Here is a 72089-nt window from a genome sequence, read left to right as displayed (position 1 = left end):
CTTGCTTTTATATTCTAGTCCTCTTGAAATGAATGCTAACATTGCATTTGCCTTCCTAACCACAGACTCAACCTGCAAATTAACCTTCAGGGAATCCTGCACAAGGACTCCCAGGTCCCTTTGCACTTCAGGTTTTTGTAATTTCTCTCCATTTAGAGAATAGTCGACCCTTTTATTTTTTTTTACCAAAGTGCATGACTATACACTTCCCGACACTGTATTCCATCTGCCACTTCTTTGCCCATTCTCCAAATCTGTCTAAGTCCTGTAGCCTCTCCGCTTTATCAAAACTACCTGTTGCTGCATCTATCTTTGTGTCATCTGCTAACTTTGTAATAAAGCCATCAATTCCATCATTCAAATTATTGACATATAAATAAAAAGAACTGGTTCCAAAACAGACCGTTGTGGAACACCACTAGTCACCGGCAGCCAACCAGCAAAGGCTCCCTTTATCCCCACTGTTTGCCTCCTGCCAATCAGCCACTGCTTTATCCATGCTAGAATCTTTCCTGTAATACCATGGGCTCAGAGCTTGTTAAGCAACCTCACGTGTGACACCTTGTCAAAGGCCTTCTGAAAATCCAAGTACACCACATCAACTGATTTTCCTTTGTCTGTCCTCCTTATTAATTCTTCAAAGAATTCCAACAGATTTGTCGGGCAAGATTTTCCCTTGAGGAAACCGTGCTGACTATGGTCTATTTTATCATGTGCCTCCAAGAACTTCGAAACGACATCCTTAACAATTGATCCCAACATCTTCCCAACCGCTGCGGTTGTCTATAAGGAGTTTGTTCATTCTCCCTGTGATTGCGTGGGTTTCCTCCGGGTGCTCACGTTTCCTCCCACATTCCAGAGACATACCAGTTGGGATCAGTCGCTTATGAGCTTGCTGCCTGACCTGCTGAGTTCCTCCAGCATTTTGTGTCTGTTGTGAGGAAATATGGAGACACTTGTAGGGTGCCACCAGCACATGCTCAGACTGTGTTGACCACTGATGCACTGGTTATCAACCAGTGATGCATTTGACTGTATCGATGTTTCATTGTATCGATGTGTCACTGTATCGATGTGTCACTGTATCAATGGTTCACTCTATGGATATTTCACCGTATCGAATATTCACTGTATCGATGTATTACTGTATCAGTGTTTCACTGTATCGATATTTCACTGTATCAATGTTTCACTGTATCGACAATTCACTCTATCGATGTATTACTGTATTGATGTTTCACTGTATCGATATTTCACTGTATTAATGTAGCACTGTATCAATGGTTCACTGAATCGATGCTTCACTGTATTCAATAATCACTGTATCAATGTTTCACTCTATTGATATTTCAATACTGCTTGAAGTACAGGAGACCCTGGGGGATGTACATCTCGTAAACAGGTTCACCCTCTTGGAAGCTGTCGAGGCAGAAGATGCTGCCAGCCTGAGAGGTGGTCAGGTCTGCGAGTGAAAAATTGGCGCTGAAGCAAAGCCGAGGAGACAGACGTCAGGCAGAGCCATGGTAGTAGGGGACTCCATAGTGAGAGGTACAGAAAGGGGTTTCTGCGGCAACAGGCGGGATTTAAGGATGGTGTGTTGCCTCCCTGGTGCCAGGATCCAGGACGTCACGGACCGGGTGCAGGGAATCCTCAAGAGTGAAGGTGAACATCCGGAAGTGGCGGTGCATGTGGGCACAAATGACGTGAGGAAGAACGGGAAAGACATTCTACAGCGTGACTTCAGAGAACTCAGAAGGCGGCTGAAAAGCAGGACTTCCAGGGTGGTTATCTCCAGTTTGCTTCCAGTTCCTCATGCTGGAGAGGGCAGGAACAAGAAGATAATGGATCTGAATGCGTGACTGAGGAACTGGTGCGGGAAGCAAGGATTGACATTCTTGGACCACTGGGGTATGTTTCGGGGTAAGGATGAATTGTACAGAAGGGACGGGTTGCACCTTAATAAGAGGGGCACCAGCATTCTGGCAGGCAGGTTTGCCTCTGCAACACGGGTGTGGTTAAACTAAGCAGTGGGGGGGGGAAGGGGACGAACTGGAAATATAAGAATGGAGTTAAAGGGAATGAGAGAATAAGAAAAGTTAAGAAAGACAACAGAATTAAAGGGGCAGAAAGCTCAGGAAGAGATCGGGGAGTATGGCCAAGTGAAATAGGAATTAATATGGGAGGTGAGGGGAGTAATGAATTAAAAGTATTATATATGAATGCACGGAGTATACGAAATAAAGTAGGTGAGCTTGAGGCTCAATTGGAAATTGGTAAGTATGATGTTGTGGGAATAACAGAGACATGGCTTCAAGTGGACAGGGCTTGGGAAATGAATATTCACGGGTATACGTCCCATCGAAAGGACAGACTGATGGGCAGAGGGGGTGGAGTGACTGTGTTGGTGAGGAATGATATTCAGTCCCTTGCGAGGGGGGACATAGAATCAGGAGACGTAGAGTCAGTATGGATAGAACTGAGAAATTCTAAGGGTAGAGAGACCCTAATGGAAGTTATATACAGGTCCCCAAACAGTAGTCTGGATGTAGGGTGTAAGTTGAATCAAGAGTTAAAATTGGCATGTCGCAAAGGTAATGCTACAGTTGTTATGGGGGATTTCAACATGCAGGTAGACTGGAGGAATCAGGTTGGTACTGGACCCCAAGAAAGGGAGTTTGTGGAGTCCCTCCGAGATGGATTCTTAGAACAGCTTGTACTGGAACCTACCAGAGAGAACACAGTTCTAGATTTAGTGTTGTGCAATGAACCGGATTTGATCAGGGACCTCGAGGTAAAGGAGCCATTAGGAGGTAGTGACCATAATATGATAAGTTTTAATCTACAATTTGAGCGGGAGAAGGGAAAATCGGAAATGTCAGTATTACAGTTGAACAAAGGGAACTATGGTGCTGTGAGGGAGGAGCTGGCCAAAGTTCAATGGAACAATACCCTAGCAGGGATGACAGTGGAACAGCAATGGCAAGTGTTTCTGGGAATAATGCAGAAGGTGCAGGATCAGTTCATTCCAAAGAGGAAGAAAGATCCTAAGGGGAGTAAGGGGTGAGCGTGGATGACAAGGGAAGTAATGGACAGTATAAAAATAAAAGAGAAGAAGTATAACATAGCAAAGACGAGTGGGAAACCGGAGGATTGGGAAACTTTTAAAGAGCAACAGAAGGTAACTAAAAAGGCAATACGCGGAAAAAAATGAGGTACGAAGGTAAACTAGCCAAGAATATAAAGGAGGATAGTAAAAGCTTCTTTAGGTATGTGAAAAAGAAAAAAATAGTTAAGACCAAAATTGGGCCCTTGAAGACAGAACCGGGTGAATTTATTATGGGGAACAAGGAAATGGCAGACGAGTTGAACAGGTACTTTGGACCTGTCTTCATTAGGGAAGACACAAACAATCTCCCAGATGTAATAGTGGCCAAAGGACCTAGGGTAATGGATGAACTGAAGGAAATTTATATTAGGCAGGAAATGGTGTTGGATAGGCTGTTGGGTCTGAAGGCTGATAAGTCCCCGGGACCCGATGGTCTGCATCCCAGGGTACTTAAGGAGGTGGCTTTAGAAATCATGGACGCATTGGTAATCATTTTCCAATATTCTATAGATTAAGGATCAGTTCCTGTGGATTGGAGGGTGGCTAATGTTGTCTCTCTCTTCAAGAAGAGAGGAAGAGAGAAAACAGGGAATTATAGACCGGTTAGCCTGACGTCGGTGGTGGGAAAGATGCCGGAGTCAATTACAAAAGATGAAATTACGACAGATCTGGATAGTAGTAACAGGATAGGTCCGAGTCAGCATGGATTTACGAAGGGGAAATCGTGCTCGACTAATCTTCTGGAATTTCTTGAGGATGTAACTATGAAAATGGACAAGGGAGAGCCAGTGGATGTAGTGTACCTGGACTTTCAGAAAGCCTTTGATAAAGTCCCACATAGGAGATTAGTGAGCAAAATTAGGACACATGGTATTGGGGGAAGAGTACTGACATGGATTGAAATTTGGCTGGCTGACAGGAAACAAAGAGTAGCGATTAACGGGTCCCTTTTGGAATGACAGGCGGTGACCAGTGAGGTACCGCAGGGTTCAGTGCTGGGATCGCAGCTGTTTACAATATACAGTAATGATTTAGATGAAGGGATTAAAAGTAACATTAGCAAATTTTCAGATGACACAAAGCTGGGTGGCAGTGTGAAATGTGAGGAGGATGTTATGAGAATGCAGGGTGACTTGGACAAGCTGGGTGAGTGGGCGGATGCATGGCAAATGCAGTTTAGTATGGATAGATGTGAGGTTATCCACTTTGGTGGTAAGAACAGGAAGGCAGATTATTATCTAAATGGAGTCAAGTTAGGAAAAGGGGAAGTACGATGAGATCTAGGTGTTCTTGTACATCAGTCACTGAAAGCAAGCATGCAGGTACAGCAGGCAGTGAAGGAAGCTAATGGCATGCTGGCCTTCATAACAAGGGGAATTGAGTATAAGAGCAAAGAAGTCCTTCTGCAGCTGTACAGGGCCCTGGTGAGACCACACCTGGAGTACTGTGTGCAGTTTTGGTCTCCAAATTTGAGGAAGGACATTCTTGCTATTGAGAGAGTGCAACGTAGGTTCACGAGGTTAATTCCCGGGATGGCAGGACTGTCATATGTTGAAAGATTGGAGCGACTGGGCTTGTATACTCTGGAATTTAGAAGGATGAGAGGGGATCTTATTGAAACATATAAGATTATTAAGGGATTGGACACGCTGGAGGCAGGGAGCATGTTCCCGCTGATGGGTGAGTCCAGAGCCAGAGGCCACAGTTTAAGAATTAGGGGTAGGCCATTTAGAAAGGAGTTGAGGAAAAACTTTTTCACCCAGAGAGTGGTGGACATATGGAATGCTCTGCCTCAGAAGGCTGTGGAGGCCAAGTCTCTGGATGCTTTCAAGAGAGAGATGGATAGAGCTCTTAAAGATAGCGGAATCAAAGGTTATGGGGATAAGGCAGGAACTGGATACTGATAGTGGATGATCAGCCATGATCACAGTGAATGGCGGTGCCGGCTCGAGGGGCCGAATGGCCTACTCCTGCACCTATTGTCTATTGTCTATTATTGCCTAATATTCACTGTATCAATGATTCACTGTATCCATGTTTCACTGTATCAATGTTTCATAGAAACATAGAAAACCTACAGCACAATACAGGCCCTTCGGCGCAGAATGCTGTGCCGAACATGTTACCCATAGCCCTCTATTTTCCTAAGCTCCATGTACCAATCCAGGAGCCTCTGAAAAGACCCTATTGGTTCCACCTCCACCACTGTTGCCAGCAGCCAATTCCATGCACTCACCACTCTCTGCGTAAAAAACTTACCCCTGACATCCCCTTTGTACCTACGTCCAAGCACCTTTAAACTGTGTCCTCTCATGCTAGCCATTTCAGTCTTGGGAAAAAGCCTCTGACTGTCAGGGAAGGGACTGGGAAGAGCTCAGATAGTAGAGATCACCCCTCTGGCCATCCCTCTCAGTAATCGTTGTCTTGTTTGGGATGCCGTTCGGGGGGGCGGGAGTGATCTGATAGAGGCCAACACAGTGATTGGGTCTCTGACACTGAGCCTGGTTCTGTGGTGCAGGAGGGAAAGAGGAAGATGAGGAATACGGTGGTCATAAGGGATTCCATAGTGAAGGGAACAGACAGGAGGTTCTGTCAGCCTGATAGAGATACCTGCATGATATGTTGCCTCCCAGATGCCAGGGTACGGGATGTCTCGGATCGGGTGCAGAGTTTTCTGACGAGAGAGGGTGAACAGCCAAAAGTCTTGGTACACGTTGGTACCAATGACATAGGTAGAAAAATGGAGGAGGTCCTGAAGAGAGAATTCAGGGAGTTGGGTCAGAAACTGAAAAGCAGGACCTCCAGGGTGGTAATCTCAGGATTGCTGCCTGTGCCACGTGCTAACGAGCACAAGAATAGCATGATCAGGCATATAATGCATGGCTGAGAGACTGGTGTAGGGGGCAGGGCTTCAGGTTCCTGGATCATTGGGATCTCTTCTGGGGAAGGTACGACCTGTACAAAAAGGACGGGTTACACCTGAACCCAAAGGGGTCCAATATCCTAGCAGGCAGGTTTAATAGAGCTGTTAGGGAGGGTTTAAACTAGTTTGGCAGGGGGTTGGGAACCGGAGGGATAGGGCTGAGGAAGGGGAAAACAGAAATAAATCAAAGATAGCATGCAACAGAGATGATAGAAACGACAGGCAGGAGATGAGGCTTAATCACAGCCAGTGGGATGAGTTACAGGGCAATAGAGTGCAGTTAAAATAGAAAGCAGCAAATACTGAACTCAAAGTATTATATTTGAGTGCACGCAGCATAAGGAATAAAATGGACGATCTTGAAATTCAGCTACAGATTGGCAAGTATGACGTTATGGCCGTCTCTGAAATTTGGCTAAAGGATGTCTGCCATTGGGAGCTGAACGTCCAAGGATATATGGTGTATCGGAAAGATAGGTTAGTAGTCAGAGGGGGTGGTGTGGCTCTGTGTATAAGAAATAATATTAAATCATTAGAAAGAGATGACATAGGATTGGAAGGTGTAGAGTCTCTACGGGTTGATTTAAGAAATGGGAAGGGTAAAAGGACCCTAATGGCAATTGTCTACTGGCCTCCAAACAGCAGCCAGAATGTGAATTACTAATTAGAGCAGGAGATAGAAAAGGCATGTCAGAAGGGCAACGTCATGATAATCGTTGGGGATTTTAACATGAAAGTGGATTAGGAAAACCAGGCCAGTACTGGACCTCAAGAGAGAGAATTTGTAGAACATCAAAGGGATGGCTTTATAGAACAGCTTGTTGTTGAGCCCACTGGGGGATTGGCTGTGCTGGATTGGGTGTTGTGCAATGATCTGGAGATCATAAGAGAGTTTAAGGTTAGGGAACCCTTAAGGAACAGTGATCACAGTATGATTAAGTTGACTTTGAAATTTGTGAAGGAGACACTAAATTACAACATCAGTATTTCAGTGGAATAAAGGAAATTACAATGGCATGAGAGGGGAACTGGCCAAGGTTGACTGGAAAGGGACACTAGCAGGAAGGACAGCAGAGCAGCAATGGCTGGAATTTCTGCAAAAATGAGGGAAGTGCAAGACAGATATATTCCAAATAAGAAGAAATTTTCAAAGGGAACTGTTGCTAACAAATGAAATCAGAGCCAAAGTAAAAGCAAAAGAGAGGGCATACAAGGAAGCCAAAGCTAGTGGGAAGATAGAGGATTGGGAAGCTTTTAAAAACTTGCAGAAGGAAGCTAAGAAGGTCATTAGGAAGGAAAAGATGAATTATAAAAGGAAGCTGGCAAATAATATCAAAAAAGATACTAAAAGATTTTGTAAGTATACAAAGGGTAAAAGAGAGTTGAGGGTAGATATAGGACCAATGGAAAATGACGCTGGAAATATTGTAATGAGAGATGCAGAGATGGCAGAGGAACTGAATGTGTACTTTGCATCAGTCTTCACAGTGGAAGACATCTGCTGTATACCGGACATTCAAGAGTGTCAGGGAAGTGAAGTTTGTGCAGTGAAAATTATGACTGGGAAGGTGCCCAGGAAACTTAATGGTCTGACGGTGGATAAATCTCCTGGACCTGATGGAATGCACCTTTGGATTTTGAAGGAAGTAGCTGGAGAGATTGCAGAGACATTAACGATGATCTTTCAAGAATTGATAGAGTCTGGCATTGTACCAGATGACTGGAAAATTGCAGATGTTACTTTGCTATTTAAGAAGGGTGGGAGGCAGCAGAAAGGAAACTATAGGCCTGACATCAGTGGTTGGGAAATTGTTGGAATCGATTGTTAGGGATGAGATTACGGAGTACCTGGAGGCACATGACAAGATAGGCCAAAGCCAGCATAGTTTCCTGAAAGGAAAATCCTGCCTGACTAACCTACTGCAATTTTTTGAGGAAATTATAAGCATGGTAGACAAAGGAGATGGAGTAGATGTGGTGTACTTGGATTTTCAGAAGGCCTTTGACAAGGTGCCGCACATGAGGCTGCTTAGCAAGATAAACATAGAAACATAGAAAACCTACAGCACAATACAGGCCCTTCGGCCCAAAAAGCTGTGCCAAACATGTCCTTACCTTAGAAATTGCCAAGGGTTACCCATAGCCCTCTATTTTTCTCCATGTAGCCATCCAGCCCTGGGAAAAAGCCTCTGACCATCCACATGACCAATGCCTCTCATTATCTTGTACACCTCTGTCAGGTCACATCTCATCCTCCGTTGCTCCAAGGATAAAAGACTGAGTTCACTCAACCTATTCTCATAAGGCATGCTCCCCAATCCAGGAAACATCCTTGTAAATCTCCTCTGCACCCTTTCTATGCTTTCCACATCCTTTCTGTAGTGAGGTGACCAGAATCAAGCACAGTACTCCAAGAGAGGTCTGACCAGGGTCCTATATAGCTGCAACATTACCTCTCGGCTCTTGAACTCAATCCCACAGTTAATGAAGGCCAATATGCCATATGCCTTCTTAACCACACAGTCAACCTGGTAGCAGCTTTGTGTGTCCTATGGACTTGGACCCCAAGATCCCTCTGATTCTCCACACTGCCAAGAGTCTTACCATTAATACTATATTCTGCCATCATATTTGACCAACCAAAATGAACCACCTCACACTTACCTGGGTTGAACTCCATCTGCCACTTCCCACCCCAGTTTTGCATCCTATCAATGTCCCACTGTAACCTCTGACAGCCCTCCACACTATCCACAACACCTCCAACCGTTGTGTCATCAGCAAATTTACTAACCCATCCCTCCACTTCCTCATCCAGGTCATTTATAAAAATCACGAAGAGTAAGGGTCCCAGAACAGATCCCTGAGGCACTCCACTGGTCACCGACCTCCATGCAGAATATGACCCATCTACAACCACTCTTTGCTTTCTGTGGGCAAGCCAGTTCTGGATCCACAAAGCAAAGTCCCCTTGGATCCCATGCCTCCTTACTTTCTCAATAAGCTTTGCATGGGGTACCTTATCAAATGCCTTGCTGAAATCCATATACACTACATCTACTGCTCAACCTTCATCAATGTGTTTAGTCACATCCTCAGAAAATTCAATTAGGCTCGTCAGGCACGACCTGCCCTTGACAAAGCCATGCTGACTATTCCTAATCATGTTATACCTCTCCAAATGTTCATAAATCCTGCCTCTCAAGGATCTTCTCCATCAACTTACCAATCACTGATGTAAGACGCACTGGTCTATGATTTCCTGGGCTATCTCTACTCCCTTTTTTGAATAAGGGAACAACATCCGCAACCCTCCATTCCTTCGGAACCTCTCCCATCCCCATTGATGATGCAAAGATCATCGCCAGAGGCTCAGCAATCTCCTCCCTCACTTCCCATCGTAGCCTGGGGTACATCCCATCTGGTCCCAGTGACTTAGCCAACTTGATGCTTTCCAAAAGCTCCAGCACATCCTCTTTCTTAATGTCTATATGCTCAAGCTTTTCAATCCACTGTAAGTCATCCCTACAATCGCCAAAATCCTTTTCTGTAGTGAATACTGAAGCAAAGTATTCATTAAGTACCTCTGCGATTTCCTCCAGTTCCATACACACTTTTCCACTGTCACACTTGATTGGTCCTATTCTCTCATGTCTTATCCTCTTGCTCTTCATATACTTGTAGAATGCCTTGGGGTTTTCCTTAATCCTGCTCACCAAGGCCTTCTATGACCCCTTCTGGCTCTCCTAATTTCATTCTTAAGCTCTTTCCTGCTAGCCTTATAATTTTCTAGATCTCTTTTATTTCCTAGTTTTTCAAACCTTTTGTAAGCTTTTCTTTTCTTCTTGACTAGATTTACAACAGCCTTTGTACACCACGGTTCCTGTACCCTATCACCCTTTCCCTGTCTCATTGGAACATACCTATGTAGAACTCCATGCAAATATCCCCTGAACATTTGCCACATTTCTGCTGCACATTTCCTTGAGAAAATCTGTTCCTAATTTTTGCTTCCAAGCACCTGCCTGATAGCTTCATAATTCCCCTTACTTCAATTAAACGCTTTCCTAACTTGTCTGTTGCTATCCTTCTCTAATGCTATGGTAAAGGAGATAGAATTGTGATCACTATCTCCAAAATGCCCTCCTACTGAGAGACCTGACACCTGACCAGGTTCATTTCCCAATACCGGATCAAGTACAGCCTCTCCTCTTGTAGGGTTATCTACATATTGTGTCAGGAAACTTTCCTGAACACACCTAACAAACTCCACCCCATCTAAACCCCTCCGTCTAGGGAGATGCCAATCGATATTTGGGAAATTAAAATTCCCCATCACACCAACCCCGTTTCATTGTATCAATATTTCACTGTATCGATGTTTCACTGTGTCGATATTTCACTCTATCAATATTTCACTCTATTGATGTTTCACTGTATCAATGTTTCATTGTATCAATGTTACAACTATATCAATGTTTCACTGTATTGATGTTACACTATCTATGTTTCATTGCATTGATGTTCATGTAACAAATGAAGTGAATCTTATTTTAGTTTTTATCTTAAGCTCACACTACAACGGTCTTTGTCTCTCTGCTGTGGTCATCTCAATGGTTTGTACTCTCCTTCTGGCAGGGAGGTGATCTGACCTCATTTCCACAGCTTACCCCTCAGCCTGGAAGATCTGGGTGGACTAGAGGGTGCTCACCTCCACAGGAGGGGGAAAAAGACCTCCGCAGGAAGGGATTGATTTTCCTGTCCCCAGGTTTACAATCATAGAGTCATAGAGCACAACAGTAACAAAACTGGCCCCTTAGCTCATCTCGTCTATGCCAAACTATTAATCTCATTAGTCCTATCAATGCACACTTTTTATAGCGGTGGACAGTCATGGGGGTGCACAGGCAGGGTGAATGTACAACAGGGGTCACCACAGTTCTGGTGTGTGAGGGAAGACCCTGAGGGGCAACTCACTGACTGAGAGGCTGGTGGGTCTGTAGAATGGGCTCTATAGGAAGTGCTAGAAGTGAGTACAATAAGAACATTTAGAGTATGTGCACGGATAGGAAATATTTTCTCAAACTCTATCTACACAGATGAAACCACAACAGTGGGCCATATCTGTAATACAGATGAGTCAGAGTACAGGAAGGAGTGACGTGTTGTCATGACAATGCCCAGTGATGTGTTGCCATGACAACAACCTTTCTCTGAATGTCAGCAAAACAAAAGAGGTGGTCACTGACGTCAGGAAGAGGTGGTGGTGAGGGTGGTACACATCACCAGTGCTCAGGAGAAGAGGGCTGAGAGCTCCACGTTCCTCAGTGTGAACACCATCCAATACCCTGGCATGGTCCAACCTCAAAGGTATCATGGCCAAGAAAGCTCTCCAACACTTCGACTTCACTGAGTTCAGGCTAACTGGCCTATAGTTTCCTTTCTTCTGCCTCCCTCCCCCCTTGGAGAGTCATTTTCAATTTTCCATTCATCTGGAACCATGCCAGAATCAATTGATTCTTGAAAGATCATTACACATGTGTCCACAATCTCAACAATCTTACTTTCTGAACTTAATTTTATATATATTTATTTTTAATTATAATTTATATTTAAAATTTTTTTTATTGCAGTTCACAGCTTCTGCAAAACAACAGATTTCACAGTGTATACCAGTGATATTAAACCTGATTCTACATGTATTACAAATCATATTCAGCAGAGCGACAAAATATGACATCAAACAAATAGTAGAGAGCACACAGACCCTCACACAAACTCAATTAAGGTAATGTGTTTATCCCCTGCTGTGCACACTGTTCCTGCGACAACTCCAGGATACTGTTGGAGATGTCCGGTCCAACGTGACCACGATTGTATTCAGCACCCAGTCACCACCAGGTGGCAGCAGAGGGTTAAACGGAATCCCAGCTGGGTATTGGGTAAAGCTGAGGGATGGACAGGAGGGTGGGTATTTGGGAGGGAGACACGGTCAGGAGGGTGGGTATTTGTGAGAGATGGACAGGAGGGTGGGTATTTGGGAGGGAGAGAAGGTCAGGAGGGTGGGTATTTGGGAGGAATGGTCAGGAAGGTGGATATTTGGGAGGGAGACACGGTCAGGAGGCTGGGTATTTGTGAGGGATGGACAGGAGGGCGGGTATTTGGGAGGGAGAGACTGTCAGGAGGGTGGGTATTTGGGAGGGAGAGATGGTCAGGAGGGTGGGTATTTGGGAGGGAGAGATAGTCAGGAGGCTGGGTATTTGGGAGGGAGAGATAGTCAGGAGGCTGGGTATTTGGGAGGGAGAGACGGTCAGGAGGCTGGGTATTTGGGAGGGAGAGACGGTCAGGAGGGTGGGTATTTGGGAGGAAGAGACGGTCAGGAGGCTGGGTATTTGGGAGGAAGAGACGGTCAGGAGGGTGGATATTTGGGAGGAAGAGACGGGCAGGAGGCTGGGTATTTGGGAGGGAGAGACGGTCAGGAGGGTGTGTGTTAGGGTGGGAGTGCAGGGCAGGAGTGTTGGTGTTTGGTGGGAGAGAGGAACTGGAGGGTGGTTGTTAGATGGGCAGAAGGGTGTGGATTTCGGTGGGAGAGGGTAATAAGGGGCGGGTGTTTGGGTTAGAGAGAGGGCAGGAGGGTCGGTGTTTGGGTGGGAGAGGAACTTGAGTGTGGGTGCTTGGGTGGAAGAGAGAGACCAGAGGGTGGGCATTTGGGTGGTGAGAGGGACAGGAATGTGGCTGCTTGAGTGGGAACTAGGGAGAGGAGTTTGGGTGTTTGGGTGGGAGAGAGGGACAGGAAGGTGTGTGTTTGGGGGGGGAGTGGGACAACAGGGTGGGTGTTTGGGTGGGAGAGAGGAACTGGAGAGTACTTGTTTGTGTGGGAGAGTGGGATAGGACTGTGGGCATTTGGTTTGGGTAGGTGAGAGAGACGGGAAGGTGGATTTTTGTGTTGGGGAGAGGGACAGGACTGTGGATGTTTCGGTTTGGGTAGGTGAGAGAGGCGTAGGTAAAGAAGATAGTGCAGGGGCGTTTGGGTGGGAAGTGGAGGGAGGTGTGAGTGGGGTTCTGCGTGTGGTGGGTGGGAGTTTGGGTCTGGGTGGTGTGGTTGGGAATTTCAGGGTTTGGATGAATAGTAACATCAGGAGAGGCCGTGATGAGGAGAACTCAGCAATGATACCCATTCCCCTTGAGAATGGGCTGGGGGTCCCCACCAGAAAACAGGTTTCCCCACGGGCTGATTGTGTGGGCAGTAACCCTCCCTGTCACTGGAGTCCTCTCCAACTTCACTGGCTGTGAGTTTACTCCAGTAAGAATTTCCTGATGTCTTCTTTCAGAGGTTTTGTGAATTAAAGGTAAAGTAAACCCCTGAGATTCATTTTCTTGCTTGCATTTGCAGCAAATCCGAATGACCTCACCAACTTGAACGTTGAACCAGTGTGCAAAAGGCAACAAATGTTGCAGATACAAAAATAAATAAACAATAATACTCATAGTTAAACAATGATTATCGAGCGCATGAGATGAAGAACCTTCGAAAGTGAGTCCATAGATTGTGGGAACATTACAGTGATGGGGCAAATGAAATTGAGTGATGCAGATGGTATTTGAGTACTTCTACTTCAGACTTGCGCCCAGCATGGTTACTCATAGAGCGAATGCTTTGTAAGAAGACTTCCTTACCAGCTCTCCTTAATAACCCCACTGCAGTTAATAAGTCACATTTTAGTAACAGCTTCGTGGTTGGCAGCACTATAAGAATTTGGAAGTAGATTCAACTACACATTAAGCAGACCACAGTACGTGTACTTGCAACACTGTGTGTCCGACAGAGTGATCAGTAGCACTGGGGCTCCACAGGGGACTGTCTTGTCTCCCTTTCTCTTCACCATTTACACCTCGGACTTCAACTACTGCACAGAGTCTTGTCATCTTCAGAAGTTTTCTGATGACTCTGCCATAGTTGGAAGCATCAGCAACGGAGATGAGGCTGAGTACAGGGCTACGGTAGGAAACTTTGTCACATGATGTGAGCAGAATTATCTGCAGCTTAATGTGAAAAAGACTAAGGAGCTGGTGGTAGACCTGAGGAGAGCTAAGGCACCAGTGACCCCTGTTTCCATCCAGGGGGTCAGTGTGGACATGGTGGAGGATTACAAATACCTGGGGATACGAATTGACAATAAACTGGACTGGTCAAAGAACATTGAGACTGTCTACAAGAAGGGTCAGAGCCGTCTCTATTTCCTGAGCAGACTGAGGTCCTTTAGCATCTGCCGGACGATGCTGAGGATGTTCTACGAGTCTGTGGTGGCCAGTGCGATCATGTTTGCTGTTGTGTGCTGGGGCAGCAGGCTGAGGGTAGCAGACACCAACAGAATCAACAAACTCATTCGTAAGGCCAGTGATGTTGTGGGGATGAAACTGGACTCTCTGACGGTGGTGTCTGAAAAGAGGATGCTGTCCAAGTTGCATGCCATCTTGGACAATGTCTCCTATCCACTACATAATGTACCAATTGGGCACAGGAGTACATTCAGCCAGAGACTCATTCCATCGAGATGCAACACAGAGCGTCATAGGAAGTCATTCCTGCCTTGTGGCCATCAAAGTTTACAACTCCTCCCTTGGAGTGTCAGAAACCCTGAGCCAATAAGCTGGTCATGGACTTATTTCCTGGCATAATTTACATATTACTATTTAACTATTTATGGTTTTATTACAATTTAATTATTTATGGTGCAACTGTAACAAAAACCAGTTTCCCCCGAGATCAATAAAGTATGACTATGACTATGACTATGACTATTATGGCCCAAAAACTGATATTGACACTTTGATCTGTGACAATCATTCCTTTTGGCCTGGCCTGAATGATACTGTTTTTTCCACCTGGAAACAGAGAGGCATCTGTAGCGTAGGTGACCTATATAGTAATGGAAAGTTTGCCTCATTTGCACAGTTACAAGCAGTTTACAATATCCCTGCATCTAGTTTTTTTAGTTATTTACAAATTCGAGATTATGTTGGAAAATATATACCTAACTTCGAGGTTTTAGACAAACATGAGTCCCTGGAGGCAATAAATAAATTTGATCCTGTTACTCATAGTGCGATATCCTACTTTTATCAGATCCTACATAATGGAGCTCGGGTGAATACTGCAGGTTTTAAACAGGCATGGGTGGATGAATTGGGTATAGAACTGACAGAGGAGGTCTGGGATGAGTGTTTAAAGAATATACATGATTGTTCGGTCAATGTCAGACACAGACTTATATAGTTTAAAGCACTACATAGACTCCATTATTCCAAAGAAAAGTTGCACAGTTTCTACCCTGATGTTTCACCAGTTTGTAATAGATGTAAATCTGTGAACAGTAACTTGTCACATTCATTCTGGTCATGTTGTAAGCTTTATGCATACTGGAAAAGTATTTTTCATTGTTTCCCTGAGGCTTTTGGGAAGCGGTGTGAACCAGACCCGCTCATAGCCATCCTTGGAGCAACAAGCTTCCTATCTTCAGCCAAGGAAAGACATCCTGGCCATAGAGGGAGTACAAAGAAGGTTCACCAGATTGATTCCTGGGATGGCAGGACTTTCATATGAAGAAAGACTGGATGAACTGGGCTTGTACTCGTTGGAATATAGAAGATTGAGGGGGGATCTGATTGAAACGTATAAGATCCTAAAGCGATTGGACAGGCTAGATGCAGGAAGATTGTTCCCGATGTTGGGGAAGTCCAGAACGAGGGGCCACAGTTTGAGGATAGAGGGGAAGCCTTTTAGGACCGAGATTAGGAAAAACTTCTTCACACAGAGAGTGGTGAATCTGTGGAATTCTCTGCCACAGGAAACAGTTGAGGCCAGTTCATTGGCTATATTTAAGAGGGAGTTAGATATGGCCCTTGTGGCTACGGGGGTCAGGGGGTATGGAGGGAAGGCTGGGACGGGGTTCTGAGTTGGATGATCAGCCATGATCATAATAAATGGCGGTGCAGGCTCGAAGGGCCGAATGGCCTACTCCTGCACCTATTTTCTATGTTTCTATGTTTCTATAAGTATGAAAAAATGGCTGTATTATTTGGAATGGTGATTGCTAAGAAGTTAATCCTGCAAATGTGGAAAATGGACTCAGTGCCTACGTACGGTCTGTGGCTGAGAAAACTGGAAAATACTTTACATTTGGAGAGACTGAGACTATGTAATGAGGACAGAGGAGACATCTTTGAAAGGAGATGGGGCCCTGTATTGGACTCTCTCACGGGGTGAGGACTGCGGTGCTCCTCTGCTGTGTACGTTTACTTTTGCCTTTATATTTTTCTCTCTTTTGCTGCTCAATATTTAATTCGATTTTGCTATGGTTGCGATTTTTGTGGATGTGCTGTATTATTTTTGTTTTTGTTTGTTTGTTAGTAATTAATAAAAAATTAATAAAATATATAAAAAAAGAAATTGAGAGATGTTATCCTCACTGGTTCAGGAGCCTGGTGGTTGAGGGGTAATAACTGTTCCTGAACCTGGTGGTGAGAGTCCTGAGGCTCCTGTACCTTTTTCCTGATGGCAGCAGTGAGAAGCGAGCGTGTCCTGGGTGGTGGGGTTCCTGATGATGGATGCTGCTTTCCTGCAACAGCACTCCATGAGGATGATGGGGTGCCTTCCCTGTGACAGACTGGGTCGTATCCACTACTTTTTGTTGGACTTTCCATTCAAGTTCATGGGTGTTTCCCTGTCAGGCTGTGATGCAGCCTCTGAATATACTTTCCACCCACACCTATAGAAGTTTGACAAAGTTTTAAATGTCGTGTCAAATCTTTGAAAACTCCTAAGTATGTAGAGGCACAGGCATGCTTTTTTCATAATAGCACTTTTGTGCTTGGCCCAGGGCAGGTCCCCAGGAGGTGAGGGAGGAACTCCACTAGTCACAGGTCTCCAGTCAGAGAGCCAACCCTCTACTACCACTCTCTGGCTTCTCCCACAAGGCCAATGTCTCATCCAATTTGCTACCTCATCCTGAATGCCGAGTGTCTGAACCTTCATAATCAGCCTCCCATGCGGGACCTTGTCAAATGCCTTTTAGGATCATGTAGGCAACAGCCACTGCCTTGCCTTCATCCACCTTCCTGGTAACTTGCTTGAAAAATTTTATAGGATTGTTTAGACATGATCTACCACGCATGAAGCCATTCTGACTAACCTTAGTCTGACCATATCTATCCAAATATTTATATATCCAGTTCTTTAGAACGCTTTCCAATAACTTTCCCACAACTGGTGTCAGAATCACCGGGTTATAATTTCCTGGTTTATGTTTAGAGACTTTTTTAAACAGCAAAGCAACATTGGCTATCCTCCAATTCTCTGGCAATCCTTCTGTCACCAAGGATGATTTAAATATCTCTGCCAGGGCCCTGGCAATTTCGCCTGTAGGGTCTGAGGGAGCACTTTGTCAGGCCCTGGGGATTTATCCACTCTGATTTTCCTCAGTGTAGCAAACAACTCTTTCTCTGTAATCTGTACAAAGTCCATGAAGTTGATGCCACTTTGCCTCACTTCTACAGACTCATCTGTTTCCTGAGTAAATACTGATGCAAAAAATGCATTTAAGATCTTCTTCATCTGTTTTGGCTCCACACATGGATTAGCATTCTGATCTTCCTGAGAGCCAATATTGGCCCGAGCAATCATTTTGCTCTTAACATACTTGTAAGAATCCCTTAGGATTCTCCTTCACTTTGTCTGCTTGAGCAACTTCATGCCTTCTTTTAGCCTTCCTGATTTCTTTCTTAAGTGTTGTCTTGTACTCCATTAGCAACTCATTTATTCCTACTTGCCTCAACCTGTTATGCACCTCTTTTTTCTCTCAACCAGGGCTTCAATATCTCTTGAAAATTCACAGTTCCCTACACTTGTTATCTTTATGTTCTCCTTAAACTTTTCATCTTTCATGTGTGTGTGTGTGTGTGCATGTGTGTGCGCATGTGCGTACATGTGTGTGTGTGTGTACTAGTACAGTAACTAGTAACAGAATCATTCGCATGAATCTCCCCTGGACTCCCCCTCTTGGTTTGAAGGTTGGAGCTGGTATTTTGTATTGGGGTTTTGTGTTTGGTATTTGGTGTTGGTGTTGGTGTTTGGGATTGGGATTTGGTGTTGGTATTGGTGTTGGGGATTGGTGTTTGGGGTTGGTGTTTGGTGTTGGTACTTGGTGTTGGTGTTTGGTTTGGTGTTTGGAATTGTGTTTTGGTGTTTGGTGTTGGTGTTTGGGATTGGGATTTGGTGTTGGTGTTTGGGTGTTTGGGTTTGTGTTTGGTTTGGTGTTTGATGCTGGTGTTTGGGATTCGGATTTGGTGTTGGTGTTTTGGTTTTTGGGATTGGGATTTGGTGTTGGTGTTGGTGTTTTGGTGTTTGGGTTTGGTGTTTGGGATTGGGATTTGGTATTGTTGTTAGTGTTTGGTGTTTAGTGTTGTGGTTTGGGGTTGGTGTTTGGTGTTTTGTTGGTGTTTGGAGTTTGGTGCTGGCGTATGGTGCTTAGTGTTGTGGTTTGGTGTTTGGAGTTTGGTGTTTGGTTTTGGTGTTTGGTGTTTTGTTGGTGTTTGGTGTTGGGTGTTTGTTGTCGGAGTTTCTGCTGCTGTTCCGGGGAATTACCAGCTGGGGTCAGTGTCTCACCAGATCCGTCTCCAACATATCCGCAGCCCGGCCTCTCACCAGTAAACTTTCCGGTAAAAAGCTCAGCTTAGCCCACCGGAATATTCTGGTACCCGGTCAACAGAAAACGCTAGAAATTCTCAGGCTGGAATGAGGTGACCAACACCGGCATGTCTGCGCCTCCACTGCTGATCTCACGGGTCCCGACCCACTTCATCGCTCAGGTCCCTCCGTGTCCAGCCTCAGCTCGGGAGCGCCACGGCCGGTGCCAGATTGACCAGGTCCCGGCGGCTGCACCCCCTCACCCCCACTTTCCCGATCCCCCACCCTCCTCAACCCCATCACCCCTCCACGGTTCCGGGGCAACCCATTCCTGAGCACTCACCAGGGTGAGTGAGGCGTGAGGAAGCGTGTGGGTGGTGTGTAGGAGATGCAGTTGTGGGTGGGGGTGTGGGGAGTGTGAGGCGGAGGATGGGGTTGTGAGGGTGTGAGTGAGTATGAGAAAGTGTGAGGCTGGGTGTGGGTAAGTGTGAGGGTGTGCGTGAGGGTGTGCATAAGGGTGTGCTAGGGTGAGAAGGTGTGAGGGTGAGGGTGAGGGGTGTAAGGTTGTGTAAGGTGAGGGAGTGTGAGTGTGAAGGTTTGTGAGGATGTTTTAGGGTGAGTGAGGGTGTAACGGTGAAGGTGTGTGTGACGGCTTGTGAGTGAGGGTGTGGGTGAGGGTGGTTGTGAGGCTGTGAGGGTGTGCGAGGGTGTAAGATGAGTGTGAAGATGTGTTAGGGTTAGAGATGGTGTAAGGGTGAAGGTGTGTGAGGGTGAGTGTTAGGGTGTGTGGGTATGAGGGTTTGGGTGGTGGGTGTTAGGGTGAGTGTGAGGTGTGTGTGAATGAGGGTGTGTGAAGGTGTGTGGGGGTGTGGGTGATGGTGAGGGTGTGTGGGTGTTAGGGTGAGTGTGAGTGTGGGTGTAAGGGAGAAGGTGTGTGAGGATGAGGGTGGCGATTGAGGGTGAGTGTGGGTGAGGGTGAGTGAGGGTGTAAGGGAGAAGGTGAGGGTGAGTGAGGGTGAGGGTGGTGATTGAGAGTGAGTGTGAAGGTGTGTGGGGGTGAGTGAAGGTGTAAGGGGGAAGGTGTGTGAGGGTGAGGGTGGTGATTGTGGCTGTGAGGGTGAGTGAGGGTGTAAGAAGGTGAGGGTGAGGATGTATGAGAGTGAGTGACGGTATGTGAGGGTGAGGATGTGAGGGTGAGCATGAGGGTGTGGGTGAGGGTGAGGGTGGTGATTGAGGGTGAGTGTGAAGGTGTGTGGGGGTGAGTGAGGGTGCAAGGGAGAAGGTGAGGGTGAGGATGTGTGAGGGTGAGGGTGGTGATAGTGAGTGTAAAGGTGTGTGAGGGTGAGTGAGGGTGTGGGTGAGGGTGAGGATGTGTGAGAGTGAGTGACGGTATGTGAGGGTGAGTGAGGATGAGGATGTGAGGGTGAGCATGAGGCTGTGGTGCAGTGTCTGGTTGTGGGGAGTGCGTGTGATGGTGGGGTATGAGTGGGTGGGAGTGTGGGGGGTTTCCACTAGCTGATTGCTCGTGAGTGATGAGACACTGGTTGGTGGGACTCCATTTCACCATTCGGGCCATAAACATCGCCCCTAAACATTTAGGGCCCCAACAGTCCTTCCGGATGAGGCGTCATTTCACCTGCCAATCTATTGGGGTCGACTGTTGTGTCCGTGCTCCCGATGTGGTCTCCTCTACATTGGTGAGACCCAAAGTAGATTGGGTGACCGCTTTGTGGAGTACCTTCGCTCCACCTGGCAGAAGCGGAACTTCCAGGTGGCTGAACATTTTAATTCTGATTCCCGTTCCCATTCTGCTGTATTGATCCATGGCCTCCTCTTGTGACAAGATGAGGCCATCTTCAGCGTGGAGGAGCAACACCTTGTATTCCATCTGGGTAGCCTCCAAACTGATGATGTGTATACTGATTTCTCTCTCCAGTAAAACATTTTTACCCTCCCCCTCCCCTCTTCTATTCCCCACTCTGGGCTCACCTATCTATCACCTTCCCCTGGGTCCCCTTCTGCTTCCCTTTCTCCTATGGTCCATTCTCCTCTCCTATCAGATTCTTTCCTCTCCAGCCCTTGACCTTTCCCACCCACCCAGCCTCACCCATCAGCTTCTAGCTGGTCCTCTTTCCCCTCCCCCAATCTTTTTATTCTGTCGTCTTGCTTCTTCCTTACCAGTTCTAGAAACATAGAAACCTACAGCACAATACAGGCCCTTCTGCCCACAAAGCTGTGCCGAACATGTCCTTACATTAGAACTACTTAGGCTTATCCATAGTCCTCTATTTTCCTAAGCTCCATGTATCCATCCAGAAGTCTCTTAAAAGACCCTATTGTATCCGCCTCCACCACCGCCACTGGCATCCCATTCCACGCACTCACCACTCTGCATAAAAAACTTACCCCTGACATCTCCTCTGTACTTACTTCCAAGCGCCTTAAAACTGTGTCCTCTCGTGCTAGCTATTTCGGCTCTGGGAAAAAGCCTCTGACTATCCACACGATTAATGCCTGTCATCATCTTGTACACCTTTATCAGGTCACCTCTCATCCTCCATCACTCCAAGGAGAAAAGGCCGAGTTCACTCAACCTATTCTCATAAGGCATGCCCCCCAATCCAGGCAACATCCTTGTAAATCTCCTCTGCACCCTTTCTATGGCTTCCACATCCTTCCTGTAGTGAGGCGACCAGAACTGAGCACAGTACTCCAAGTGAGGTCTGACCAGGGTCCTATACAGCTGTAACATTACCTCTTGGCTCTTAAACTCAATCCCACGACTGATGAAGGCCAATACACCGTATGCTTTCTTAACCACAGAGTCAACCTGTGCAGCAGCTTTGGGTGTCCTATGGATTCGGACCCCAAGATCCGTCGGATCCTCCACACTGCCAAGAGTCTTACCATTAATATGATATTCTGCCATCATATTTGACCTACCAAAATGAACCACTTCACAGTTATTTGGGTTGAACTCCGTCTGCCAATTCTCAGCCTAGTTTTGCATCCTATCAATGTCCCACTGTAACCTCTGACAGCCCTCCACACTATCCACAACACCCCCAACCTTTGTGTCATCAGCAAATTTACTAACCCCCCCCCCCCCACTTCCTCATCCAGGTCATTTATAAAAATCACGAAGAGAAGGGGTCCCAGAACAGATCCCTACGGAACACCACTGGTCACCGAAGTGGTTCTGAAGAAGGATCTGAGCCAGAAACATTGGCTGTTCATTTCCATAGATGCTAACTGACCTGCTGAGTTGCTCCAGCATTTCGTGTGTGTTACTTTAAAATTAGAAACAGAGAAACATAGAAAACCTACAGCACAATACAGGCCCTTCTGCCCACAAAGCTGTGCTGAACATGTCCCTACCTTAGAACTACCTAGGCTTTACCCATAACCTTCTATTTTTATAGGCTTCATGTACCTATCCAGGAGTCTCTTAAAAGACCCTGTCGTTTCTGGCTCCACCACTGCCGCTGGCAGCCCATTCCATGTACTCACCACTCTCTGCGTAAAAAACTTACCCCTGACATCTCCTCTGTACCTGCTCCCAAGAACCTTAATACTATGCCCTCTTGTGCCAGCCATTTCAGCCCTGGGAAAAAGCCTCTGACTATCCACACGATCAGTGGCTCTCATTATCTTGTATGCCTCTATCAGGTCACCTCTCATCTTCCGTTGAGGATGCCCCCTTGTATTAGCCATTTCCACCCTGGGGAAAGTCTCTGGCTGTCCACTCGGTCAATGTCTCTTATCATCTTGTACACTTCTATCACGTCACCTCCCATCCTCCTTCACTCCAAAGGGAAAAGCCCGAGCTCACGCAACTTATCTACTTTCTGATCCAGACAGTATCCTGGTAAATCTCCTCTGCACTCTTGCAGAAGCGAATTCTGTTACCTTTCTATTCTGGCGTCTTTCCCCTTAACAGTCCAGTCCTGGTGAAGGGTCTCAGCTCAAAACATGCACTGTTTATTCATTTCCATAGATGCTGCCTGACCTGCTGAGTTCCTCCAGCATTTTGTGTGTGCGATCTGCGTTCTGTTATTGTTTTCCCTTGTTCTACCTCAATGCACTGTGTAATGATCTGATCTGTGTGAACACCGTGCAAGGGAAGCTTTTCACTGTATCTCGGTACCTGAGACAATAATAAACCAATTCCAATTTCAGTAAATGTTTCTGTTTTAAGTCATGTTCAGTGCTTCAAATGCTTTGACCTTTATCTTATTTTTATTATATCTTTAAATTGTTCTCAGTGATTCAGAAGTATGAAGATTCAGTATATTAATATGTCATGAAATTTATTGTTTTGTAGCAGTACATATAAACATTAATAGATATTAAAAAATAATGCAAGGAGAGAGCAATTTAGTGAGGTGGTGTTCATGGGCCCACAGACCATTCAGAAATCCGATAGTGGAGGGAATAGTGAGGAAGTGTTCATGGGTTTGGTCTCCATTCAGAAATCTGATGGCGGAGGGGAAGAAACTGTTCCTGACACATTGAGTGTGTGTCTTCAGGCTCCCGTACCTCCTCCCTGATGGTAGCAGTGAGAAGAGGCCTTGTTCTGGGTGATGGGGGTCCTTAATGACTGATGCCACTCTTTTGAGGCATTGCTTTTTGAAGATATCCTCGGTGCTGGGGAGGCTAGTGCCCATGATGGAGTTTACAACTATCTGCAGCTTTTTCTAACCCTGTACAGCATAGCAGACAGAGATGCACCCAGTTAGAATGCTCTCCCGTGTTAGAAGTGCAGATGATGTATTCATTGTGGAAGTGATCAAGCTCTATTTTCACGTTAACATTACACTTTCCCAGCTGAGTCATAGATACCTACTGCATAGAATCATTAATCTACCTAGATTTACTGACCTGCAACCAGACCATACCCCTCCCAAACCTCCCTTCAGTGTTGAAGTCACACACACAGCCTCCACTTCCACTGGCAGCTCGGTGCACACCCTCACCTCTGAGCGAAGACTTCCCCTCATGTTCCCATTAATCATTTCCGCTCTCACCCTTCAGGTAGGTGATGGTGTCCCAGAGATTGGAGTATGTATGAGGGTTCCCCCCCCGCCCCCCAGAAGACAGATTGCAACCACTCACAACCCAGCCAGTCCGCGTGATCAGTAATTAGCTCAGCGCAAACGTTCCTTTTTGGGCGAAAATAAGCATTTTTAACTTAAGGAGAAAGCTTGTCGGTGCGCCAGGCAGAGGGGTATGAGTCACTGAAGCTTTAAGCTTGCAGCTTTAACAAACTTTAGTTATGCCACAAACAAGAGAGAGTCTGCAGATTCTGGAAATCCAAGCAACACACACACAAAAAGCTGAAGGAACTCAGCAGGCCAGGCAGCATCTATGGAAAAGTACAGTCGATGTTTCGGCCTGGTCTGCTGTGCTCCTCTAGCATTTTGTGTGTGATGTTTAGCAGTGCCCCATCTGAGCTTGTTTGTTACGAGCCGTGTCGTGTCACGGTAATCACGGTCTCTCATGACCATGACTGTCCTTGGCAAACCTTTCTACAGAAGTGGTTTGCCATCGCCTTCCTCTGGGCAGTGTCTTTACAAGACTGGTGAACCCAGCCATAACCAATACTCTTCAGAGATTGCCTGCCTGGCGTCAGTGGTCGCTTAACCAGGTCTTGTGATCTGCAGCGGCTGCTCATACGACCATCCACCACCTGCTCCCATGGCTTCACGTGACCCTGATCAAGGTCTAAGCAGGTGCTACACCTTGCCCAAGGTGACCTGCAGGCTAGCGGAGGGAAGGAGCACCTTACACCCCCTTTGGCAGAGGTGTATCTCCACCACACCACCCACAACTGGGTCATTGTGTACAATTCTGGTTGTCCCACTCTAGGAAGGACGTTGAGGCTTTGGAGAGGGTGCAGAAGAGCTTTACCTGGATGCTGCCTGGATTAGAGGGCATGTGTTATCACGAGCAGCTTGACAAACTTGGGTTGTTTTCTCTGGAACGGTGGAAGCTGAGGGGAGATCTGATGGAGGTTTATAAGATTACAAGAGGCATAGATAGAGTAGAGAAACAGTATCTATCTCTTTGGGTTGAAATGTCTAATACCAGAGGCCATGCATTTAAGGTGGGATGGGGTAATTTCAAAGGAGATGTGAGGGGCAAGTTTTTTTCCCACAGACAGTGGTGGGTGCCTGGAATGGTGGACATTGTGTAGTCACAAGGGAATAGTTTAGTTGGTCACTTGATTACTAAGCTAGTTGGTTCGGCACAACATTGTGGGCTGTTCCTTTGCTGTGCATTTCTATATTCTGTGTTCTAAAGGCAGCAGTGGTCTGGTTTTTACAGATCTGCATGCCACAGTAGCGTAGCGTTTGGGGTGATGCTATCACATCTCGGGGCATACGAAGTTCAATTCCGGCACCGTTCTGTTAGGATTCTCTACATCCTCCCACAGAATGAGTGGGATTTCTCTGGATGCTCCAGTTTCCTGCCACAGTCCAAAGAGGTACCGTGTATTGTAAGTTACCCTGTGATTACATTAGTGTTCAATCAGGGTTGTGGGGTTGTCGGAATGACACAGCTCGATGGCCCCACACTGCTCTGTATCACTAAATCATTCAATCAATCCACCAATCTGGCAGAAGCCAGCACCAACTTCATCTGGAAGCGCATTGAGGACGCTGTCCCCCAGAAATCACTCAGGGTCTATCCAAACCAGAAACCCTGGATCAACAGTTCCGTGTGCCCTGCACTCACCGCGTGTCACAGCTTTTGCACCGGTAACCACCAGGAACTCAAGAAGTGCAGCTACGATCTGCTCAAAGTCATGAAGGCAGCGAAACGACAATACGGGGACAAGGTCCAGACACAACTCTCCACCAACAACACAAGCAGCTTATGGCAAGGTCTGCACACCATCACAGACTTCAAAGCTAAACTCAGCGCTGCTGCCAACAGCGCAGCCTCTCTCCCAGATGAGCTAAATCTTTTTTACGCTCGGTTCAATGTCGCCAACACTGAGCCCCTGAGGAGAGCTGCTGACGTGACCTGCACCTTGGTCATCTCTGAGGCTGAGGTATGCAGGTGTTTCCAACGAGTGGACAGTCGCAAGGCTGCGGGACCGGACGGCGTCACAGGGCGGGTACTCAGGATGTGTGCAGCACAACTGGCAGGTGTGTTTGCAGTCATTTTTAGTCTCTTCCTCTCCCAGTGTAGAGTGTCCTCCTGCTTCAAAGCATCCACCATTGTTCCTGTACCTAAAAAGACCAAGGTAACATGCCTGAACGACTGGCATCCTGTTGCACTCACCTCAATTATAAGCAAATGCTTTGAGAGGCTGGTCAGGGACAACATCTGCAGCCTGCTACCACCCACACTGGACTCCCTACAATTCACCTACCAACACAACCGATCGACAGATGACACAATAACCACAGCTCTCCACACCGTCCTTACACACCTGGAGAAGAGGGATGCTTATGTGAGAATGCTGTCCTTGGACTACAGTTCAGTATTCAACACCATAGTTCCCTCCAGGCTCGACAAGAAGCTCAGAGACCTGGGCCTTCACCCTGCGTTGTGCAGCTGGATCCTGGACTTCCTGTCAGATCACCAGCAGGTTGTAAGAGTGGGCTCCCCTCATCTCTGCCCCTCTGACCCTCAACACAGGAGACCTGCCTCCCCCCCAGGACTGTGTCCTAAGCCCCCTCCTTTACTCTCTGTGTATCCATGACTGTGTTGCCACCCACAGCTCCAATCTGCTAATTAAATTTGCTGACAACACTACACGGATTGGCCTAATCTCGAATAATAATGAGGCAGCCTACAGTGAGGAAGTCATCTCTCTGACACAGTGGTGTCAAGAAAACAACCTCTCCCTCAATGTCATAAAAACAAAAGAGCTGTTTGTAGACTACAGGAGTAACAGAGACAAGCTAACTCCTATTGATATCAATGGATCTGGGGTTGAGAAGGTAAACAGCTTCAAGTTCCTCAGCATCCACATCACCGAGGACCTCACGTGGTCTGTACACACTGGCTTTAGTGAAAAAAGCACAACAGCGCCTCTTTCACCTCAGACGGTTAATGAAGTTTGGTATGGGCCCCCGAATCCTAAGAACTTTCTACAGGGGCACAATTGAGAGCATCCTGACTGGCTGCATCACTGTCTGGTATGGGAACTGTACTTCCCTCAATTGCAGGACTCTGCAGAGAATGATGCGGACAGCCCAACGCATCAGTAGATGTGAACTTCCCATGATTTAGGACATTTACAAAGACAGGTGTGTAAAAAGGGCCCGAAGGATCATTGGGGACCCGAGTCACCCCAACCACAATCTATTTCAGCTGCCACCATCCGGGAAACAGTACCGCAGCATAAAAGACAGGACCAACAGGCTCCGGGACAGCTTCTTCCACCGGGCCATCAGACTGATTAATTCATGCTGGCACAACTGTATTTCTATGTTATATTGACTGTTCTGTTGTATATCTTACTGTTGTTGTTGTTCGTCCATTGCTGACATCGATGAGGACCTTGACACCATTATGATGGTGTCAAGACTAGCGCGTGATTTGGATTTAAGTGAGGGAGAGTTGTGCAGCGTCAGCCTCACTCTCTCTTCCCAATTCCCATCTGGGTCCAGTGGCAAGACAGAGTCTAGATGGCTGGAGATGGGACTAGGCGCAGTGGATGACCAGGACATCTTCTGTGTCTTGTCCTGCTCTACACGTTCCACAATGTTTGCAGAGATTGCCTTCTTGATCATTGGATTCTTCATCTGCTCAATACGCCGGAGTCTGTCTTCACGTGCTGGGATAGACAACTCCCTATCTCACCGAGGGTTTGAGACCCGTCGGCTACCCTCACCTGGTTTAGCCGGCTTGTCGAAGCCGTTGCCCGGGGTGTGGCCGCTGTCACATGCAAACAGCTACGGGGAGCCACAGGTGAGAGCTGAGTGCCAGGTGGGGACCAAAGGTGGACTAACCGCCTTGAAAAGGACGCGACCTGTTCCCCCACCAGAGGTGCTACCCCTCCCTGACACCCCATACACCCCTTACTGTATTATTACAGATACTATTCTATTTGTTACACTATTATTACAAATTACTAATACACAATTTACACATTTAGATGGAGATGTAACGTAAAGATTTTTACTCATGTACGTGAAGGATGTAAGAAATAAAGTCAATTCAATTAAATTCAATAGACTTCCGAAGCCCCTTGAAAGAATCCTCATGATCTCCACTCTGAACTGTGATACCTTCTTCAGTATTTCTGTACTTCCCTCTGGAAGCTCCTGTTAAATCCTTTCCCACTGCCCTCACACACAATCGGGCTGACTGAAGACAGAATATGACTTAAAAGATATAATATTAATGGTAAGACTCTTAGCAGTGTGGAGGATCAGTGAGATCCTGGGTTTCGTGTCCATAGGACGCACAAAGCTGCTGTGCAGGTTGACAGTGTTGTTAAGAAGGCGTATGGTGCGTTGGCCTTCATCAACCGTGGGATTGAATTCAAGAGCCGTGAGGTAATGTTACAGTTATATAAGACCTTGATCAGACCCCACTTGGAGTATTGTGTTCAGTTCTGGTCACCTCACTACAGGAAGGATGTGGATGCTATAGAGAGAGTGCAGAGGAGATTTACAAGGATGTTGCCTGGATTGGGGAGCATGCATTATGAGAATAGGTTGAATGAACTTGGCCTTTTCTCCTTGGAGCGACGGAGGATGAGAGGTGACCTGATAGAGGTGTATAGGATGATGAGAGGCATTGATTGTGTGGATAGTCAGAGGCTTTTTCCCAGGGCTGACATGAGAGGGCACAGTTTTAAGGTCCTTGGAAATAGGTACAGAGGGAATGTCAGAGGTAAGTTTTTCACACAGAGATTGGTGGGTGTGTGGAGTGCACTGCCAGCAAAGGTGGTAGTGGTGGATACAATAGGGTCTTTTAAGAGACTCTTAGATTGGTACACGGAGCTTAGAAAAATAGAGGGTTATGCGGTAGGCAAATTCTAGGCAGTTTGTAGAGTAGGTTACATGGTCGGTACAAAGTACCTGTAATGTGCTGTAGATTTCTGTCTTTCTGAGGGATGTACTGTCTTTGGAGAGGATCCAGAGGAGGTTCACAAGAATGATCAAGAACCTATTAACCTCCACTTTAAATATTCCCAAGACTTGTCCTCCACAGCCGTCTGTGACAATGAATTCCACAGATTCACCACCCACTGGCTGAAGAAATTCATCCTTATCTGTGTTCTAAATGGACGTCCCTCTATTCTGAGGGTGTGCCCTCATCCACTCTATTGAGAACTTTCAATATTTGATAGGTTTCAATGAGATTCCCCCTGATTATTGTAAACTCCAGTGAGTACAGGCTCAGAGCCACCAAATACTCCTCGTACGTTAAGCCTTTCATTCCTGGAATAATTCTCATCAACCTCCTCTGGACTCTCTCCAATGCCAGCACAAAGGGGTCCAAACACTGCTCACAATTTGTGTGTGTGTTCTACAGAGCTCCAAAGTGCTGGAAGGGGAAGAGGTGTCCGGTGAAGGTGAAGGTAATGGTTGCATGTGTAGGCTTGTGGAGCGGAAGGTGAGCCCATTCTATCTCCCTTGTTCAGTCCCTTCCCACCTACATCCATGACACTTCTCTTGGTCTCAATCTCCTCACTGACTTTCACCTCCCTGGCCCTGACTTTCACCACGGATGTCCAGTTCCTAAACACATTTATCTTCCATCAAGAAGGCTTTAAAGCCCTCTGCTTCTTTCTCAATAAAAGAACCAACCAGTCCCCCTCCATCACCACCCTCTTCCACCTAGCAGCACTGGTCCTCACCCTCAACAAATTTTCCTTTGGCTCTTCCCTCTTTCTCCAGATTCGAAGGGCAGCCAAAGACACCCTCACGGGTCTCAGCAAGGCCTCCTCTTCGTTGGCTTCATAGAACAGTCCATGTTCCAAGTCTTTCCCAATAATGCTTCCCAAATATCCCTCCATTACACTGATGACTGTATTGATGTTGCCTCAGGCACCCATGCTGAGCTTGTCAATTTCATCAACTTTGCCTCCAACTCCCCCATTTCCCAGACATCTGCAGTCACCCCATCTTCCTGCCACTTAACAGTAATAGAGTTCCTCTTGTCCTTACCTGCCACAACATGAGCCTCCACATCTAACACATCATTCTCCACAATCCCTGCCATCTCTAAGCTGATTGTACCACCAAACATAGTTTGCCAGCCTCCCCTACCCCCCTACCCCCCTTACTTTTTGCAGAGATTGCACTGTTTATTCATTTTCATAAATGCTGCCTGACCTGCTGAGATCCTCTGACAGTTTGTGTGTGTTACCTTAAAGTTATGCCCCCCATATTAGCCATTACCGCCCTGGGAAAATGTCTCTGTCTGTCCACTCAATCTATGCCTCTCATCATCTTCAACACCTCTGTCAAGTCACCTCTCACCCTCATTCACTCCAAAGAGAGGAACCTGAGCTCGCTCGATCCTGTACAAGCAGGGAGTGGGGTAACACACACAAAATGCTGAAGGATCTCAGCACCTATGGAAAAAAAGTACAGTTGACGTTGCAGGCCAAGACCTGTGGCAGGACAGGAGAAAAAAACTCACAGAATGGAGGATATAGCCTGTGTACAGGGAATGGGGGGATGTAGCCTGTGTACAGGGAATGGGGGGATATAGCCTGTGTACAGGGAATGGGGGGATGTAGCCTGTGTACAGGGAATGGGGGGATGTAGCCTGTGTACAGGGAATGGGGGGATGTAGCCTGTGTACAGGGAATGGGGGGATATGGTCTGTGTACAGGGAATGGGGGGATGTAGCCTGTGTACAGGGAATGGGGGGATGTAGCCTGTGTACAGGGAATGGGGGGATGTAGCCTGTGTACAGGGAATGGGGGGATGTAGCCTGTGTACAGGGAATGGGGGGATATGGTCTGTGTACAGGTAATGGGGGGATGTGGCCTGTGTACAGGGAATGGGGGGATGTGGCCTGTGTACAGGGAATGGGGGGATGTGGCCTGTGTACAGGGAATGGGGGGATGTGGCCTGTGTACAGGGAATGGGGGGATGTGGCCTGTGTACAGGGAATGGGGGGATGTGGCCTGTGTACAGGGAATGGGGGGATGTGGTCTGTGTACAGGGAATGGGGGGATGTGGCCTGTGTACAGGGAATGGGGGGATGTGGCCTGTGTACAGGGAATGGGGGGATGTGGCCTGTGTACAGGGAATGGGGGGATGTGGCCTGTGTACAGGGAATGGGGGGATGTGGCCTGTGTACAGGGAATGGGGGGATGTAGCCTGTGTACAGGGAATGGGGGGATGTAGCCTGTGTACAGGGAATGGGGGGATGTAGCCTGTGTACAGGGAATGGGGGGATGTAGCCTGTGTACAGGGAATGGGGGGATGTAGCCTGTGTACAGTGGAATGGGGGGATGTAGCCTGTGTACAGGGAATGGGGGGATGTAGCCTGTGTACAGGGAATGGGGGGATGTAGCCTGTGTACAGGGAATGGGGGGATGTAGCCTGTGTACAGGAAATGGGGGGATGTAGCCTGTGTACAGGGAATGGGAGGATGTAGCCTGTGTACAGGGAATGGGGGGATATGGTCTGTGTACAGGGAATGGGGGGATATAGCCTGTGTACAGGGAATGGGGGGATATAGCCTGTGTACAGGGAATGGGGGGATGTAGCCTGTGTACAGGGAATGGGAGGATGTAGCCTGTGTACAGGGAATGGGGGGATGTAGCCTGTGTACAGGGAATGGGGGGATGTAGCCTGTGTACAGGGAATGGGGGGATATAGCCTGTGTACAGGGAATGGGGGGATATAGCCTGTGTACAGGGAATGGGGGGATATGGTCTGTGTACAGGGAATGGGGGGGATGTAGCCTGTGTACAGGGAATGGGGGGATGTAGCCTGTGTACAGGGAATGGGGGGATGTAGCCTGTGTACAGGGAATGGGGGGATGTAGCCTGTGTACAGGGAATGGGGGGATGTAGCCTGTGTACAGGGAATGGGGGGATATGGTCTGTGTACAGGGAATGGGGGGATATAGCCTGTGTACAGGGAATGGGGGGATGTAGCCTGTGTACAGGGAATGGGGGGATGTAGCCTGTGTACAGGGAATGGGGGGATGTAGCCTGTGTACAGGGAATGGGGGGATGTAGCCTGTGTACAGGGAATGGGGGGATGTAGCCTGTGTACAGGGAATGGGGGGATGTAGCCTGTGTACAGGGAATGGGGGGATGTAGCCTGTGTACAGGGAATGGGGGGATATAGCCTGTGTACAGGGAATGGGGGGATATAGCCTGTGTACAGGGAATGGGGGGATATGGTCTGTGTACAGGGAATGGGGGGGATGTAGCCTGTGTACAGGGAATGGGGGGATGTAGCCTGTGTACAGGGAATGGGGGGATGTAGCCTGTGTACAGGGAATGGGGGGATGTAGCCTGTGTACAGGGAATGGGGGGATGTAGCCTGTGTACAGGGAATGGGGGGATATGGTCTGTGTACAGGGAATGGGGGGATATAGCCTGTGTACAGGGAATGGGGGGATGTAGCCTGTGTACAGGGAATGGGGGGATATGGTCTGTGTACAGGGAATGGGGGGATGTAGCCTGTGTACAGGGAATGGGGGGATGTAGCCTGTGTACAGGGAATGGGGGGATGTAGCCTGTGTACAGGGAATGGGGGGATGTAGCCTGTGTACAGGGAATGGGGGGATGTAGCCTGTGTACAGGGAATGGGGGGATGTAGCCTGTGTACAGGGAATGGGAGGATATAGCCTGTGTACAGGGAATGGGGGGATGTAGCCTGTGTACAGGGAATGGGGGGATGTAGCCTGTGTACAGGGAATGGGGGGATGTAGCCTGTGTACAGGGAATGGGGGGATGTAGCCTGTGTACAGGGAATGGGGGGATGTAGCCTGTGTACAGGGAATGGGGGGATATAGCCTGTGTACAGGGAATGGGGGGATATGGTCTGTGTACAGGGAATGGGGGGATGTAGCCTGTGTACAGGGAATGGGGGGATGTAGCCTGTGTACAGGGAATGGGGGGATGTAGCCTGTGTACAGGGAATGGGGGGATATAGCCTGTGTACAGGGAATGGGGGGATGTAGCCTGTGTACAGGGAATGGGGGGATATGGTCTGTGTACAGGGAATGGGGGGATGTAGCCTGTGTACAGGGAATGGGGGGGATGTAGCCTGTGTACAGGGAATGGGGGGATGTAGCCTGTGTACAGGGAATGGGGGGATGTAGCCTGTGTACAGGGAATGGGGGGATGTAGCCTGTGTACAGGGAATGGGGGGATGTAGCCTGTGTACAGGGAATGGGGGGATATGGTCTGTGTACAGGGAATGGGGGGATGTAGCCTGTGTACAGGGAATGGGGGGATGTAGCCTGTGTACAGGGAATGGGGGGATGTAGCCTGTGTACAGGGAATGGGGGGATGTAGCCTGTGTACAGGAAATGGGGGGATGTAGCCTGTGTACAGGGAATGGAGGATGTAGCCTGTGTACAGGGAATGGGGGGATGTAGCCTGTGTACAGGGAATGGGGGGATATAGCCTGTGTACAGGGAATGGGGGGATATAGCCTGTGTACAGGGAATGGGGGGATATGGTCTGTGTACAGGGAATGGGGGGGATGTAGCCTGTGTACAGGGAATGGGGGGATGTAGCCTGTGTACAGGGAATGGGGGGATGTAGCCTGTGTACAGGGAATGGGGGGATGTAGCCTGTGTACAGGGAATGGGGGGATGTAGCCTGTGTACAGGGAATGGGGGGATATGGTCTGTGTACAGGGAATGGGGGGATATAGCCTGTGTACAGGGAATGGGGGGATGTAGCCTGTGTACAGGGAATGGGGGGATATGGTCTGTGTACAGGGAATGGGGGGATGTAGCCTGTGTACAGGGAATGGGGGGATGTAGCCTGTGTACAGGGAATGGGGGGATGTAGCCTGTGTACAGGGAATGGGGGGATATAGCCTGTGTACAGGGAATGGGGGGATATGGTCTGTGTACAGGGAATGGGGGGATGTAGCCTGTGTACAGGGAATGGGGGGATGTAGCCTGTGTACAGGGAATGGGGGGATGTAGCCTGTGTACAGGGAATGGGGGGATGTAGCCTGTGTACAGGGAATGGGGGGATGTAGCCTGTGTACAGGGAATGGGGGGATATAGCCTGTGTACAGGGAATGGGGGGATGTAGCCTGTGTACAGGGAATGGGGGGATATGGTCTGTGTACAGGGAATGGGGGGATGTAGCCTGTGTACAGGGAATGGGGGGATGTAGCCTGTGTACAGGGAATGGGGGGATATGGTCTGTGTACAGGGAATGGGGGGATGTAGCCTGTGTACAGGGAATGGGGGGATGTAGCCTGTGTACAGGGAATGGGGGGATATAGCCTGTGTACAGGGAATGGGGGGATGTAGCCTGTGTACAGGGAATGGGGGGATATAGCCTGTGTACAGGGAATGGGGGGATGTAGCCTGTGTACAGGGAATGGGGGGATGTAGCCTGTGTACAGGGAATGGGGGGACGTAGCCTGTGTACAGGGAATGGGGGGATGTAGCCTGTGTACAGGGAATGGGGGGATGTAGCCTGTGTACAGGGAATGGGGGAATATAGCCTGTGTACAGGGAATGGGGGGATGTAGCCTGTGTACAGGGAATGGGGGGATGTAGCCTGTGTACAGGGAATGGGGGGATGTAGCCTGTGTACAGGGAATGGGGGGATATAGCCTGTGTACAGGGAATGGGGGGATGTAGCCTGTGTACAGGGAATGGGGGGATATGGTCTGTGTACAGGGAATGGGGGGATGTAGCCTGTGTACAGGGAATGGGGGGGATGTAGCCTGTGTACAGGGAATGGGGGGATGTAGCCTGTGTACAGGGAATGGGGGGATGTAGCCTGTGTACAGGGAATGGGGGGATATGGTCTGTGTACAGGGAATGGGGGGATGTAGCCTGTGTACAGGGAATGGGGGGATGTAGCCTGTGTACAGGGAATGGGGGGATGTAGCCTGTGTACAGGGAATGGGGGGATGTAGCCTGTGTACAGGGAATGGGGGGATATAGCCTGTGTACAGGGAATGGGGGGATGTAGCCTGTGTACAGGGAATGGGGGGATGTAGCCTGTGTACAGGGAATGGGGGGATATAGCCTGTGTACAGGGAATGGGGGGATGTAGCCTGTGTACAGGGAATGGGGGGAGGTAGCCTGTGTACAGGGAATGGGGGGATGTAGCCTGTGTACAGGGAATGGGGGGATATAGCCTGTGTACAGGGAATGGGGGGATATGGTCTGTGTACAGGGAATGGGGGGATGTAGCCTGTGTACAGGGAATGGGGGGATGTAGCCTGTGTACAGGGAATGGGGGGATGTAGCCTGTGTACAGGGAATGGGGGGATATAGCCTGTGTACAGGGAATGGGGGGATGTAGCCTGTGTACAGGGAATGGGGGGATATGGTCTGTGTACAGGGAATGGGGGGATGTAGCCTGTGTACAGGGAATGGGGGGGATGTAGCCTGTGTACAGGGAATGGGGGGATGTAGCCTGTGTACAGGGAATGGGGGGATGTAGCCTGTGTACAGGGAATGGGGGGATGTAGCCTGTGTACAGGGAATGGGGGGATATGGTCTGTGTACAGGGAATGGGGGGATGTAGCCTGTGTACAGGGAATGGGGGGATGTAGCCTGTGTACAGGGAATGGGGGGATGTAGCCTGTGTACAGGGAATGGGGGGATGTAGCCTGTGTACAGGAAATGGGGGGATGTAGCCTGTGTACAGGGAATGGAGGATGTAGCCTGTGTACAGGGAATGGGGGGATGTAGCCTGTGTACAGGGAATGGGGGGATATAGCCTGTGTACAGGGAATGGGGGGATATAGCCTGTGTACAGGGAATGGGGGGATATGGTCTGTGTACAGGGAATGGGGGGGATGTAGCCTGTGTACAGGGAATGGGGGGATGTAGCCTGTGTACAGGGAATGGGGGGATGTAGCCTGTGTACAGGGAATGGGGGGATGTAGCCTGTGTACAGGGAATGGGGGGATATGGTCTGTGTACAGGGAATGGGGGGATATAGCCTGTGTACAGGGAATGGGGGGATATAGCCTGTGTACAGGGAATGGGGGGATGTAGCCTGTGTACAGGGAATGGGGGGATATGGTCTGTGTACAGGGAATGGGGGGATGTAGCCTGTGTACAGGGAATGGGGGGATGTAGCCTGTGTACAGGGAATGGGGGGATGTAGCCTGTGTACAGGGAATGGGGGGATATAGCCTGTGTACAGGGAATGGGGGGATATGGTCTGTGTACAGGGAATGGGGGGATGTAGCCTGTGTACAGGGAATGGGGGGATGTAGCCTGTGTACAGGGAATGGGGGGATGTAGCCTGTGTACAGGGAATGGGGGGATGTAGCCTGTGTACAGGGAATGGGGGGATATAGCCTGTGTACAGGGAATGGGGGGGATGTAGCCTGTGTACAGGGAATGGGGGGATATGGTCTGTGTACAGGGAATGGGGGGATGTAGCCTGTGTACAGGGAATGGGGGGATGTAGCCTGTGTACAGGGAATGGGGGGATATGGTCTGTGTACAGGGAATGGGGGGATGTAGCCTGTGTACAGGGAATGGGGGGATGTAGCCTGTGTACAGGGAATGGGGGGATATAGCCTGTGTACAGGGAATGGGGGGATGTAGCCTGTGTACAGGGAATGGGGGGATATAGCCTGTGTACAGGGAATGGGGGGATGTAGCCTGTGTACAGGGAATGGGGGGATGTAGCTGTGTACAGGGAATGGGGGGACGTAGCCTGTGTACAGGGAATGGGGGGATGTAGCCTGTGTACAGGGAATGGGGGGATGTAGCCTGTGTACAGGGAATGGGGGAATATAGCCTGTGTACAGGGAATGGGGGGATGTAGCCTGTGTACAGGGAATGGGGGGATGTAGCCTGTGTACAGGGAATGGGGGGATGTAGCCTGTGTACAGGGAATGGGGGGATATAGCCTGTGTACAGGGAATGGGGGGATGTAGCCTGTGTACAGGGAATGGGGGGATATGGTCTGTGTACAGGGAATGGGGGGATGTAGCCTGTGTACAGGGAATGGGGGGGATGTAGCCTGTGTACAGGGAATGGGGGGATGTAGCCTGTGTACAGGGAATGGGGGGATGTAGCCTGTGTACAGGGAATGGGGGGATATGGTCTGTGTACAGGGAATGGGGGGATGTAGCCTGTGTACAGGGAATGGGGGGATGTAGCCTGTGTACAGGGAATGGGGGGATGTAGCCTGTGTACAGGGAATGGGGGGATGTAGCCTGTGTACAGGGAATGGGGGGATATAGCCTGTGTACAGGGAATGGGGGGATGTAGCCTGTGTACAGGGAATGGGGGGATGTAGCCTGTGTACAGGGAATGGGGGGATATAGCCTGTGTACAGGGAATGGGGGGATGTAGCCTGTGTACAGGGAATGGGGGGATGTAGCCTGTGTACAGGGAATGGGGGGATATAGCCTGTGTACAGGGAATGGGGGGATGTAGCCTGTGTACAGGGAATGGGGGGATATGGTCTGTGTACAGGGAATGGGGGGATTATGACCCGTGTACAGGAATGGGGGGATATGGTCTGTGTACAGGGAATGGGGGGAATATGGTCCATGTACAGGAATGGGGGAAATATGACCCGTGTACAGGGAATGGGGGGATTATGACCCGTGTACAGGGAATGGGGGGATATGGTCTGTGTACAGGGAATGGGGGGATTATGACCCGTGTACAGGGAATGGGGGGAATATGACCTGTGCACAGGGAATGGGGGGATTATGGCCCGTGTACAGGGAATGGGGGGAATATGGCCCAAGTACAGGGAATGGGAGGGATATGGTCTGTGTACAGGAATGGGGGGAATATGGTCCGTGTACAGGAATGGGGGGAATATGGCCCAAGTACAGGGAATGGGAGGGATATGGTCTGTGTACAGGGAATGGGGGGGCGGGGAAATATGGTCCGTGTACAGGGAATGGGGGGGATATGGTCAATGTACAGGGAATGGGAGGGATATGGTCTGTGTACAGGGAATGGGGGGGCGGGGAAATATGGACCGTGTACAGAAAATGGGGGAATATGGTCTGTGTACAGGGAATGGGGGGATATGGTCCATCAGCAGGCAGAAGTGCTGAGTTGGACTGTAGGCCCTGTTCTTGTGACACATACCAACAATGACACACTTCACAGACATACAGACTCACACAATAAGACACACACACAGACACACACATGCAGACACACACACAGAAACACATGCACACAGACAGGTACACACACATTCATACTCACACACACACACACACACATTCACAGATGCTCACTCACAGATACACACACATTCACATGACTCACCCACACACACGTATTCACACACACACACACACACACACACACACACAGACACACACACTCAGGCACACTGACACACACTTGCACAGACACTTACATATGTACATGTGCAGACAGACATACACTCACACACACAGAGACATAAACACACACACACACCCAAACACACACAGAAACACTCACAGACACACACTCATACTATTAGACGGTCACATGCAGACACAAACACACGTACACAATCACATATACTTGACATATACAGACACACACACACAGAGTCACACACACACACACACACACACACACACACACACACACACACACACACACACGGACATACACAGAGACATTCACACACTCCTGTCACACAGACACACTCACACACAAGCACAGAAATGCACACATACTCACATACTAACTCTGACACTGCCTCACATGCAGATACAGACACATACTCACATGCCTCAGACACACACTCTCTCTCTCTCTCTCTCTCACACACACACACACACACACACACACACACACACACACACACACACACGTATACACACAGACACACAAAATCTCTCTCTCACACACACACACACATATACATACACACACATATACACACAGACACATACACACACACACACACACACACACAGACATGTATACTCACATGACAGACACACAGAGGCAGATAGACACATTGGTACATGCACAAACACTCACACTCAGAGGACACAGAATCACATACACACTCTCACATGACACACATATACACACTCACACAACACTGACACACACACATCACCCTGCCCCCCCCCCACACAGGCACACACCCACATACACACACATTTACACAAATGTCTACAAACACAAAGACACACTCACACACACAGAGATGTACTGATGCACACACAGACAAACACACGCACACACACAACACAGACAGCCACAGATGCACAATGCACGCCCAGTCACAAAGGCATACACACACAGAAACACAGACACACACACATATACTCACACGCAAAGATACACATTCTGTACATACACACACACACACACACACACACACACACACACACACACACAAAGAGACACACACATATTACACTCTCACACATAGACACACAGCCCCAACTCACAAGTCACACACACACACACACACACACACACACAGAATTACACACGGGGACACACACATACACACACATGATCCACACACAAACACACCCGCACATACTGACACACTCACATTTGTGCACAGAGACACATTCAGACCACATGGAGAGAAACACAGACTCACACACAAAGACACACAGCTCACAGATTACACACAAATACAGAGACAGACACACAGAAACACAGACAGTCATACACACAAACACACAGACACACACATGACACAGACTCACACACACAAACACATAGGCACAAACTCTCCTGTGACACACACACTGACACACACTCACAAACACATATTCTCACACAGACACACTCACACAGACTCACACACATGTTCTGCACATACATACAAGCACATACACACAGAGAGGCACACACACAGAGGCACACACACATATACAGACACACAAACACTGGCAGCTAGACAGATACACACACACATACACACACTCACACAGATACACGCACACACTGACATCCTCTTACAACACAGGCACACACTCACACCTATATACAGGGGCACACACAAACACAGATAGACATGCAAACACACAGACATACTCACACAGACACACACGCACACACACACACACACACACACACACACACTCACACAGACCCACACACAAAGACAGACAGACAGACAGACAGACACACACCCCCACACACACACACACACACACACACACACACACACACACACACTCATACACAGGGCACACACACACACATAGACACAGGCAGAGAACCCCCCCACACACACTGGGACATGGACACACACATACAAACTCACACAACACAGGCACACATAAATACACACACACACTCACTCACTCACTCACATAGACCCACACACAAAGACACACATACAAATACATGCACAGGCACACGCACACACACATAGGCACAGACAAAGAACCCCCCCCCCCCACACACACACATACAGGGACATGGACACACACACACACACACACACACACAAACTCACACAACACAGGCACACACAAACAAGCACACACACTGACACACACTTACAAATGGCACACTCACACACAGACAGATACACATGCGCACACTCACACACAGACGCGCTCACAGATGACCCAACACATTCACACACAGTCACATGACAAACAGAAAGACACACACCAAAACACACAGACATACAAACAATTACACACACACACGCACACACACACACACACACACACGGCATAAATACACTCTCATATGATCCACACACAAACTTACACAACACAGACATAAACACACTCACACACACACAAAGACTGACACACATGCGTACACATACACAGACAGTTCTCACAGATGACACAGGCACATTCACACACGCACTCACACAGAGACATGTACACACACAGGCACACAGAAAGACATACAGACAGACACACAAAACACACAGACACACACAGATACACATGACAGACCAACACACAATGACAGATAGACACACACACAACCACAGATTCTCACACAGATACGCTCACACAGGCTCACACACAAAGACACACTCACACAAACACGTACACACAGAGACATATTTACACACATGTGCACAGACACACCGACACACTGTCACAACACAGGAACACACACACACATATACAGGGAAACACACACACACACACACACACACACACACAGACATACATGCTCACACAGACACACACACATACACACACAGACATACATGCTCACACAGACACACTCACACACACACACAGACATACATGCTCACACAGACACACACTCACACACACAGAGACTCACACAAAGACACACTGTACACACACACAAACACACACAGTCACACAGTCATACATGGGACACACACATTCACACACTGATACACACTCACACATAGACACACACAGACCCCCCTGCACACACACTTGCACACACATGCTGAGACATGGACACACACATGTGTACACAGGCACGCACTCATACATGAGAAATACACACACATCACACACACTCACACACTGACAGGCACTCACAAAACACACATTCACACACATGACACTGACACAGATGCACACTCTCATAACAGACACAGAGACACATACTCACATGCACACTCACACAGAGACACACACCACACATACACACACAGACTCACTCACACACACATGCACACATACACACACTTACAAACTACACACACAGACACACCAATACACACACACACTGATACACAGATACAGACACACACACTCACGCTGATACACATAGCCACACATAGCCGCTGTACCATTGAGAGCATACTCACCAACTGCATCTCAGTGTGGTATGGCAATTGTCCCGTATCGGACCGCAAAGCACTCCAGCGTGTGGTGAAAACTGCCCAGCGGATTATCGGCACCCAATTGTCCACCATTGAGAACATCTACCATAAACGCTGCCTGGGCAGGGCGAAAAGCATTATCACGGATGCATCTCACCCTAACCATGGACTTTTTACTCTGCTCCCATCTGGTAGGCACTACAGGAGCCTCTGCTCCCGCACCAGCAGGCACAGGAAGAGCTTCTTCCCTGAGGCTGTGACCCTGCTGAACCTCACATCACAGCGCTAAGCAGTACCGCACCCATATTGGACTGTCTCAGTACTTTTATATTTGTGTGCTGTAGCACTTTTTTTATTCGCAGTTATTTTGTAAATAACACTATTCTTTGCATTTCTGGTCAGATGCTAAATGCATTTCATTGGCTTTGTATCTGTACTCGGCACAATGACAATAAAGTTGAATCTAATCTAATCTAAAATAGAGACACTCACTCACATGACACATACACACTCTCACAGTACACACACACTCACACAACACAGATACATGCTCACACACACACACTGACATAGACACAATGCCAGGGTAGTGTGCCGAGTTTGTTATCAGGATTGGTGATCAGGATGGGTAGGTAGATACAGTTAAATGTGGGAACAGTTCAGCTTGTAATTGTTCTGTTCTACAAATTCACAGCGATGCTAGACAGATGAATATTTAACAAACTGTTAGAGCTGTGACAAGAGCTTTGTGCAGCTGAGCCACGGCGCAGAGGAGGAAATCTGATACCAGACTCGTTTGATGTCAAATTCCTTTTAATTCTTTATTAAATCTGTCAGCTCATTTCTGCATTAAGCTGATGAATCCCTCACGCCGACATTCAGCCACACAACGGTGTGGGTGGGGGGAGGGGGCTGCGCCAGTGGGGGCTCCTGTAGATGGCGAGTCACCGCCTCTCCCTCCAGGGACAGAGGCACGCGGCCACGCGACCAGAGGGGCAGATCCCAACTGGCCTGCCCCAGCGTTCTGACAGAGTACCCGAGCACTTGGCAGGCACTCACTTCCACTTTACCTTCAGGTATAGAGTCCTGCAGCACAGAAACAGGCCCTTCAGCCCAACTCATCTGTGCTGACTGTGGCGCTCATCTAGGCCAGTTCCACTCGCCTGCATTGGGCTCATCTCCTTCTAAACCCTTCCAGATTCCAGGCTGTTTAATGTCATTCCCAGTGTAAAGGAGAATGAAATGATTGATTCTCTGGATCAGATGCAGCACAAGAAACACAAGATAAAGACAATAAATATAAATACATAAGACAGCCTATATACAGAGATTGATTGCATGTCCCTAAAGCGACACTATGCACAAGAGTGTCTGTACACATGACTGACAAGAAATGATAAGGTCGTGGTGGTGGGTGGAGTGGAGAGATGGGTTACTGGGTGAAGGTGTTGCTTGGAGAAAGTAACTATTTTTGAGTCTGGCGGTCCTGGTGTGGATGCTACATAGGAGAGATGGGGGTGGGACAAACAGTCCATGAGGGGGGTGGGTGGGATCCTTCATGATGTTACTGTACCATGTATTGTCCAAGTGCCTATTTAATATTGTTAAAGTATTTGCCTCAATCACTTCCTTCAAGTTCAAGTGGAATATTATGTTTATGAGGACATGCAGTCCCCTTTTATTGTCATTTAGTAATGCATGCATTAAGAAATGATAAAAATGTTTTTCCAGGATGATATCATGAAAACACATGACAAACCAACTTAAAAACTAACAAAAACCACATAATTATAACATATAGTTACAACCGTGCAAAGAAATACCGTAATTTGATAAGAACAGATAAATATATTGTCCTCTAACTGTACATATAAATAACCAAACAGAACAATGTTCCTCCGGACATTGGGCCACTGGAAAACGATACTATAGAGGTAGTAATGGGGGACGAACGCAATTAGTATTTTAACATCAGTCCTCACTAAGAAAGACACTGGCAGTTTGGCGGAAGTGCCAGGTGTCGGGGCAAAAGTGCGTCATGTTGCAATTACTAGAGAGAAGGTTCTTGGAACCTGGAAGATCTGAAAGTAGATAAGTCACCTGGACTAGATGGACAAGAGCCAGGGTTCTGAAAAAGATAGCTGAAGAGATTGTGGAGGGATTAACAATGAATTTTCAAGGATAACTAGATTCTGGAATGGTTCCGGAAGACTGGAAAATGCAAATAGTTTCAGGGGCTTTGGGGGCACATGATAAAATACGCCGTAGTCAGCATGGTTTCCTCAGGGGAAATCTGTTGGAATTCTTTGAAGAAAGAACAAACAGGATAGACAAAGGAGAATCGGTGGATGTTGTGTATTTGGGTTTTCAGAAGGTCTTCAACAAGGTGCCACACATGAGGCTGCTTAACAAGCTATGAGCCCATGGTATTACAGGAAGGATACTAGTCTGGACAAAGCAATGGCTGATTGTCAGGAGGTAAAGAGTGGGAGAAAAAAGAGCCTTTTCTGACTGGCTGTCGGTGACTAGTGCTCTACAGGAGTTTGTGTTGAGATTGTTTCTTTTTACGTTGTATGTCAATGATTTGGATGATGGAATTGACGGCTTTGTTGCAAAGTTTGCAGATGATATGAAGATAGGTGGAGGGCAGGTAGTTTTGAGGACGTAGAGTCTACAGAAGGACTTAGACAGATTAGGAGAATGGGCAAACAAATGGCAGATGGAATACAGTGTTAGGCAGTATAAGGCCATGCACTTTGGAAGAAGAAGTAAAAGGGTAGACTATTTTCTAAACTGAGAAAAAATACAAAAATCTGAGGCGCAAAGGGATTTGGGGTTTGCACTCTTCAGTCTCCTTGATCAATGAGGAGGTGTGTGGGCCCAGGTTAGATCGCCCATTATTTGCACACCAAGGAACTGTGTTCTTCACTCTCACGGTTCATAAGTTCAAAGTTCAAAGTAAAGTTTGTTATCAGAGGCCATGCATGTCACAACGTACAACCCTTGTCATACTAGCAAATCTATTTACAATAACTGTAAACAGGGTCAATGGACAACAAATTGTGCAAATGCAAATATAAATAAATACCATCTCAGATCGCAAGACCCTGCAGCGGATAGTGAGCTCAGCTGAGAAGATCACTGGGGTCTCTCTTCCCGCCATCACAGACATTTACACCACACGCTGCATCTGCAAAGCAAACAGCATTATGAAGGACCCCACGCACCCCCTCATACAAACTCTTCTCCCTCCTGCCATCTGGCAAAAGGCACCGAAGCATTCGGGCTCTCACGACCAGACTATGTAACAGTTTCTTCCCCCAAGTCATCAGACTCCTCAATACCCAGAGCCTGGACTGACACCAACCTATTGCCCTCTACTGTGCCTATTGTCTTGTTTATTATTTATTGTAATGCCTGCACTGTCTTGTGCACTTTATGCAGTCCTGGGTAGGTCTGTAGTCTAGTGTAGTTTTTGTATTGTTCATGTAGCACCATGGTCCTGAAAAACATTGTCTCGTTTTTATTGTGTACTGTACCAGCAGTTATGGTCGAAATGACAATAAAAAGTGACTTGACTTGACTTGACATGATAACAATAAATACTGAGCATGAAATGACAAGATATACAGTCCTTAAAGTGAGACCATCGGTTGTGGGAACACCAGAAGTGGAATGAGTGTAGTTATCCGCTTTTGTTCAAGAGCCTGATGGCTGAGGGGTAGTAACTGTTCCTGAACCCGATGGTGTGGGTCCTGAGGCACCTGTAGCTTCCACGCGATGGCAGCAGAGAGGAAAGAGCATGGCCTGAGTGGTGAGGATCTTTGATGATGGATGCTGCTTTCCTGCAACAGAGGTTCATGTAGATGTGCTCAATAGTTGGGATGGCTTTACCCATGATGTACTGGGCCAAATCCACTATCCTTTGTAGGATTTTCCCCTCAAAGCCATTGGTGTTCCCATACCAGGCTGTGATGCAGCCAGTCAGTAGACTTTCCACCACACATCTATAGAAGTATGTCAAGGTTTTCGATGACATGCCGAACCTCCGCAGACTCCTGAGGAAGAGGAGGCACTGTCATTCTTTCTGAAACACCCTGGGAAAGGTTTCACTGCTAACATGATGCCCTTTCTGTAGAAGCAGTGTTTGGGTTATGGGCAGAGATAACGGGTGCTTTGGAATGTGAGCTGTCCAATGAAGGGAGTGTGTTTTTGTGTTGTGCGCCTGACACCGGGGTGATCTGGGTCTTCATTCAGCAGGAGATAAAGGGAGAAGACGCTGAAGAGAAAAGGTCATAGGATCCGACCCCGAGTGGGGTCATGATCCATTGAACCCCAGGGAGATCAGCGAAGGGGGAAACCGTGAGCGCCAACTTGTGCACGTTAGACTGTTTCATTAAAATGGGCCTTTTTCTTTTTTTTTTGCTTTTTCTTTACTAACCCATTAATCAAATGAATAATTATAAAGCTAAATTGTTTAATCGTACATGGTGTACTGTCTGTTGTTTTGTGGTACTGATTTGTAACAGGGTGATACATCACGCAGCGTTCACCCAAACAGGAGGTTTCAGGGTGGGCTTACACCTCAATCTCACACGTTTGGCGGTGCCAGAGATTGTCTCTGCTAGGTCTACACAGCGAAAGAACCAGACCGTTTCATTTCTTTGCAATTATATTGATCTGATGTGTCCAGGACGAGTCCTCCGAGATGGTGACACCCAGGAATTTAAAGTTACTGACCCTCTCCACCTCTGATCCTCTGATGATTACTGGCTCATGGACCTCTGCTTTCCCTCTCCTGAAGTCTACAATCAGTTCCTTGGCTTTATTGATGCTGAGTGACAGATTGATGTTCTGACAACACTCAGCCGAGTTTTCAATCCACGGCAGAACCACAGATGTTCAACGCAGTGTGGTCAACCCGTGCCCTCCTGAAATGCACAATCACCGCGTTTACGCTGAAACCCAGATTGTTGTTCTTGCAGCACTTGACAAAACTCTCTACCTCCTCTTTTTATGCCAACTCATCATTGTTGTGACACCAGTGGACTTGATGATGCGGTTTGAGCTGAATCTGGCGGTGCAGCCGTGAGTCAGCAGCGGGCTGAGCTCAGACCCTGGGGGCACCAGTGCAGAGCGTGATGGAGCTGGAGATGTTGCTGCCAACTCAGACTGACTGGAGTCATTCCCTTAAGCTCCAAGATCCAGTTACGGAGAGGGGTGTTGAGTCCCAGTGAGCACAGCCTCTGAGGGATGATTGTGTTAAATGCCGAGCTGAAGCTGATGAACAATGAGGCCTTGCTTTCAGGGTGGGATGGGATAGAGAGGAGAGCCAAGGCTACGGCATCATCAGAGGACCAATTTGAACAGTAGGCGAAATGGTCCAATGTAGCTAGAAAGTGGGATTTTATATGATCCATTACCAGTCTCTCAAAGTACTTCATGATAGTTGAAGGCAGCACAACTGGGTGGTAATCTTCTAGTCTAATTATCATTGCTCTTTTGCGCACTGGAATGATGGTGGCTGCCTTAAACCCTGCTGAGACAGTGGAGTGTTTCAGAAAGCTATCAAAGATCTCTGTTAGCTGAGCTCCACAGTACCTCAACACCTGACCAGGTACGTTGTCTGGCCCAGCAACGATGCGGGAGTTTACCCTGGCTAGGGTCCTCCCCACTTCCGTTGCAAGACAGGGTGCCTATTCCTCAGGAAGAAAGGGGCATTTCCTCAATGCCACATTATTCAGTTGGTCAAATTGGGCACAGAAAGCATTCAGTCAATCAGGAAGGGAGACACGGTGTCGTTGATTGTAATTGGCTATGGTTTGTATACCTTGCCATATGTACTGCGTGTCCCTGGAGTCACAAAGGTGTCTATGGTTCTCATGCTCTGTGCACGTTCATGCTTTGCCTTCCTGATGGCTCTGGCAGCTCATTCCATAGATGGACGGTCCTCTGGGTGAAGAAAATTCTTCTTTCTCAGGCTCTTATTCAAACTTTCCCCTTTCATCTTCAACCTATGCCCTCAAGTTCTCGTTTCCCACACTGGCAGCCACAACAGCATGTCTCAGGAAAAGGTGTTTGTGTGTCTGTCTAACAGCCTTGTTGAACACCATGATCATGTCTGCCTCCATCACTTCCCCCAAGCAGCAGATTCCAGGCACCCACCCCTCTGTGTGTAACAATACATGCCCTGCACATCTCCCCAAACATACCCCCCTCACCTTAAATACATGCCCTCTGGAATTACACATTTCATCCTCGGGAAAAAAGATACTGTCTGTTCACCAGGTTGACTCCAGGGATGAAGGGGTTAACCTATGAGGAGAGATTGAGTCGTCTGGGACGATACTCTCTGCAACTCAGAAGAATGAGAGGACATCTTATAGAAACAAACAAAATTTTGAAAGGGATAGATGAGATAGAAGTAGGAAAGTTGTTTCCATTGGTAGGTGAGACTAGAACTAGGGGACATTGCCTCAAGATTCAGGGGAGAAGATTCAGGACGGAGATGAGGAGAAACTGTTTTACCCAGAGAGTGGTGAATCTGTGGAATTCTCTGCCCAGGGAAGCAGTTGAGGCTTCTTCACTAAATATATTTAAGATACAGTTCGATAGGTTTTTACATAGTAGGGGAATTAGGAGTTATGGAGAAAAGGCAGGTAGATGGAGCTGAGTTTACGGACAGATCAGCCACGATTTTATTGAATGGTGGGGCAGGCTCGATGGGCTGGATGGCCGACTCCTGCTTCTATTTCTTATGTACTCTATCTATATCTCTCATAATCTTATTAACATTTATCAGATCTACCCCTCCTTCCCTCCTCACTCAGATCTCCCCTCAACCTCCATCCCTCCTCAATCAAGTCTACCTGTCAGCATCCATCCCTCCTCAGCCTTCATCTGTCCAGAGAAAGCAAGATTAAAGATTAGCTTTAGCTGTCACATGTACAGGGCCTATACAAAGTATTCAACCCCTGGAAGTTTTCTTGTTTTACAACATTGAATTACTGTGGATTTAATTTGGCTTTTTTGACATCGATCAACGGAAAAGATTCTTTTGTGGAAAAATGAAAACAAATTTCTTCAAATTGGTCTAAATTTTTATATAGGCATCCGTTAGTCTCATGAGACCATGGAAGGTTTCCAGGGCGCAGGCCTGGGCAAGGTTGTATGGAAGACCAGCAGTTGCCCATGCTGCAAGTCACCCCTCTCCACGACACCAATGTCGTCCAAGGGAAGGGCATTAGGGCCCATACAGCTTGGCACTGGTGTTGCCGCAGAGCAATGTGCAGTTAAGTGCCTTGCTCAAGGACACAACACACTGCCTCAGCCAAGGCTTGAACTAGCGACCTTCAGATCACTAGACAAACGCCTTAGCCACTTGGTCTAAATTTATGACAATTATTAAACACAAAATAATTGATTGCATAATTACTCACCTCTTTCAAGTCAGTATTTAGTAGATGCACCTTTGGCAGCAATTACAGCTTTGAGTCTGTGTGGATAGGTCTCTATCAGCTTTGCACATCTGGACACTGCATTCTTCTTTACAAAACTGCTAAGCTCTGTCAGATTGCATGGGGATCGTGAGTGAACAGCCCAAATCAAGTCCAGCCACAAATCCTCAATTGGATCAAGGCCTGGACTCTGACTCTGCCACTCCAGGACATTAACTTCGTAGTTCTTAAGCCATTCCTGTGTAGCTTCGGCTTTATGCTTGGGGTCATTGTCTTGCTGGAAAACAGATCTTCTCCCAAGTAACAGTTCTCTTGCAGACAGCATCAGGTTTTCCTCCAGGATTTCCCTGTATTTTGCTGCATTCATTTTACCCTCTACCTTCACAAGCCTCCCAGGGCCTGCTGCAGTGAAGCATCCCCACCACCATGCTTCACGGTAGGGATGGTGTGTTTTTGATGATGTGCGGTGTTTTGCTTATGCCAAACATAGTGTTTAGTCTAATGGCCAAAAAGCTCAATTTTGGTTTCATCAGAACATAGAACTTTCTTCCAGCTGACTTCAGAGTCTCCCACATGCCTTCTGGCAAATTCTAGCTGAGATTTCATGTCAGTGGTTTTCTCTTTGCCACTCTCCCATAAAGCTGCGACTGGTGAAGCTCCTGGGCAACAGTTGTTGTATGTACAGTCTCTCCCATCTCAGCCACTGAAGCTTGTAACTCCTCTAGAGTTGTCATAGGTCCCTTGCTGGACTCTCTCACTTGTCCCCTTCTTGCACGGTCACTCAGTTTTTGAGGACGGCCTGCTCTAGGCAGATTTACAGCTGTGCCATATTCTTTCCAGTTCTTGATGATTAACTTAACTGTACTCCAAGGGATATTCAGTGACTTGGAGATTTTCAGAATGAGAATCAGGTTTATTATCACCGGCATGTGACGTGAAATTTGTTGACTTAGTAGCAGAATTTCAATGTAATACATAATATGGAAGAAAATAATAATAATAATAAATAAGCAAGTCTTAATCAGTTTACTTTATATAGTATATGTATATTGAATAGATTAAAAATTGTGCAAAAAAACACAAAAAAACACTATATATTAAAAAAAAAGTGAGGTAGTGTCCAAAGCTTCAATGTCCATTTAGGAATCGTTTGGCGGAGGGAAGAAGCTGTTCCTGAATCGCTGAGTGTGTGCCTTCAGGCTTCTGTACCTCCTACCTGATGGTAACAGTGAGAAAAGGGCATGCCCTGGGTGCTGGAAGACCTTAATAATGGACGCTGCCTTTCTGAGACACCGCTCCTTGAAGATGTCCTGGGTACTTTGTAGGCTAGTACCCAAGATGGAGCTGACTAAAGTTACAACCTTCTGCAACTTCTTTTGGTCCTGTGCAGTAGCCCCTCCATACCAGACAGTGATGCAGCCTGTCAGAATGCTCTCCACAGTACAACTATAGAAGTTTTTGAGTGTATTTGTTGACCCAGATCTCTTCAAACTCCTAATAAAGTATAGCTGCTGCCTTGCCTTCTTTATAACTACATCGATATATTAGGACCAGGTTAGGTCCTCAGAGATCTTGACACCAGGAACAAGAAACTGCTCACTCTCTCCACTTCTGATCCCTCCAGGAGGATTGGTATGTGTTCCTTTGTCTTTGTAGTTGTGTTCTCCCTTGCAAAGCGGGCATAGAAGGTGTTGAGTTCATCTGGTAGTGAAGCATCTCTGCCATTCATGGCTAACACAAGAGGGCACAGTTTTAAGGTGCTTGGAAGTAGGTACAGAGGAGATGTCAGGGGTAAGTTTTTTTACGCAGAGAGTGATGAGTGCGTGGAATGGGCTGCTGGCAACGCTGGTGGAGGCAGATACGATTGGGTAGCTTAAGAGACTCCTGGATAGGTGCATGGAGCTTAGAAAAATAGAGGGCTATGGGTAACCCCAGGTAATTTCTAAAGTAAGTGCATGTTTGGCACAACAATGTGGGCCGAAGGGCCTGTATTGTGCTGTAGGTTTTCTATGATTCTATGTCTTACCCCTCCTGAAGTCCACAATCAGCTCTTTCATCTTACTGACATCGAGTGCCAGGTTGCTATCGCGGCACCACTCCACTAGTTGGCATATCTCACTCCTGTACGCCCTCCCGTCACCACCTGAGATTCTACCAACAATGGTTGTATTGTCAGCAAATTTATAGATGGTATTTGAGCTATGCCTAGCCACACAGTCATGGGTACATAGAGAGTAGAGCAGAGGGCTAAGCTCACACCCCTGCGGTGCACCAGTGTTGATCATCAGCGAGGGGGAGATGTTATCACTAATCCGCACAGATCGTGGTCTTCCGGTTAGGAACTCGAGGATCCAATTGCAGAGGGAGGTACAAGAGGCCCAGGTTCTGCAACTTCTTAATCAGGATTGTGGAAATGACGGTATTAAATGCTGAGCTATAGTCAACGAACAGCATCCTGACATAGGTACTTGTGTTGTCCAGGTGGTCTAAAGCCATATGGAGAGCCATTGAGATTGCGTCCGCCATTGACCTATTGTGGTGATAGGCAAATTGCAATGGGTCCAGGTCCTTTCTGAGGCAGGAGTTCAGTCTAGTCATGACCAACCTCTCGAAATATTTCATCACTGTCAATGTGAGTGTTACCAGGCGATAGTCATTAAGGCAGCTCATGTTATTCTTCTTAGGCACTGGTATAATTGTTGCCTTATAGAAGCAAGTGGGAACTTCCGCCCGTAGCAGTGAGAGGTTATATTCTATTGGGACCTTCTGCCTTGTGTGTGTTTACTCTCTTTAAAGGCAGCCTAACATCGGCCTCTGAGACGGAGATCACAGGGTCATCAGGTGCAGCAGGGATCTTCACAGCTGTAGTTGTGTTCTCCCTTTCAAAGCGGGCATAGAAGGCATTGAGTTCATCTGGTAGTGAAGCATCGCTGCCATTCATGCTATTGGGTTTGGCTTTGTAGGAAGTGATGTCTTTCAGATCCTGCTAGAGTTGTCATGCATCTGATATTGCCTCCAACCTTGTTCGAAATTGTATCCATCTCCTGATGTACTTTTCAATAACCTTTTTGTGAAGTCGCTTGGAGTGCTCTTTTGTCTTCATGGTGTAGTTTTTGCCAGGATATGGACTCACCAACTGGACTTTCCACAATAAGGTGTATTTTTACTACAATCAATTGAAACACCTTGACTGCACACAGTGATCTCCACTTAACAAATTATGTGACTTCCAAAACCAAATGGATGCCCCGGTGAGATTTGGAGTGTCATTAAAGGGGTGAATACTTATGCAATCAGTTATTTTGTGTTTTATATTTGTATTAATTCAGATCACTTTGTAGAGATTTGTTTTCACTTTTACATGAAAGAATCTTTTTCTGTTGATCAGTGTTAACCCCAAATTAAATCCACTGTGATTCAATGTTGTAAAACAATGAAACATAAACACTTCCGGGGGGTGAGGGTGGTGGTGGGGTGAATACTTTTTCTAGGCACTGTACAACAGGCAATTTGGTGCTTTGAGCAGCAGCCATTCAGCGTTCGTGACTGATTGACAAGAACAAATTAAATTAAGGCTGGGGTAGCGAAGCAGCCATTGTGCTAATGGCCATTGTTGGAGCAGAGTTCGAGAGGAGATGGTGAGGCTTCAGCAAGGAGAGGCTTGAGTGAGAGAAGGCTTTAAAGCTGTAGGTTGAGTTTGTTTTCCTCAACCATAGCTTTTTTTCTTTATAATTGTTCAGTTAGAACAGTAGAGATGCCAGGCAGGGTGATGGAATGTTACTCTTACGGAATGTGGGAATGCAGGGAGAGCTCCAGTGTCCCTGACAACTACAACTGCGAGAAGTGCATCCAGCTGCAGCTTCTAACAAACCACAGTAAGGAGTTGGAGCTAGAAATGGATGAACCCTGGGATCGTTCGGGATCCTGATAGAGTCATAGAAACATAGAAGCATAGAAACAGGAATTTCAGACCACGTAGTTCATGCTGAAACCATTTAAACTGCCTACTCCCATCGACATGCTCCGGGACCATAGCCCTCCATTCCCCTCCTATTCATGAACCTGTCCAAACTTCTCTTAAACACTGAGATTGAGCTCAGATGCACAACTTGTGCTGGCAGCTCATTAGACACGCTCACGACCCTCTGAGTGAAGAGGTTTTCCCTCATGTTCCTCTGAAACTTTTCACCTTTTACCCTTAACCCAAGACCTCTGCTTGTAGTCCCACACAACCTCAGTGGAAAAAGCCTGCTTGCATTTACCCTATCTGTACCCCTCTGTGGTTGGCAGCTCATCTAGGAGAAGGAAAACTCTGATCTCAAGCCTCCACTGCCTTGTGGCGATACTCATTCATGGGGAAGGTGTCGGTAGTAAACCCTAAGGGAAAAGCCTAGAGATGGAGTCCCTGAGGCAGTCCGACATTGAGCTCAACGCTGACTGGAAACTCCTGTGACGCTGCTGGTGCCAAACTGTATCGGTCTCTGCCGTTCCTTTGGATTCATCAGATGCGTAGAGAGGGGGAGCTTGCTACATGGGAAACAGCTCACTCTCCATATCGTACTGCCCTGGCTTGTGTGTCATGTAGACAGCTCTGATGTAACATCCATAGTCGACTATGACCGACAGAGACGCTCACCCCTCATAATTCTGTAAACCTCCATCAAATCTCTTCTCAATCTTCTACATTCTAAGGAATACAGTCCTAACCTATTCAATCTTTCCTTATAACTCAGGTCCTACAAACCCAGAAACATCCTTTTAAATTTTCTCTGTACTCTTTCAACCTTACTTACATCTTTATGTAGGTACGTGACCAAAACTACACACAGTACTCTAAATTAGGCTTCACCATTAGGCCTCATACAATTTCAAAACCATCTCCTGCACTCCGCACATTGATTTATGAAGGCCAATGTGCCAAAAGCTTCCTTTACATCCTTAGCTATGTCTGATGCCACTTTCAATGAATTATGGACCTGTACTCCCAGATCCCTTTGTTCTACCACACTCCTCAGTGCCCTCCCACTCACTGTGTAAGACCTACCCTGGTTGGTCCCTACCAAAGTGCAACATCTCACACTTGTCTGCATTAAATTTCATCTGCCATTTTCAGCCTATTTTTCCAGCTGATGCAGATCCCTCTGCAAGCCATGATGGCCTTTCTTGCTGACACTACTGCCCCAATCTGGTGTCATCTGCAAATTTGCTGATCCAGTTGACCACATTATCATCCAGATCGTTGATATAGATGACAGACAACAATGGATCCAGCACCAGTCCCTGCAGCATTCCACCAGTTACAGGCCTCCAGTCAGAGAGGCAACCATCTACTATCACCTTGTCTTCTCCCACAAAGCCGATGTCTAATCCAATTTATTACCTTATCTGAATGCCGAGCACCTGAAACTGCTTGACCGACTTCCATGCGGAACCTTGTCAACTGCATTGCTAAAGACCATGTAGACAACGTTCACTGCCTTGCCTTCATCAACTTTCCTGTAACTTCCTCGAAATACTCTATAAGATTAATTAGACATGACCTACCATGCATGAAGCCACGCTGACTATCCTTAATCAGTTCATGTCTATCCAAATACTTATAGATTCCGTCCCTCAGAATACCTTCCAATAACTTTCCCACTACTAATGTCAGACTCACCAGCTCCTGGTTTATGTTTAGAACATTTTTTAAACAACAGAACAACATTGGCTATCCTCCAATCCTTTGGTACCAGTCTTGTCGCTAAGGATGACTTAAATATCTCTGCTAGGCCCTGGCGGTTTTTGTACTTGCCTCACACAGGGTCCAAGGGAATACCTTGTCAGGCTGCGGGGATTTATCCACCCCGATTTGCCTCATCCCCTCCTCTGTAATCTGAACAGGGTCCTGAAGTTGATGCTGCTTTGTCTCACTTCTATACACTGTCCATCTTCTGAGTAAATACAGGTACAAAACTTTAATCAAGGTCTCCCCACCTTTTTTGGCTCCACACATGGATTAGCATTCTGATCTTCCAGAATCTACTATTCTACCATTCTGATCCACACTCTCCTTCATCTTGTCTGCTAGGGCAACTTCATGCTTTCTTTTTGCCCTCCTGATTTTTTCCTGAAGTATTCTCTTGTATTTCTTATACTCCATAAGTACCCGCTTTGTTCCCACCTGCCTTTTCCTGCTATACACATCCTTTTTTTCCCTTAACCAGGGCCTCAATATCTTCTGAAAACCAAGGCTCCCTACACCTGTTATCTTCACCTTTTGCTTACACAAGTTTTGTACTTTCAAGATTTCACTTTTGAAGACCTTCCACATACCAAGTACACCCTTGCCAGAAAACATCCTGTCCCAATCCAAATTTACCGGATCATTTCTGATACCGTCAAAATTAGCCCCTCTCCAATTTAGTGCGTCAACCCGTATGCCAGTCCTATCTTTTTGCATATTTACTTTGAAACTAATGACATTGTGACCACTAGATACGAATTTCTGTTACCTGCTCTGTCTCATTCCCTAACAGCCGATCAAGTATCACACACTGATTAAGGAAACTTTCCTAAACACATTGGACAAACTCTTTCCCATCTAGTCCTTTTACAGTCTGGGATTCCCAGTCAATATGTGGAAAGTTAAAATCATCAACTATAACAACCTTATCTTTCTTGCAACAGTCTGCAATCTCTCTGTGAATTTGTTTCTCTAGATCCCTCGGACTGTTGGGTGGTCTGTAATATAGCCCTATTAACATAGTCATACTTTTCTTATTTCTCAGTTCTATCCATGATGCCTCACTAGATGAATTCTCCGTCTGTCCTGACGGAGAACTGCCGTGACATTTCCCTTGACTAGTAACGCCATCCCTCTTCCTTAAATCCCACCCGCTCTGTTGCATCTAAAACAATGGGTCTGGAATATTGAGCTGCCAGTCCTGCCCCTCCTGCAACTGACTCACTAATGGCTGCAATATTATAATTCCAGGTGTTGATCCATGCCCTGAACTCACCTGTCTTTCCTACAATGCTACTGGCATTGAAATATACACAGCTCAGAACACTAGTCGCACCATGTTCAACCTTTTGGTTCCTGACTTCGTCTGAGGTCTTAATAACATCTGTCTCCACAAACTCTCCACTATCTGTTCTGGCACTCTGGTTCCCATCCCTCTGTAGCTCTAGTTTAAACCCCACCATGCAGCATAGGCAAACCTTCTCACTAGGACATTATTCCCCCTCTGGTTCAGGTGCAAACCGTCTCTTCTGTTTAGGTCCCACCTTCTCTGGAAGAGAGCGCAATGATGCAAAAATCTTATGGCCTCCCTCCTACACCAACTTCTTAGCCATGTATTAAACTGTTCAATCTTCCCATTTCTGGCCTCACTAGTACGTAGCATGGGTAGCAATCCTGAGATTGCAATCCTGGTGTTCCTGCCCTTTAATTTAGCACCTAACTCCCTGAACTCACTTTTCAGAACCTTGTCACTCTTCCTACCTATGTCATTGGTACATACATGGACCGTGGCCTCTGGTTGTTCACCCTCCCACTTAAGAATGCTGAGGACTCGATCCAAGATGTCTGGCATCTGGGAGGCAACGTAATATCCAGGAATCTCATTCTCGTCCACAGAACCTTCTGTCCATTCCCTTAACTAACGAATACCCTATCACCACAGTTCGTCCCTTCTCCCCACTTCCCTTCTGAGTCACAGAAGCAGACTCAGTGCCAGAGACTTGACCACTGTGATTTTCTGCCGTTAGATCATCCCTCCAACAGTATCCAAAGTGGTATGCCTGTTGTTGAGGGGGATGGCCACGAGGTACTCTGCACTGGCTCCTTAACCCCTTTCCCCTGCCTGACTGTCACCCAGTTTCCTGTGTCCTGCTCCTTGAGTGTAGCTACCTCTCTATTAAGAGAAAACAAGAGGTGCATTGCAGGTATAGGCAGATAAGAATAAACGAGGCGCTTATGGAGTACAAGAAATGCGAGTGAACACATTAAGAAAGAAATCAGGAGGGCTGAAAGAAGGCACAAGGTTGCTCTAGCAGACAAGCTGAAGGAGAGTGCTAAAGGATTCTACAGATATGTCAACAGCAAAAGGATTGCAAGGTGCAATATTGGCCCTCTGGAAGATCAGAATGGTAATCCATGCGTGAAGCCAAAAGAGATGGGGGAGATCTTAAATATATTTTTCATCTGTATTTACTCAGGAGACAGGCACAGCAAGAGGCAAAGTGTCATCAACTTCATGGACCTTGTACAGATTACAGAAGAGGAGGTGTTTGCTCCCTTGGGGCAAATCGGGGTGGATAAATCCCCAGGGCCTGACAAGGTGTTCTCTCAGACCTGCAGAAGGCAAATTTAGAAGTTGCCAGGGCCCTGTCATCCTTTGTGACAGGTGGGGTACTAGAGGATTGGAGGATAGCCAATATTGTTCTGCTGTTCAAGAAAGCCTCTAAAAATAAACCAGGAAATTATAGGCCAGTGAGCCTGACATCAGTAGTGGGAAAGTTATTGGAAGGTATTCTGAGGGACCAGAAATATGAGTATTTGGATAGACATGGACTGATTAATTGTAGTCAACATGGCTTTGTATGTCGTAGGTCATGTCTAACCAATCTTTTAAAGTTTTTTGAGGAAGTAGAGTTTTTTTGAAGTAGGTACAGAGGAGATGTCAGGGGTAAGTTTTTTACGCAGAGTGGTGAGTGCCTGGTAATGGGCTGCCGGTGACGGTAGTGGAGGCTGATATGATAGTGAAGCACCTTCAATTACTCCAAAAGACTGAGGTTTGGTAAAATACTGAAAGGCTTTTATTCGCTGTACAATACGACCTCCACCGTGAGTGTCTGCCCCCGGACTGAGGGGGAGGGGCAAGGCAAACACCTTTATACAGGACTCTGTGGGAGGAGCCACAGGGGCAGTCAGCAGAGGGGTGTGTCCAGACAGGTAACCGAGTTACAACATATATACATGGTTTACCACAGATAGGGCCTTTTAAGAGGCTTCTGGAGCTCTTGCAGAGTACATGGAGCTTAGAAAAATGGAGGGCTATGGGTAACCCTAGGTAATTTCTAAAGTAGGTACATGTTCAGCACAGCATTGTGGGCTGAAGGGCCTGTATTGTAGGTTTGCAATGTTTCTATGTTTCTAAGTTATGAAGAAAGATGATGAAGGCAGGGCAGTGGCTGTTGTATACATGGACTTTAGCAAGGCATTGGACAAGGTACAGCACGGTAAGTAGATCAAGAACGTTCAGTTGCTCAGCATTCAAGATGAGATAGTAAAGTGGATTTGACATTGGCTTTGTGGGAGAAGTGAGCGAGTTGTCACAGAGGGTGCCTCTCTGACTGGGGGCCTGTGTCTTGTGGAGCCTCCCAGGGTTTGGTGCTGGGTCCGTTGCTGTTTGTCATCTTTATTAACGGTCTGGATGATAATGTGGTTAACTGGATCAGCAAATTTGTGGATGGCACCAAGGGTGGGGGGACTAGTGAACGGCAAGGAAGACTATCATGGCTTGCAGTGGGATTTGGACCAACTGGAAAAATGGCCTGAAAAATAGTAGAACAAAGGGATCTGGGAATACAGATCCATAATTCATTGAAAGTAGCATCACAGGTAGGTAGGGTCATAAAGGAAGCTTATGGCACATTGCCTTCATAAATCTGTATTGAGTGCAGGTTATGTTGAAGTTATCAGGGGTAAGTTTTTTACGCAGAGAGTGGTGAGTGCGTGGAACGGGCTGCTGGCGATGGTGGTGGAGGTGGATACAATAGGGTCTTTTAAGAGACTCCTGGATAGGTACATGAGTAACCCTAGGTAATTTCTAAAGTAAGGACATGTTTGGGATAACATTGTGGGCCGAAGGGCCTGTATTGTGCTGTAGGTTTTCTATGCTTCTATAAGACATTGGTGAAGTCTAATTTGGAGTACTGCGTGAGTTTTGGTCACCTACCTGCAAGAAAATGTAAAGAAGGTTGAAAGAGTATAGAGAAAATCTTGAAAGATGTTGGTGGTTCTGGAGGTCCTGAGTTATAAGGAAAGATTGAATAGATTAGGACTGTATTCTCTGGAACATAGCAAATTGAGAGGAGATTTGATAGAGGTATACAAATTATGAGGAGTATAGATAAGATAAATGCAAGCAGGCTTTTTCCACTGAGGTTGCGTGCCAGCTGGACTTCAACGTTTAAGAGAAGTTTGGATGGGTATGTGGATGGTAGGGAATGTTGGGCTGTGGTCCTGGTGCAGGCCCAAGGTCCTGTTTCTGTGCTGTACTTTTCCATGACTCTATAACCTGGAGGCTCCACTACTTTATCATTTTATGTCAGAGTCACTTTATGTACAGACACTCCTGTGCTTAGCATCACTATATGGACATACAAATATGTAAGCAATCTTATGTTTTTATATTTATTGTGTATTTTTTAATTATTGTGTTCTTTATCATATTGTATGTTTTGCTTTGCTATATTTGATCTGGAGTAAAAATTATTTTGTTCTCCTTTAAACTTGTGTAGGAAATGACATTAAACAATCTTGAATCTTGCAGCATAGAGCGAGAAGTGTCGTTTGTGTTAACAACCAACACGACCTCACTATGTGCTGGGGGCAGCCTGCAAGTGTCGCCACACGTTCTGGTACCAATATAGCTCTCCCACAATGCTCAGCAGGACAACACAAACAACAACAGCAAAACAAGACCCTTTTCTCCCTCCCCCCGTCGCACCCATTCTCATGGACAGACAGGCCTTCAGCCCCAGGACAGGCTGCTTCCAGACTGACAACCTCCCGGCCAGGCCCAGTTCCTTCTTAAGCATGTCCCTACATCCCGTACACTCCTCAGGGAATTCACTCGATCCCAATGGCTCATACTGGACGTTCTCCTGTTTTTTCCTGACCAGAGACTCAATATCCCTCATCACCCAGGGTCCCCTTCACTCTAATAGGAACATGCTGGCCCTGAATGCTGCCCCACTTTAAAAAGGCCCTCACAAAGTCCCTTCCCCAATGTGAGGGCAGAAATGTAATCTATGTTGGATGATACCCTCTCAAAGACAGCTCTGGATGTAGTTCTGTTAGAGACCAATGCTCTCTCACTGTCCGGGCTAATAAAGAAAGACACTAGTTCCCATGGTGACGGGTTTCTGGGCTCTCTCACCCTGTGCCAACAGTGCTCGACTGAAGAGGCTTTCCTCAGATGCAAAGGGATTTTTGCCTTGTTCTCTGCTATAGGATTCACCCCACTTGTGGTTACCAATAGCAACCAGAATTATTAGCTATTGTAAGAAGGGAGTGTAGCTCTGTAACCCACCTTGTCAAAGCAATCACTGCAGAACGGTTACAATCATTTCAAATTATTACAGTACATCTCCTATCTGCAGTGGGATATGTAAAGCTTGCCTGGTTCTCCAGATCTTCGTGTCTCAGTGCCTCGAGAGAGGAGGACGGTTTGGAGGAGACACACAGACTGCAGCTCCCGTCCGGTAGTGTGGCAGAGGTTTAATATCACCTCCGGATTCTGCAGCCACAGGCTGAGAAGTTGTTAAACTTCCGAGGTGCATCTGTACTCCTCTTCTGAGGCCTACAGGCCCGAAGACATCCTGAGGAGTGTTTGATGGCTCTGGGCCTGTACTCAGTGATTGATTGCCCACCTCAACCCCACTCTCCTGCCTTCTCCCTCTAACCTGGCTAATCAGGAACTTATCCACTTCCGCTTTAAATATACCCAGTGACTTGTGTATACACCTCCACAGCCATCTCTGGTGTTGAATTCCACAGATTCACTAACCACCTTCCTCAGGAGGTTAGAGAGATTTGTTTCTTTAACCTCCTGAGGAACTCTGACCAATTTTTATCGATGCACCGCAGGAAGTATCCTGTCAGGCTGCAACACGGCTTGGTATGGCAACTGCTCTGTATGTGACTGCAGAAACTGCAGAGGGTTGTGGACACAGTCCAGCACATTGCAGAAGCGAGCCACAAACAAGAGGAAATCTGCAGACGCTGGAAATCTGATCAACTCACACAAAATGCTGGAGGAACTCAGCAGGCCAGGCAGCATCTATGGAAAAGAGTGCAGTCGAAGGGTCTCGGCCCGAAACGTTGACTGTACTCTTTTCCACAGATGCTTCCTGGCCTGCTGAGTTCCCCCAGCATTTTGTGTGTGTTCCACAGAAACCAGCCTCCCCTTCACGGGCTCCGTCTACGCTTCTCACTGCCTCAGTAAATCAGCCAGCATAATCAAAGTCTCCACCCACCCTGGACTTTCTCCCTTCTCCCCCCTCCCATCGGGCAGAAGACACAAAATCCTAAAAACATGTAGCACCGGGCTCAAGGAAGCTTCGACTCTGCTGTTGTCAGACTCTCGGGCAGACCTCTTGTATGATAAAGATGGATCCTTGACCTCACAATCTACTCATCATGACCTTGCACCTGATTGTCTGCCTGCACTGCACTCCTTTGGGTAGCTTTTACACTCTATTCTGCATTCCCTTATTGTTTTCCCCTGTTCTACCTCAACGCAGTGTGTAATGATCTGATCTGTGTGAACAGTGTACGAGACAAGCTTTTCACTGTATCTCGGTACATGTGACAATAATAAACCAATTCTAATTCCAGTAGTTCTGAGGCTTGTAAAGTTAACTCTCTCTCTCCTTGGATGTTGCCTCTGTGGAATTTTTCGAGCATTTTCTGTCTCTTCAGCTCCGAAGCCTTGTGAAGAAGTGTGAATTTGAGAATGATTAGCTTTATGCGTCATATGTACATTGAGGCACAGTGAAGAAGTGGGAGGTTACGTGAAATGGTTCACTGATGTACGGGACCAGAGATAAATCTGTAACAGGCAGAGCTGGGAGGCTGTGCACACACCACACAGAGTCAGTCGTCAGCCGTTAGGCAGAATGCACAGAGATGGTGTATCAGCACTCAATGTGTAAGGCAGTGGCAGAGGAAAACTTAGTCTCAAACCACAGCGAGAAGGCAGAGAGATGGAAAGGGCAATGAAAAACTCTTGAGACAGAGCCAGTTACTGTGGGAATCTGTGGATGAAGTTATTTGGTCAACAGGTTAATAAGGGCAGTGGTGGCGAGGAAGCTCACAACAGCCACATACAGAGCTACAGACATAACCCCACTGGTCAGGCTGAGCTGGGTGTACAGGTGGGTGAAACGCAGTACTGTGACACTGAGTGAGTGAGTTGTCTGAAGCTGTCAAATTGAGGTTGTGTCTGTGACAGGCCACACGTTCAAATAGAAGAGAGGACGTGACACAGACACAGGAGGAGAATTAGGCGAGAATTTCGTGGGAGGTGAGGGAGGGGTAGGAAGGTTGAAGTTGGGAGGGTGGAGGGTTAGGGAGAGGGTGGGAGTGGAAGAAAGGGGAGGGAAGGGAGATGAATCATAACATCAGAAGATTTGCTTTTATATTCTCATCCTCTCAAAATAAATAGTAATTTTGCATTGAGCTTTCTTATCACTGACTCAACCTGCAAGTTAACTTTTAAGGAGTCCTGCACAAGGACTCCCAAGTGCTGTTCCTCACTCTTACGCTGGGTCTCACTGTAATGTTTGCCCTACTGGCTATGGGCCAGGTTAACACACAACATGGAAGAGTACAGCAGAGCACAGGGGGCCTGTGTCTGGTGCTGAGCCACAGGGCACAGCACTGGGACTGTTGCTGGGGTTTATAGAATCTGTTTGGGTGTGAATGCACATGGCAGGGTTGGTATGTTTTCAGCTGGTACTACCACAGCTGGTGGTGTAGGTAGTATAGAAGGCTAAGAAATCTTACGGAGGATCTTGTTTAGTGGAGGGCCGATGATTGGCCAATGATGGGTAGACGGGGAGCTGAAGAATGTGTTTGGCACACCGGCTTTGGTCAGTCAGGGCACTGAGTACAGGAGGTGGGACATTAACTTGCAGTTGTATAAGACGTTGGTGAGGCCTCACTTGGAGTATTGTGTACAGTTTTGATCAACCTGTTGTAGGGAAGATGTTATTAAACTAGAAAGAGGCAGAAGATTTATTTATTTTACTTATTTACAGATACAGCATGGAACAGGACCTTCTAGCCCTTTGACTGTGCTGCCCAGCAACCCACCTATTTGGTCGTTACCTGTCGTGTCTGACGATGACAGGAAACCTGCGTGGGAGAGCTTTTAAAGTGGAAAAACCATTGTATTGGGGCAGTTCCACTCTCTCAGCCTCAGAAGTCCAGGTCCAGTGGTACGAACAAGTGTCATATTTGGGGCCTTCCTCGGTTGCAGTGGATGGCCGTGACTTTTTCTGTGCCCAGTTGTGCCCTTCACTCTCCATGAGGCGTTGTAGAACCGTCTTCCTGGCCGTTGGATCTCACTATAGATCTCATCCGCCCTGTCTGCCTGAGCTGACTTCACAGGCTTGTTTCTATCTCACTGGGGTACGAGGTCAACGCTACCTTCGCCTGGTTTAGCCCACCTGTCGAAGTGCTGTACCGGGGAGTGGCTGCTGTCACATGCAGACTGCTACTTGGAGCCACAGGTGAGAGCTGAGTATCCGGTGGGAGCCACAGGTGAGTGAGCTGAGTGTCCAGTGGGGGCCACAGGTGAGAGCTGAGTGTCTGGGGGGAACCACAGGTGAGAGCTGAGTGTCCGGTGGGAGCCACAGGTGAGTGAGCTGAGTGTCCAGTGGGGACCACAGGTGAGAGCTGAGTGTCCGGTGGGAGCCACAGGTGAGAGCTGAGTGTCCGGTGGGGACCACAGGTGAGAGCTGAGTGTCCAATGGGGGCCACAGGTGAGAGCTGAGTGTCTGGGGGGACCACAGGTGAGATCTGAGTGTCCGGTGGGGACCACAGGTGAGTGAGCTGCCCTGGAATGGACACAATAGGTTCCTTCACCAGAGTTGTTACCCTTCCCTGGAACACCATACACCCTGACCTACCTATTTAACCCTAGACAGTTCACAGGACAATTTACAATGACCAATTAACCTATTAACTGGTATGTCTTTGAACTGTGGGAGGAAACTGGAGCAATCAGAGAACGCAATGTGTGCATGGGAAGGGATGTACAAACTTGGTTACCGAGGATGCTGGAAATGAAATGGAAACCCTGATGGTCCGAGTTGTAATAATGTCAGCTAACCACTATGCTACCATGGTGCCCCACAGCATTAGGACTTTGCCTGGACTTAGGGGCCTGAGTTACAATGAGAGGCTGTGTAGACTAGGATTTTATTCCCCGGAGTGTGGGAAATTGAGGGGTGACCTGATTGAGGTATATAAGGTCATGAGGGGCATTTTCAGGGTGAAAGCACATCTTCCTTTCCCCAGGTACAGGGCACTAAAAACATGAGGACAGAGGTTTATAGACGAACGTTTGATGGCTCTGGGCATGTGCCTGCAGGAATTGGAAGAATGAGGGGGGATCTCATTGAAACCAGTTGAACATTGAAAGTCCGAGATAGACTGGACGTGGAATGGATGCTTCCTACAGTGGATGAGTCTGGGACCAGAGGACACAGATAGAGTGGATGTGGAGAGGATGTTTCCTATAGTGAGGGAGTCTAGGACCAGAGGGCACAGATAGAGTGGATGTGGAGAGGATGTTTCCTATAGTGGGGGAGTCTCGGACCAGAGGGCACAGATAGAGTGGATGTGGAGAGGATGTTTCCTATAGTGGGGGAGTCTAGGACCAGAGGGCACAGATAGAGTGGATATGGAGAGGATATTTCCTATAGTGGGGGAGTCTAGGACCAGAGGACACAGATAGAGTGGATATGGAGAGGATGTTTCCTATAGTGGGGGAGTCTCAGACCAGAGGGCACAGATAGAGTGGATGTGGAGAGGATGCTTCCTATAGTGGGGGAGTCTCGGACCAGAGGGCACAGATAGACTGGACGTGGAAAGGATGCTTCCTATAGTGGGTGAGTCTAGGACCAGAGGGCACAGCCTCAGAATTGAGGAGCATCCCCTCAGAATAGAGATAAGAAAGAATTTCTTTAGCCAGAGGGTGGTGAAACTGTGGAATTCATTGCCACAGACGGCTATGGATGCCAAGTCATTGTGTGGAGGTTGATAGACCATAAGACTATAAGACTTAGGAGCAGAATTCGGCCACTTGACCCATTATACCTCTCAACCCCATTCTCCTGCCTTCTCCCCATAATCTTTGACACCCTGACCAATCAAGGACTGATTAACCTCTGCCTTAAATATACCAATTTCTTGGCCTCCACAGCTGTCTGTAGCAATGAATTCCATAGATTCCCCAACCTCTGGCTAAAGAAATTCCTCCTCATCTCCATTCTAAATGGACATCCCTCTATTCTGAGGCTGTGCCCTCTGGTCTTAGACCCTTAGTCTTAAATGTCTTCGTTTAAGATCAGAAGCAAGAGATTTCGAAGAGACATCAGGGTCAGCTTCTTGATATGAAGGGTGGTGTGCATTTGGAACGAGCTGCCAGAAACAGTGATTCAGATGGGCACATCAGCAACATTTAAGCGCTTTCTAGATAGGTACATGGACAGGGGAGGTTTATTCGGCTGCTGACGAAATGTAGGCAGATAGAACCAGCTCAAGGAGCAACACAGCCAGCCTGGACGAGTTGGGCCGTAGGGTTGTTTCTGTGCTGTCTGTGACTGACTGGACTCACTGAGGACAGGGGGCACTGACATCACCAACACCCATCCCCTCATCAGCCGGGGGGCTCAGCTGACATGTGACTCAGGCACAGGGTGGATTATGCACATAAACTCAAGCTGATTTACCCCAACACCCCGCCTTCCAGTTATCCTGGATACATTGTATAGAATGTGCAGAGTAGACCAGTACAGCTCAGGGGTTGGTCCTTTGGCCCATCATGTGTGTGTTGGCCATGAAGCCAATACAACCCAATCTTCTCTCCGTGCAGATGGACAATCTCCCTCCATCTCCTGTCTTCCCATATGACTGTCTAACTGCCTCTATCTGCCTCCACCTCTACACCTGGCAGTGCACTCCACACACCCACCACTCGCTGTAACAATACTTGCCCTGCAAATGTCAACGGCTGTAGTACAGCTGGAGGAACATTTGGGAAGAGAAATGGCGATTTCTTTAGTTCGCCCAATGGAAGGCAATAGCAAACCACCGTTGCTAGATACTAGGTTTCCTCGAATCTATTTGCTAGGAAAACCATGGTCAAACTCACAAAGTGTATAACACAACAACAGCGTCAAGAGGATCTTCAAGACAATTCTGAAGATGCTTCGCTCGGTAGGGTTGATTCTGGTCAGCAGGGGATCCCCGACCGTCATCAAGTTGCTGCTCATAAAATTCAAGTAACACAAAATAAAATGATTGCCACTTGGAATGTAAGAACCCTACATCAAGCAGGAAGATTGGACAATGTGATAGATAAATGAAATGGAAAGACTAACGATTAACATCATGGGAATTAGTGAAGTTCTTTGGATAGGTGCTGGAACATGTCAGGTTAGAAGTAAAACACTAGTTTATTCTCGTGGAACATCCCATACTAATGGAGTAGGAATTCTTATGGATGAAAACATGGCAAAAAGTGTTTTAGGACATTGGGCAGTATCAGAAAGAGTGCTGCTTGTTAGATTCAGAGGACAACCATTTGATTTAGCAATTATACAGGTAGATGCACCAACAACAGATGGAACAAATGAGGATATAGATAAATTCTTTGAAGAGCTTGAACAAGCAAAGAATGGATGCAAATCACAAGATATTGTTATTGTCATGGGAGATCTGAATGCTAAAGTAGGACAAGGTGCTGATGGAAATACCATAGGAAAATTTGGACTGGGGGAATGAAATGAAAGAGGTGACAAATGGGTAGAATGGTGCAAGATGAATAATGAGGTCATTATGAATACCCACTTTAAAAACCACCCAAGATGTTTGTGGACCTGGAAAAGTGCAAGTGATAACACTAGAACTATAAACCAAAGATTTAGAAACTTAGTGACTGAATGCAAAACATATCCAGGTGCAGACTGTAGTAGTGACCATAACCCAGTAGTATGTCACATAAAAGTAAAACTTAAAAAACTGAAGAAGCAAAAACCTGAACAATCCCTTGACTACTTGCAATTAATTAAAGAAGAAAACTTAAGACAAAAATTTACAATTGAAGTAAGGAACAGATTTCAAAGTCTAGAAATAGAATCTGTTGAAGATGATAGCAATCATGTGGAAATGAAATTTATCTGTCTAAAGGATGCCTTGGTAGAATCAGCAAAGTCAGTGATTCCTAAAAAAGAAAAAAAAGCACAAAGAATAAATGGAAATCAAAAATCTAATGGAAGAAAGGAGATGGAAGAAAGCAAATCCTATAGAATATAAGTCCTTAGATAAAAAAGTTAAAAGCTTATGTCAAAACGCCAAAGAAGAATGGTTAAACCAGGAATGTGAGCAAATAGAAAAAATCCCTATTACTGATCCAAAAAGGTTACATCAAAAAAGTCAAGAATATCACTGGTAAAAAGCTCCTCTGTTCTTCAGGTGGATGTTTGAAAGCAAAGTACAGTACCATTATCATGGAAAAAGATGAGATTATGAACAGATGGACTGAGTATATTCAGGAATTGTTTGAAGACGATCGAGGTGAAAAGCCAGAAATTAAGAAAAACATTGAAGGTCCAAGTATTTTAAAATATGAAGTTCGGAATGCGATAAATAAGATGAAGAAAGGAAAGGCAGCAGGTCCTGATGAATTAGTAATAGAACAAATTATCGCCCTTGAAGATTATGGAATTGAAAAACTTACTGATTTAATCAATAACATTTATGAGACTGGAATAATACCAGAAGAGATGAAAAAATCAGTATTTATCACTCTTCCTAAGAAACCCGGAGCAATAGAATGTGAATTATGTAGGACCATAAGTTTAATGAGTCATATCACCAAGATACTTCTAAGGTTTTGATGACAAGAGCTAAAAGTAAGATACAAGCTGAAATAGGCAAAGAAAAATGTGGTTTTGTGAAAGATAAAGGTACAAGAAACACAATATTGATGTTATTGATGTTCTGCGAGTCTGTGGTGGCCAGTGCGATCATGTTTGCTGTTGTGTGCTGGGGCAGCAGGCTGAGGGTAGCAGACACCAACAGAATCAACAAGCTCATTCGTAAGGCCAGTGATGTTGTGGGGATGGAACTGGACTCTCTGACGGTGGTGTCTGAAAAGAGGATGCTGTCCAAGTTGCATGCCATCTTGGGCAATGTCTCCCATCCACTACATAATGTACTGGGTGGGCACAGGAGTACATTCAGCCAGAGACTCATTCCACCGAGATGCAACACAGAGCGTCATAGGAAGTCATTCCTGCTTGTGGCCATCAAAGTTTGCAACTCCTCCCTTGGAGGGTCAGACACCCTGAGCCAATAGGCTGGTTCTAGACTTACTTCCTGGCATAATCTACATATTTCTGTTTAACTATTTATGGTTTTATTATTACTATTTAATTATTTATGGTGCAACTGTAATGAAAACCAATTTCCCCTGGGATCAATAAAATATGACTATGACTTAAGCATCCTGTCAGAACGAGCTATTCAAGTGCAAAATGATTTGTTTGTTTGTCTTATCGACTACACAAAAGCATTTGATAAAGTGAAGCACAATAAGTTATTTGAAATGTTACAGAAAACTCTAGGTCTAGATCTAGATTCAAAAGACCTCTGCCTAATCTGAAATCTGTACTGGTAACAAACTGGCTGTAAGAATAAATGGAGAAGTGAGTCAGTTTACGAAAATCAAGAGAGGCGTTAGACAAGGGTGTGTTTTCTCCCCTGATTTATTTAATGTGTACAGTGAAACAATATTACAAAAAATAAAAGACATCTTGGGAATCAAAGTTGACGATGAAAACATCAATAATTTCAGATATGCAGATGACATTGTGTTAATTGCAATTACGGAGGAAGAACTACAAAACTTAACTGATATAATTGTTGAAGAAAGTGCAAAAATGGGTCTATCTATCAATTGCTAAAAGACAGAAAGTATGGTGATATCCAAAAAGAAGAATCCTATCTGCAGGCTGAGAATAAACAGGGAAGACATAAAACAAGTACAGAACTTTTGCTACTTAGGAAGCTGGGTGACATCAGATGGCAGGTGCGACTTGGACATCAAAAGAATAATAGGGATGGCAAAAGACACCTTTACGAGAATGAAGAGTATATTGACCAATACTAAACTAGGCATGACAACCCGCCTCAGACTACTGAAATGATACATTTATCCAGTTATGTTATATGGCTCAGAACGTTGGACAATATCTAGTAACATGAGGAAATGAATTGTAGCAACAGAGATGTGGTTTTTGAAGAGGATGTAAAGAATATCATGGACAAAACGAATATCTAACGAGGATGTCATGAACAGAGCAAACACAAAAAGAGAAATAATGTATGAGATCATGAAAAGGCAACGTGACTTCATTGGACATGTGATTAGGAAAGAGGAGTTAGAATGCACGGTAATTATGGGAAAGATTGAAGGGAAGAAAGCAAGAGGAAGGCAAAGACAAATGATGACAGAGACAGCAGCCAGAGAATCGGAAATGAATACCAATGAATTGATCCACTTGACCCGAAACAGGAGTGTGTGGGCCATGGCAGTCAAAGCTCAAACTGGGCATGGCACCTGATGATGATGATGATGATTGTGACACAGCTATGAGATCATCTGTTGTGTGAGCTGTGGTCACTTCTGTTTGACAGTGGGTAATGTACCACCAACGACACCAACACTGAGACAATCCGTGTGTGAGCTGTGGTCGGTTCTGTTTGACAGCGGGGAGGGAGATGTGGGTAATATGATTGGAATGTAACATTAACGATGCCCCAAGCACTCGACTAACCTTACTCTGAGAGCAGTTCAACAGGCTCAGGAGCCGGTTAACACAGACAGGGTGCTGGTGGAACTCAGCAGGTCAGGCAGCATCTATGAAGGGAAATAATCAGAATCAGGTTTATATCACTGTCATAGTAATAAAATTTGTTGTTTTGTGGCAGCAATACAGTGCAATACCTAAAACATTATTATAAGTTACAATAAGAAATATATGAAATAATAAGGCAGGCAAAAATTAACCTTTGAACATAATAAAAGATCAAAACAGTGAGGAAGTGTTCATGGGTTCATTGTCCATTCAGAAATCAGATGGCGGAGGGAAAGGAGCTGATCCTGAATCACTGAGTGTGGATCTTCAGGCTACTGTACCTCCTCCCTGATGAGAGTAATGAGAAGAGGATGTATCCTGGGTGATTGATGCTGCCTTTTTGAGGCATCACCTTTTGAAGATGTCCTCAATGCTGGGGAGGCCAGTGTTCATGATGGAGCTGGCTGAGTTTACAACTTTCTGCAGCTTTTTCTGACCCTGTGCAGTGACCCCTCCACACCAGACAGTGATGCAACTACTCAGAATGCTTTCCATGGTACACCTATAGAAATTTACTAGAAATGACATTTTGGGCCAACACTCTTTATCACAACAACCTGATTCAGTACACCTGCCCAGGGCTAGGCTCATCTCCGAATCCGTCTTCAATGAGTTTCCTGCTTTCAGTAATTTCAGCTCAGACCTGTAACACTGTGCCTCGGAGATGTCAGTTCCCTCAGCCAGTCTCCCGCACCCCAGCACACAACCTCCACTTCCCCCTGGCAGGAGCCTTCCACTTTGTGACGATCCTGTCCGTATGGCTCCTGCTCGTGCATCAGTGACAGGCACCTGCTGCTTGGCAGGCTGTTGTTAGTGCTCACGCTGAAGGACAGAGCAGGCTGTAATCCCTCAGATGGTGCAGATATGGACCAGCCGCGGCCAGTCATCCTTGTTGTCCAGTGGAAAGGGACGTACGGACACGGTGTAGGGAGCAGATAATGTCTGGGGTAGAGTCTCCCTTGCGGTGTGGCAACGCCGTGAGGTTGGAAACACCAATGCCTTTGAAAAGTGGTGTATACAGTCCAGTCCAGCAGGGGTAAAGCACATCTACATGGAGCGTTGTTGTAGGAGGGCAGCATCCATCATCAGGGAACACCACCACCCAGGGCATGCTCTCCTCTCACTGCTGCCATCGGGGTGGAGGTTCAGGACTCATATCACCAGGTTCAGGAACAGTTATTACCCCCCATCCATCAGTTCTTGAACCAGAGGGGATAACTTCACTCACCCATCACTGAAATGTTCCTGGACTCACTTTCAAGGACACTTCATCTCATGTTATCAATATTTATTGCTTCTTTATTTATTATTATTTTGTTTGCCTTTATTTATTTTCTTCTGAGTATTTACTGTGAATATTCATAAGAAAATCAGTCTCGGGATTGTATATGGTGACATTTATGTACTTTGATAATAAATTTCCTTTGAACTTTGAAAAGGTATCACACTGTATTTATGTGGGGTCTGGCGAGTCTGCTTTCGGAAACTGGTGACACAAAATGCTGGAGGACCTCAGCAGGTCAGGCAGCATCTATGGAGGGAAATGAACAGTCAATGTTTCAGGCTGAGGCATCGAGCTCTGATTGCTGGGGTAGCAGGGGAGTGAGGGGATGAGTTGTTTACTCCATTTCTCGAATTGTCATTCTTAAAAGCATTAACCCATGGCTGCACAGCAAAATCACAGAAACAGCAATGAGCTGAAGACCTGAAGGGTCACATGCCCTCTCCTTTTGTAATAATCTGCTGCATAGAGTCTGAGCAAACCTCAGAGAGTCACTAAACGTCAGAGAGTCTGAGCAAACCTCAGACAGTCACTAAACATCAGAGAGTCTGAGCAAACGTCAGACAGTCACTAAACGTCAGAGAGTCTGAGCAAACCTCAGACAGTCACTAAACATCAGAGAGTCTGAGCAAACCTCAGAGAGTCACTGAACGTCAGAGAGTCTGAGCAAACCTCAGACAGTCACTAAACATCAGAGAGTCTGAGCAAACGTCAGACAGTCACTAAACGTCAGAGAGTCTGAGCAAACCTCAGAGAGTCACTAAACGTCAGAGAGTCTGAGCAAACCTCAGACAGTCACTAAACATCAGAGAGTCTG

General features: G+C 46.9%; 1 long non-coding RNA gene across 1 annotated transcript; it reads right to left on the bottom strand.

Moving 5' to 3' along the window:
• Positions 1–25892: 25892 nt before the first annotated feature.
• On the bottom strand, positions 25893–69994 carry LOC140200896 (uncharacterized). Its single transcript, XR_011886753.1, has 3 exons — positions 69910–69994; positions 44697–44798; positions 25893–25952 (listed from the first exon to the last, which is right to left on the bottom strand). It is a non-coding gene; the product is annotated as an uncharacterized lncRNA (long non-coding RNA).
• Positions 69995–72089: the final 2095 nt, after the last annotated feature.

The sequence above is a fragment of the Mobula birostris genome, chromosome 7, assembly GCF_030028105.1.
Source record: "Mobula birostris isolate sMobBir1 chromosome 7, sMobBir1.hap1, whole genome shotgun sequence".
Lineage (NCBI taxonomy): Eukaryota > Metazoa > Chordata > Chondrichthyes > Myliobatiformes > Myliobatidae > Mobula > Mobula birostris.
Note: the sequence above shows the minus strand (reverse complement) of the source record. Positions and strands in the feature narration are given on the sequence as shown.